The sequence below is a fragment of the Bacillus rossius genome (genome assembly GCF_032445375.1).
Source record: "Bacillus rossius redtenbacheri isolate Brsri chromosome 4 unlocalized genomic scaffold, Brsri_v3 Brsri_v3_scf4_2, whole genome shotgun sequence".
Lineage (NCBI taxonomy): Eukaryota > Metazoa > Arthropoda > Insecta > Phasmatodea > Bacillidae > Bacillus > Bacillus rossius.
Window position 1 is genome coordinate 53,017,683 of NW_026962011.1, and position 70,854 is coordinate 53,088,536.

At 38.1% G+C, this 70,854-nt stretch overlaps 4 protein-coding genes across 6 annotated transcripts in view; 2 read left to right on the plus strand and 2 right to left on the minus strand.

Annotated features, from left to right (window-relative positions):
- The window catches only part of LOC134541780 (protein disulfide-isomerase A3), an 18,713-nt gene extending 6,384 nt beyond the window's left edge, over positions 1-12,329 (minus strand). The window contains exons 1-8 of the mRNA XM_063385444.1: positions 11,838-12,329; positions 9,468-9,555; positions 6,041-6,161; positions 4,476-4,704; positions 3,025-3,141; positions 1,469-1,569; positions 777-972; positions 41-272 (exon numbers count right to left, since the gene is read on the minus strand). Of these exons, the coding sequence (XP_063241514.1) occupies positions 41-272; positions 777-972; positions 1,469-1,569; positions 3,025-3,141; positions 4,476-4,704; positions 6,041-6,161; positions 9,468-9,555; positions 11,838-11,983 (1,230 nt within the window). The 5' untranslated portion in view covers positions 11,984-12,329. The remainder of the gene's footprint in view (positions 1-40; positions 273-776; positions 973-1,468; positions 1,570-3,024; positions 3,142-4,475; positions 4,705-6,040; positions 6,162-9,467; positions 9,556-11,837) is intronic.
- A 4,948-nt stretch (positions 12,330-17,277) lies between these two features.
- Positions 17,278-22,341, plus strand: LOC134542081 (iron-sulfur cluster co-chaperone protein HscB). The gene is made up of 3 exons (XM_063386000.1): positions 17,278-17,794; positions 20,317-20,567; positions 22,001-22,341. The coding sequence occupies exons 1-3, from the start codon at positions 17,366-17,368 to the stop codon at positions 22,131-22,133; spliced, it is 813 nt and encodes a 270-aa protein (XP_063242070.1). The 5' UTR covers positions 17,278-17,365; the 3' UTR covers positions 22,134-22,341.
- A 3,365-nt stretch (positions 22,342-25,706) lies between these two features.
- On the minus strand, positions 25,707-31,495 carry LOC134542094 (adenylate kinase isoenzyme 6). The gene is made up of 4 exons (XM_063386019.1): positions 31,328-31,495; positions 28,990-29,141; positions 26,664-26,809; positions 25,707-26,001 (listed from the first exon to the last, which is right to left on the minus strand). Exons 1-4 carry the CDS (start codon positions 31,368-31,370, stop codon positions 25,812-25,814), a joined length of 531 nt encoding a protein of 176 aa, XP_063242089.1. The 5' UTR covers positions 31,371-31,495; the 3' UTR covers positions 25,707-25,811.
- A 1,885-nt stretch (positions 31,496-33,380) lies between these two features.
- LOC134542390 (protein GOLM2-like) lies at positions 33,381-54,542 on the plus strand. Of its 3 annotated transcripts, none has more exons than XM_063386585.1 (7): positions 33,381-33,716; positions 37,302-37,524; positions 38,481-38,612; positions 38,734-38,812; positions 38,908-39,078; positions 42,750-42,881; positions 49,997-54,542. In XM_063386585.1, the coding sequence occupies exons 1-7, from the start codon at positions 33,553-33,555 to the stop codon at positions 50,107-50,109; spliced, it is 1,014 nt and encodes a 337-aa protein (XP_063242655.1). In that variant the 5' UTR covers positions 33,381-33,552; the 3' UTR covers positions 50,110-54,542. The 3 variants fall into 3 exon arrangements, with proteins under 3 accessions (XP_063242655.1, XP_063242656.1, XP_063242657.1); XM_063386586.1 differs by having other exon boundaries at positions 42,750-42,895; positions 49,997-50,089; XM_063386587.1 differs by lacking the exon at positions 38,908-39,078 and having other exon boundaries at positions 33,384-33,716; positions 49,997-52,599.
- Positions 54,543-70,854: the final 16,312 nt, after the last annotated feature.

Genomic DNA, 70,854 nt, shown 5'->3' on the forward strand with positions numbered 1-70,854 from the left:
TCTAACAGCAACATAATCTGTGCAGTTTATACAGCCATACCTTCTCGCCCAAATCATCATATATCGGAGTGAGCTTCTTGCAATGCCCACACCATGGAGCATAAAATTCTATGAGCGTATCCTTGCCGTTGTTCGTGACGACATCATCAAAGTTCTTGCCTACAGCAACCGTCACAGGACCATCATTGTCTTCTGGAATTGGTTCAGATTTCAGGTACGGTTCCAGTTCACCACTCTTCAGTTTCTTCAGGAACGTTTCAAAAGCCTCCACTCTGAATGTCAACCAAATAAAACCCTTTAGTAATCATAAGTGTAGCACTGAGTTTCACGAAACTCACACAATTTTCAATTTGAAGATTACACTTTGAATGACACAGACAAATAATTTGACCATAAATACTGACATCAGCTAACAAATAGAGGTTAAAGTTCCCCACAGTTAATAGTACTAGCAGTGAAATATTTCCTGAAATAGAGGAAACCGTGTTTTATTTTGGTCACCAAAATAGTACAAACCTGCATTAACCTAGGTAGTTTATTATTTTTAAATAGTTCATTGCACAGACACTTGCCCAGATTGGGACAATTTTATAACTCAAATGTAAGGCAAGCATAGTTGGATTATAGGTACTTCAGTTTTGACCCATCAATACAAAAAATACTCTTAAGGTGGCAATCATAACAGTTGCACAGAATAAATTTTAACATAACTATACTATCAGCTAATAAATAAAAAAAAAATAACTTTTTTACTTATTCAAGCAGGAAGAACTTACGAGAATTCATCACCCATTGCAAACTTCTGGTTCTTGGCATTTCGCGCAAACACAATTGGCTTATCTCCTTTCACGTAGTCATGGCCATATTCATTCAACTCATGCTGGAAATCATCTTTGGAGCTGACAGCAAAGGTAAAGCTATCTGCAAAATCTTTAGCCACCTTCAATATGCGGTTACGCCAGTAATTAGTTCCTGCAAAAAAAAAAGTATTAAACAATCATGTATATGTAGGTAATGCAGTAAATAAATCTATAAGTCCAAACAAATTACAACATTAATGAAACTTATTCAACAAAAAACTTTCACAACATAAATACGTATGATATTTATGAAAACTTCATCAAATCTTCTTCTATATTAAAAACTTTATTGTTTCTATTGCTAATCATCTACACATTTAGGACTTTAGGTAAGTTTTATTTTCATAATAACTATGACAATATTAATGTTTAACAAAACATTCATTACTGTAAAACCCAATTACGAAATCATTAACAATGAAAAAATGTTAAGTAGGTACCAGCTACACAAATATTTGTTATTTATTGGCCAAAGAAACTTATTAAATAAACATTTTTTTTTGTAACTGCCTTAGCTAGCATCTTGATTTAGTTCCCACAAAAACTGTTGAGTGAAATATTTATTTGTATGTACGAATACAAAAAAAAATAATGCATTACATTATTACCTTTAACATTCTTAACATAATCCACATTGTAGTATGCTACCACAAAAGGTGGTTTGAAGTCATTCATGTTGTCCCTGGAACGATGACCAACCAGGCCATTGCTGCAAAATAAAATATAAAGTTAATTCACAAACTGCATGTTGCAATATAGAATACATGAAGAAATTAAATTATAAGTAATTAGCTTCTGTCATTTTATTTCCCAAGTACCTAACATGAACATTTTGGGAGCTGAAACAAATCTGGTGTAAGTTGGAGAAGGCTGCCCTACAAGAGAGACCAATATTTTCTTAACTTGAACATGTAAGTTACTCCATAAAAATGTTATAACTCCCTAAAGTAGTAAAAATAGTTAGTAAATAGGAAAAGTAACATTATAAACATAAGTTACTCTGAAAAGTATCTGAAATTAAAAAAAAAATAAAATTAGAAGAACAATTATTTTAATAGTTTTCAGTATAACTGTTGTGTCTACAGAATTCTACATGATGTATCCATTTATTATTTCATAAAATTGATTTACAAAACTGCCTTTCTAAAACATGTAATTTCACGCTTAACTTGATGTTCTGCCATGTTTCAAGTGTGAAAAGAGCAAGACGTAAGTAAACTGTGTGCATACAATTTTTGAAATCTGCAAACACAAGCATTCTTTTTTTTTTTTTTTAAATTTGGATTATTTTTATTCATTATTGTTACGAACTTAAAATAATTTTCAAATGGTGATCAACAGCAATATCATATTTCTTTAACTGAAACTGCACATCATGCATGTATGCAGACACCACTTGCAGGAAGTGGTATAGGCATGGGAATAGATCCCCGGGAGGGGGCAGGGGGGCCCTAGTTCCCCCTAGAATTAAGAAACTTGCATGCACTTGCAAAAGTGTGACTGAGAAACAGGTTTGATGTCAACACCATGTCTTATGAAAACTTTCTGTATATGTTAATGTTTTATGCTTATTGCATGCATGTAAGCCAAAATACGGGCAGTATTGTGTACCACACACAAGAGATGACTTGTGTCGGTTACCCCCACTCTCGGGCCGCGTGGACTCCCCTTGGAAATTTCCGCTGCCCCCTTTGCAAATCCTGCAGATTTGCGCCCCTGGGTATAGGCATTACCAACAGTGTAGTTTGTACAAAAAAAATTATTTCTAAAACTTTTATATAAAAACTAAAGCATAAATTTAATTTATCAGGATAAATTGGTCCAACATTTTTAAGTTAAAAGGCAGTTGTGTGTAAATGTGTTTGTTTGGTTTTCAAACAAAAATGTTCTCAAAATAAAATAACTGTTTGACATGTCAGTGCAAAAGTACGTAATTAACCGCGAGCTCAAGAAGCAACAAAGATGAGATAAGTAGCAATGTAGTGCAGTGGTGGGTAGGATGAGAGTACACCAGTAAAGTCACCAGCTTCGTCCACTATTTATAACACTTTGAAAAACTCGGGAAGTACCTGCCAAAGCCAATTAAATGCGGTCTTAGAAATCTATAAAATAGTTATCAAAAATACTGATTTTCTTATTTTAAACTGAATATTACTAAACTTGCCTATTTTTCTGGATGAACTTCTCGATCTCAGATTTTGACGGCTCTCCTTCATACTTCACAGAGTTGGGTTCAAACTTGTTGTGAAGGTGTTTTGGCCGGTATAATACTACTGCATCTCTGAAAGACAGAAAATGTGATCATGATCCAGATTAAATAATTATAGTAGAAAAACATTCACACACAATCCAATACAGTATATTTTCAAATATGTAACTATTATCTGTTTACATACGATGCTTAGAAATTTTGATTTGATATGTTTCGACAGAAGACGTGAATTTTCTCTGTGGAAGAAAGAATTAAAAGAAATAAAAAAAGACACTAAGCAGGGTGTAAAAAATATTAATTCAAATGCAAATCAATAATGACTAATAAATCTCATCTCTCTTCCAATTTTATTCTCTACGCTATGCTGAAACAATATTTGTAATTATAGCGTAGTCAATTTAACATTACAGAATGCACAAAATATACAAGTGACAATTATTTTTACAAAATTATTGGAAAACTAATATTATCATTAGTGTTGCTTTGATTCCAAAAATAAACAGATTCATTCAAGTTTTGATTTTCATATTTATTTAAAGTAAAGTAAAGTAAATCTTATTTAAAGTATTGAAAAGTTATGTTTGATGCCTTTATTAAAAATAAAAAAATAAATAAAAATTTTAATTTCAAAACTGTGCTATAGGGGAAGAATCAACTAGCTTCCATTCCAAAACAATTGGATTCTGAATCCTTCCATGCCATTACTATCAATGGAATCTACCGATTCCAGAATCTGAATAGACCCAACACAAATTTTTATTTTTATATTTAATTTTAAATTAAATTAGCAACGAGGTTGTTTGTAATGAATAAATACACACAATTCAAGGAAACTCAGAACACAATTCAACAACTGCCCTGAGTTATTCTGGGAAACCATTTACAAACAACACAGTGGTACCTTTTAGGGATATGCCAATTCACATGCAGACTCCAAGAAATGCTGATCCAGATGTTTACCAGTTCCGATCCAAAATCAGGAGGATGAAATTGATTTCTTCTTACAAATATGCAATATATATATAAATAATGCCACTGGACTCAAGAATAAATGGACAAAAGGGACGTACGCATTTATTTTTATTTCCGTGTGATGCCATTGAAATTGCTATTATTAAATGCAGTACATATTTTGTTGAATGCATGTTTCTCTAAGTAATTGGTCAAATAAATGATTTTGAAAAAAAAAAGGGGGGGGGGGGGGGGAACCTCCGGCAGTTGGTGAAGGATAACTTGCAAGATAAACATGCCAACTCATGGGTTACAATGGAACATTACAAAAATTGGAATCTGAATAAATCAGTGAAAATACGGCCAATCCCAAACTCTTTTTGATGCATCTGGCACATCCCTAGTAGCTTTTAGTGCATCATTTTATTAAACAACGTAAGGATGAGACTTACTCCTGGCCGTGCTTCGAGAGTAGTTTCTTGTTCGAAGTGTGGCCAAATCGATACTTCTCCCTCAGGGCTTCTGCTGTTGTAATGAATGCTCCCTTCAAATCAGACTCTTTCTCAAAGAATCCTATAATTGCTACATCGTCCTTACTAATGAAGTCTTCAAACTCTGAGTCTTTGTTCAGATCTTTGGAGCTGGGGCCCACTTGTGCCTTCATGTATTTCACTATACCCACTGTAAAAAAAAATTACTTTGAATTATATTGGTTAATACAGTATACATAAAAATTACCTTTACATTATACACAACCAAATGTTCAGTAAAAACCAAGCTGATTCAACCAACAAACACCATTAAAACAAAAATGACTATGGAAAAATGTTTCCAATACTTGAAGCTGAATAGTTAGATAAATAATCAAGAAAGAATAGGATGAAGCATAATTCATTAAATAAGTATGTCAAATAACAACTCTTTTCTTTGTACACATAATCTGAATGCCAGCTAACATTTTTAAGTGGAAAATATTCCGATTTCTGAAATGATTTTATTCAGAGGATACCATTAGTTCCGATTCACATCCCAAGTACACTGCCCTGACTCTGGATAATGTTTATGAGTAAACAAGAAGTGACACGTATGCCCACACCAGCACCTGCGTGCCTGCATCCACTCCCGCACGCCCGTGTGATTCCACAGTCGACGCAGCTGCAGCGGCAGCAAATACTAGCAGAGGGTGTGGAAACTACGTGCGATTCACATCAAGCAATGGAATTGAAAACAGAATTTTCAAATTTGTATCAGGCTCAGCATTATTTTAAAGTATTCTACGTTGAGTTTCGTATTCCAAGTGTATTTGCAACACGAGAACACACGAATTTGCTCGTTACCGAGGTCAGATGTCACACATCTCTGGGGAGTGCCCACTGGAAGCACCAGAACATCTCTGTAACTGATACTCTGTCTGCCGGTGCCCGAGCGTCGCACATCTGTCCTTACTTTACCACAACACTACCTAATGTTTTAGAAACATAAAGAAAACATAATGAAAATAATTTAAATTTTTTTCCTAAAAATAATTTAAATTTTTTTTGCATAAACACAATATTTAAGGTAAATAAAATATGAAAAATACATTATTTACACAAACAATGTGAAAACCGGTAAAAACATACTTAAATTGTTTATGTATATAGAACAAAACATCAACATCAATTACAAGAATATTTAGAATAATAAAATACAAGTATGACAAACTAGGTGATTAAGACCTTGAAGACATATAACCGATTCATCTGAATGACAAAAACATATTTCCTCCTCCTAAAAATTACTCATAAAAACTGGCGAGGGCAGTGTTCTGCAATGCTACAAACTGTGTAACAAATTCAAATTAATACCAATAACAGTATTATTTAATTCACGGTCTGATGCTTGGTTAAAATTTAATTTAAACAAAGATTTTTTTTTTTTTAACTTCTGCTCTTCTAGAAAATTGTTTGACACATGAAATCATTTCGAGAAAATAAATATCAATTAAATATGTCAAAACAAAAACAGGTTACAATACCTGCTTCTCTGGGTCCGTTGTATTCACTTGACAGTTTTCCACCTCTGAAGATTTTCAACGTGGGGTATCCAGACACACTGAACTTGTTGCATGTCTCTTTCCCAGCTTCTGTACAGTCGACCTGATGATAAAAAAATTGTTTCATTTTTCAAGAGTTCTAAACCACGATTATGTTACATAACAGTCGAGATAAGAAAGTGTGTATTTTGCCTCAAGAGCAATGAATTATTAAGCACCCAAAAACAAGAAATTTGATAACACATAATGTTTTCACTTTATGTCCAAAAAGCCAAGGAAACCAATGTAATAATAAAAAATTGTATACCTCCGAGAAAACCCTTTGTTCACCAAAACGTATAAATTTTCGAATTACAACAAAAAGTACCCACCAACCTTGGAACCTTGAAATATCAAATCCTGAGAATATTTGTCCACAAATGCAGTGTAGTATAAGTTCTAAAATTAATAAACAAAAAAAGAAAAATCTGACATATACATATAATTCTCATTTGACACTTCCGGATATCTTAAAAGAAATTTAGTAAAATGTTTGCACATCGCAGCAGCACTGTATACATGTCATTAGCATCTAATTAACTTACGTTGCTTTATAAATTGATAACCTTAACTGCATTTGCTGTCTTCTCACTTATTAAAAGATTCAGAATATATATTAATATTTATTTTAACTTAATTCTTTGACAGTGAGGTTGTTAGAAACAAACACAAAATGACACAGAAAATGGGGTTGTTTCGAGTTTATTTTGAAATGCTGAATCTCACTAACATAATGATAAACTTTAATTAGTGTTTCATTTTGAAATAGAAATCACAGTGTAATATTCTTTCTTATTCTTAACTTCCAGTTTAGAGTACGTTAGAATTGATAAGAACACCACAGATATTTTACAAACGGAACACATTACATGAGTATTGTGTGTGTGTGCTATTAGTCTAGTGATCTTGTATCATGCTACAACTGTATTTTTCTTGTTTTTAAACTCTTTATAAAGACGTGGCCATGGGGAGAAAAAAGTGGAATAAAGTGCAGCTAAGTGGTTTTCAACCAATCAGAAATTTTAATATTCTAGCGGCAACAATTTCTGTTGACAACATACCATGATATTTACTAATAACAAGATATTAAATATTGTGGTTCAAATTTAAGCTTACTTTATTTGTGTAAACTACAAGTATTTGTTTGCATTTCACACTTAAATAGATAATTGGAAATTAACATTTTTAAAACATTTATCTAAAAAATATTATTCATTGACACAAAAAAAAATTTTTTTTGACTGAAGTCAGTATTAATCATCAAATCTCACACAAAAATAAAAAAGACTTTAATTTCAAACCCCACAGCCTGTGCTTCGACGATTGGTTTGAGAACCTTATGCTTGGGAAGCGATGCTGCTATGCTTCCATCACCACCATACTCCTCATTCTTGGATGTGGTTAGTGAGGCATTATTATGAATCTAAGTGTTTTTAAAAATTTGAAACATTAATAAAATAATTGTTGGGGTAAATTTAATGTGTACTTTAGATATTTACCATGTGTGTGGGTAAAAATTTATAACTGGGTATTTCATTTGTCCCATTATATAAAATAAAGAAATTAATATGTGCATGGTTTGTCATTCATTTAATATAAAAACTGCATGTCTACTTTTTCATTGTATCTTCTTGCATTTATAGCCATATTGCAAAGTTACAATTAATGCCACACTAACAGCATTTCTGTGTGTGTCATTCTTAATACAGATATTGTCCTTTCCTTAACAGAGAAAATGTTTGAATCAATTTTAAGAACTAAAAACTTACCACATAACCTGAACCTATGTTAGGTAAATGAACATGGCGAGCTGAGCCAAATCTGATAACATCCTTAAGCTCACAATACTGGCAGGAATGGAATTATTACAAAACTAGTGATTTACCTGCTTTTCACTCATAAATAACAGACTGCATTCAATTGCAAGATTAAAAGGAAACTCACTATGGAATAAGATACTGCTACTTCTCATGGCCTACATAGTTGATTTACAAGGTACCATAATGCATTTTCCTGTAGTGATTTAGAGAAACTATGTGAACCCCAAATCGGGAAGACCAGACCAGGATTCAAACAAGTGATTGGCACATAAGTACACCCATCCCTCACTTAGCAAGTCTTCAAAAATTGCAGAAATTCTGTAGCACTATGTTAATTTCACTACTTCTGGCGAGGTAAAAAAAAAGGCAATCCATTACAGAACGACTTAAATTGCATATTGAATGTGTGTAAACTGTAAGGCCGGTATTCCGTCATCATCACTACAAAACAATTCTCTAGGTGAACTTTAATCATAACTGGGTTTGCTTATGGGAGTCATAACTTTTAAGTAATTGTGAAAGCATTCATATTAAATTTACTATATAAAGTCTTGATATATTAATTGTATTGTACTTGTCTGTATGTTTACATGCCCACCACTAAAGCCATTTTCTGTTGGTAGACATGTGACAATGAAAAATAAAATAAAAATAGACTAATATCCAAGAATATTCTAGTGCATTGTGAATGCATGACTATTAAAAATAAATTAATACTATTAAAAGTGTTATTACTTTATTAAATTAGTTTATATCTGACTTTATTGCAATCACTATATTAACAAATGAAAGTGTTTTTCATGAGTTCAATACTCTGCTATTATACATATTTAAATGGTATAATTTATAAGCATATATTTTTTTCATACATACTCCAACAACGAATATGATATAAATATTTTATTCATGTATTTGTATTCTCTGATATGTGAATATGAATATTACACAAAAATAAAAATAAAACTAACGGTATTCTTAGCCATACCTGCAAATATGATTTATTCATAGTCATAGAAAATATTTTTTTTGCAAATACATTCATACTTAAGAATGCAAACATGCCCATCACTGATTCAAACCCAGGTCTCCTGAAATGCATGCCCAGTGCTATACCATTGTGCCCCCTCCCCTTCCAAATACCCAGAGATCTATGTTAACTAAGAACATTAACTAACATTTTATTTCAAATTTTAACCCATGTTTACTTATTCATATCAAAACTTTCATTTCAATATCAATTTTTGAATCAGAAGCTTCATGAAAGAATAAAAAAATACCAATGATAATAATGTTCTACGTTTTGCTGTCAACATTAGAAACAACCAAATATTTCCCACAAAATATTTCAAACTTGTGAATATTGCTTTAAGAAAAATTTTATGTTAGTCCTCTTGCATTTTCTTAATACCATTATATATTAAGATGACAAAAATTTATTTCAAAAATGAGAATGTTGCTTTAAGAAAATTTTACGCTAGTCTTGAATTTTCCGAATACTATTATATATTAAGATAACAACTTCTAATACCAGATCCATCAATAAAACGTACCTTTGCCAACACCACAGGAACGTCATCATCTTTTATTATTCCAGCAGCTTTTGCATACTCTGGTTTCAGTTTTTTACAGTGCCCACACCTGAAATAAATTGTTCTTTGTAAAGTTTTTTACAAAATAAATGTTATGTAATTTTCTGCTACACACAATTTCCAAGAAAGTTTTAACAAGTCCAAGTTTTAGTTGAAATAGAAAAATCACCATGCAAATACACAGGCACCTACAAATTCACATAAAAAACCTGTTAACTTCTTGACATATTGCAATACCATTTTATAGAATTTGAAAATGTTAAAAAGTGGAAAAAATATATATACACAATATGATTTTTTATTTACGAGGTTAGATTAAACGTTTAATTTCCAAAGTTAGGTATGCACTCACACAGGTAATAAAAAGAAAGTAAAGGATTGATATGTTTAGGTCAGTTAAATTTAAAATGCTTTGGAATTTTGTAAGAAAAAATATTGTACGTAATTGGTGTTTCTATTCTAGATGGATTTTTAAAAATCTTGTAGTGAAGAACGGCTTATAAGTCAGCCCAAATATTTTCATGATATTACCAAATTCAAATTAAGATTTATGAAAATTATTACATTCACTATAATTTTCTTGTTCCAGCGACTAACAATTTACAAATCTATATTTTTCTATAGATCTATACTCATTATAAATGTTTCATATCACGTATCCAATCTATCCCTTGATCCTAAATGCATGATCCTGAATACATTAATCCTGTGGTACATTATATTGTTTAAATTTAGTACATAGTAAGATCCTGAATCTAACAAAAATTGTGATGAAACACCAAATTATGATTGTATTATCAGATTTAATAAAAATCTGAAAATTATTTTTTTTTACTTCCTAATATTTTATTGATAAATTTTTGTTATGTCCAGGATATTTTGACGTACTAAATTAAAACAGCAAGCATCATGTACCATAGAATCAATCATACAGGCTCATGCCATCAGAATCAAGGGATACACTTGGATACGTGATATGGAACTACTAACTCAAAAATACCATTTTTAAGATTTTTTTTCCACTAAACATTCCTCTCCAATATTACCAAGTTTTTTTTCTAGTTGTACAGTTTCAGGTAGAAGTATTTGCGACATCTTGAAATCTAATCCTGTTTTACAATGACAAGCAGAGACGGATCACGAAAAAAGATTTAATGGAACGGAATATCTACAATGGCAAGCATGAATTAGCTCAGGAAAGCCCAGCTCTTTACTTAATTAACTCCAAGCAACCAATAAAAAGTATATTTGGCCAAGGGGGTAGCCATGATTGTTTTAAATATGTTAAAAATTGTTTCAAGTACAATAAAAGATACAATTTTATCATTACCTTGATGTTTTCTGTTTGCATATGCATTACCTGATTGTGTTAAATTCTTGTATTTCAAAATGTTTTTCAAATAAAGTCTTTGTCCTAACCGTAAAATGCAATCTCATTTTAGATTAGTCAAGTTTCTGTACTTGTGGTAGTATAGTGAAACTTGAATATCTTTTACAGGTCTGTGATCCACTTTTTTCCATTTTTGAACCTTGCAGAATAAGCCTTACGTTTTTAAAAATCTAGTGTCCTACAAACCAACTACAGTAGCTATGCATAGCTTGTGTATTGCATCGTGGCGCTCGAGTTTAGAAGTTCATAAACTCAGGCTTAACACCAAAATTGTTAAACTAAGCTTTGTTCTGCAATGAAACAGAAATGGAGTAAACGGAAAGACATATCACGGAATGGCGTATTTACAATGGCAAACAGACATAAACCCAAAGGATTAGTTCGACAATCCCCGACACTTCTGTTTATCTTACTCCATGCAGCCAATAGAAACTGAGCATTTTGCCACCGTGGTAGACACATATTTACGGTTTATATGCCTACTGTAAAAATTGATCCAAAAACTAAGTGTTATGTCATTACTTTGTAGTATATTTTTTATTATACATGAACAATTCTCACTATGTACTTATAACTCAATGTTTTTATACGATTTAATTTTTATAACAGTGAAATACATCCCCATTGGTTGCCATTTGTTACATTTACGTGCAATGTGGTAGCCGCAGACATTTCACTGCAATGTGGAAGCCGCAGACGGACAGCGAAACGTACATATCTTGCGGATCTAGGATATGTTTGTCCTTTCCGTGTCATTGTGGGACGTGCATTAGAGTTGAATTTTTTCACATGAAAATGCATTGTCTAAATTTTAATAAAGGTAGAGCGCAACAAAGTGTGTGATAACACACCAGCCAGATCGCTCATGAAGTAATTAAAAAAAGCATAAAATTATCATGTGAATTAATTTAAAATATATTAATAAATAAAAACAAACTCACCAAGGCGCATAAAACATAACAAGTACAGTCTCATGTTCTTCAACCACTGATGAAAAATCATCATCTCCAAGTTCCAAAACGTCTTTTTCGGCACCTGATGACAGATAAACTAATGATGCAAAAAATATTAATTTGCATATACTCATTTTGCCTTTAGAAGAATGAGCTGATGAAAACAACTTCTTAAAATTACAATCAGCACCCCAACGCACGATTTACGTCTACGTGGCCGTCTTTCCCGTGGAGCCTGCCTTGCTTAACGTCACATAAACAGTGACAACTGGCAACCAGCACGTTTTGTAAGATTTGTGTTGGCGCTCTGTGATTGGTCGGAGTAAAATGTATGAAACATTATTTTAAACAAAAAGCTTATTTTTATTATAAAATAAAGATACAATTAAAAATCTTAAATAATTTGCATCACTAAATTCTAATAAAATACATTTACATTCGTACTAAACAACAACTTCAAATACATAAAAATTGTTCTTTCCGCTGACCGGAGATGAAACTTCAGCAAAAGTTTTAAATTATCATTACAATTAAAATGCTATTTTAATGTTGCATGGTCAATAATTATAAAATGGCAATTCTAACAATAAATAGTATCACATATTTAAGTGTTCCGATTTTAACAAAATTTCCTTACAAACATTTTTCAAATATTATTGAATATAAATTATAAGTTATAATTTATAATTGGGTTGTATTAAAATACTTAAAGATGTTTTAACTCATTGATTGTAAAAGAAAAAATAGCATCCAAAAAATGATGACAGCTCCAAGTGCACTTCTTAAATATTATAAACAGAGCATAAAGAAAATTGTATAGTGACCTATATAAGAATTGTATTTCAAGACACAGAAATAAGGGTTAATGAGTTGAATTTGCTAAACCTGTACCCTAACCATATTCCAAGTGCACTATAGGAAACAGCCAGTTCCAAGGTGAGCTAGTCGCTTATTTTTTGGAAACCGATTTTAGGCACAGAACAAGGAGGGAGATATAGAAGTGCGACTCTTACAGCGAAAAATGAAATTACGTTTCGCGCGACATGTAACGCTATCTGTCGGGTAGTTCCATAATTACTAGCAAAGAAGTTATATCACAAACTTTTAGGTTGCTTATGTTAATTTAGCTACTTGACGACTAATTGCTTGGTATAAGTTATTTCCTTTTTTCTGGCGAGCCCCCGTATCCTGTTACGCCAGCATTAGCCCATTCACAGTTCATGGGCCCTCCAGCATAACCTGGACGGCTATCGATACATCGGCCTCAGAACCGTTCCACTCGTTCATTAACTCACTCGCAGTGCCCACAGGGGCAAAAGGACGCTAATGGGCTACAACGACCTGGGTAACAGAAGGCAGCCCCAGCGGATGTCGTCAGGATATATATCTGAGGTCTTTTGAGGTTAATTAATTCCTGAATATTTCTTCTATACTACGAATACATGTGCATATACCGGTATTACCTACTACTAGCTCTGAAGAAATTAAAACCCTAAAACTGCAATACTTATTAACGTCGTCCCGACCCTGGCCTCTAAGCCTGTGCTCCGCACTGCTAGTACCAGATCCTGTTTTCGGAGCGCACTCCTAGCCCAGCTGGAATGAGTCAGGTGAGTGCCTCGGGCGTGACCCCACTAGGCTCAAATAAACTTCAGGGCACGAAACCCCGAGGGCTCGACTCCATAAAACAATTAAGGAACAAGACATTAGGACACAATTATTAACTCACAGGCATTAAGCAAGTGCGTCGTAGCTACTCCATGCGAGCACTGCACGCACGGAGTAGACAACAAACCTCATTACCAGTCACCGAGGCCACTGGCCTTAATTAAAGTGCACGTGACAATGATCGAGTCAGGTTAGGAGAAATCCAACTAAAACAGTTCACAGTGAGACAATATGTTAATAAATTTACAGTCTCCAACTTGATGCCACAATTCAAATAATTTAATACTATAATACAGTTGTTAAGCCTTAACCACCCAATTACCAGGTGCTACCTTTTAATTGAGCACCTGGAACGTGTGTTTAGCTTATAATAGAGCAAATTAAGTTGATATAAGTTTTTGGCACCGACTCACAAAGGAGGTGAAAGTTTCCCTCCCTTGCGAGGCGGCCATGTTCGGCAGTCTCCAACCACTCCGCGCCGGGTCAAGACGTGTGTCCGTGAGCACCCTTCAATTTTATTCCACCGATCATTCACTCTGTACTTGATTTAATAACCTAACCTTTTTAATTCATTGCTGCTCACGTAGACTCGGTGCGTATTTCGTGGACCCGGGCATATCTCGACCATTTCCTTGGTGATTCCGCACCGCGTCGCGGACCACGCAATTTACGGCACTGGCCAACTCTAGCCAACTCGTTTTCGTTAAGATCGTCGCGCATACGCCTGCCGGCTACAACCTCATGTAAGTGTAGAATCGCATTTCAGGACCACGCTCATTGAGCCCTCCTAAGACAATTAACTTTCGGCGCTGGCCGCCTCCAGCGAACAAGAAATTATCTCCCCGCGAGACTGCAGCTAAAAATTCACAGTGTTATGTTAGTGTCGTGTTTTGTTTTGTAATCAGCGTGTGTTAGTGTAATAGTACAACGGCTCAGACACCGCATAGCGCATTCGCATAGTTTTTGTAGCGGTTCTGCCACCGCGTAGTGTATGTGTAGGGAGTACAGCGTACCCATGCGTTGATGTCGACCCAGGTGTCTCCCCTGCTCATAAAGTCGGTTATGCTGCGCCAACCCCTGATCCTTCCCTGCCCCGTGCAGTGAATGTGTATTGTGTGAAACATATTTTATATTCAAGGACGTGTCATTTTTATTGTTTGTATATATTATAATTTTTTTCGTGAACTTTTGTTATTATAATTATATGTCTTTCTAAAGTATAATGGTAATTGCTGTAACCGGGGAGACGAAGCCGAGGCCAACACCCGGAATCACTCCGAGTGCTGCACGTGACGCGAAGTGGGGGGATGACGGGTGGAGAGGAGAGCCGCGGCAGGAGGGGGCAGTCATAATCTGGCGGCAGAGGAAGGCGGTCGCATGGCGAGACGAGTGCGGCAGCGAGACGTGAGCCAGAACTGGTGAGACTAGATCCGGGCGATCGGGAATTTCACGTTCACGGCGTTACGCTATCGGTCATCATTGTAACTAATTTAATTGTAAATAAGTATTTTCTTGGTTTTGTTGAGGCGGGACATTGCGCGCATGGGCGGACACGTGCGTGCCGCATCGGAACGGACTTCACGTCGCTGACGACGGCGTTCCAACTTAATTAGTTTCTCGCTATCATAGGGCCGGGGCAGAGACAGTTCATCAGTCGCATAAAGAACCAGGGGGTGCAGTCCGCACTTGGCGCCTGCCCAACCCCAAACACGTGCAGCCGAGCCTCACTCCGCGGAGGGATGGGTGTTGTGCTGCGGATTGCCCATGTACCTAGATTACGCGAAGGGCTCAATAAATACTTGTGGTCAAACTGTCGAAACATCATTGTAGCTCGGATAGTGTTAATTTCCCCTGCCACGAGGCCTGAACCCTCCCTGAGAATACTACGCAACCCGCTGACGACAGTCGTCGTACCCTCCCGGATTCAGAGGCCGTACCTGGCCACCGACGTGGGCCTGAGGTAGTGTGTTTCCCCAGTGCAACATCGGTGAAGTGCGACGGCCAGGGACGCACCCGCATGCGCCCTAGCGTGCCAGTGAGCCTTTTTTGTGTAATAGATAATTCTGTGTTTGTATATTTTTCCCAAATGGTCACGGGCCTCAACAAGCATGTAAATAATGTAATCGTAATTTATTAATTCTGTAAATTTTCTTTTAATTAATGTTTCCTTTAGTTGTGTAAATATTCTGTGATTTTCTCAAGTGTTTCGCCGTGCTAGTATGTAATCACAGCCTGGCGCGCCGCGGGGCGGGACCTCTCCCACACCGGCCGATTTCTCCTCCCCTCCCCCGCAGCCCGCGGGCTCCGGCCCGCTGGCGGGCGGGGAAGGGCAGTCGTGTTCAGGGCTCGAGCAGAGACAGACGTGCATGCCGCTCCGCGCTGCTCGCGAGGCGCGTATCCTGAGCTCGTGGCCAGTCGTACGTTTAAGTTCACGGATTGTCGCGGCAGCCGAGCTGCCTCCGCGAGTCGTTTATCTAACTGAGTTTACGAGTCTTTCGAGTTACGTTACCAGTGGAGAGTTCCAGAACGCGGACGCGCAATTACGGGTCACCGAACCTTCGCCGTCTTTACGAGACCTTACGTAACGGGCCGCGCACGTGTTGAGCTTCTTCGCGGAGTAACCGTAATCGGGGTCAATATTACCTGGGAAAATTCCCAATCCGTGTCGGGACGTGTTAACGGACAGTACGGTCTTACGGGAGTCCGGGTCGCCGCGGGAAGGGCGCTTGTTCTGCGACGGTTCCGCCAGGCTGCGGCAGGCTCTAAAACGACAATAAAAGAGGCTCGTGAAATCGTCAACGCCGAGTTATCCTTGGAACAGCCTACTACTATCCCTCCTCATCTAACTCTCACTCCAGGTCCCGCATTTTCCAGTCCCGGCCACGTTGGCCTGGACCCACACCTCAACGACGAGAGCAGTACAGGCTTAACAAGACAATCACGTAAACGGGGATTCAGGGACCTAAAGCCGAGTGACGTCACCGCATCACGGGGGTGATATCTGGGGCTATGACAGCGTACCACCGGTGAAGTCCATGGATTAAAAGCCAATTTAATATAAACTGTGTCGTATACGATTATTCCGCACCATTCCGTCCTCCATACGGCCGAGCGTCCTCACAGCCAAGTAGGGAGTTTCAGGGTAGATTCCCAGCCGCATATCTGGCGGGGCACGCGGGGGCAGCGTACCCACGACCCATCACCATCGGTCTAGTGTCCCACTAGCCTGGCACCACCTCCCGACAACAGCAGTACCGCGATGCCCGTAGTGCCCGTCAGGTATTTCCCGGGCCTTCTGCAGAGGCCGGGTGATGGCAGTATGTTCAGAGAAACCAAAGTAGCTCATATTTTATTGCCATGAGTCGTCATACATTTCTTTAAACAAGCAAACATCTGGTATTACAGATGTTTTTTAAAATTAAAACATATATCCTGGAAGCTTTTAATATATTCTTCATATTAATATAAAAAGGTTGAACACAAAGTAACTGGCCAGAGCCCTACTTGGGTGCAATAAAATAGACTGTTTCACGCTTGTGTAGCTCCTGAACGAGCAGCGCTAGGGCCAGCAGATGGCGACTTGCCCCATGACAAGTCTCCCCGCCTTCTACTGACTCTTAGCGGCACGCGACCCGCGACCCGCCTGGCGTTCTTCGAGGCGTGAGAGGGAGAGAGAGTGAGAGGTTGACGTGGTGTGACATTTTCGCTGTCCCTGCGACTTCTAGTTACAAGTCGCGACCGCGACACACATGGCTGTCGCTATGACAGTAAATAAGATAATCCTTGGAGCAAGTCATGTTGTCTTTTAAGTTCGTAGAAATAATTATAAGGTGGTAAATATTATTAAAATGTCCAGTCTGATATATCGAAATGCATTTAGAAAACCCAATAATATACTGAAAATCATCCCGGGATGTTTTTTTATGAAGAGTTTGTGTCTACTAAGTAAAGTAAAATTCAAAAGCGATCTAAGTAATAGAAGACGATGTTTATTTACGTTTTCCTTGGTATGCAAACAAGGCATGCTTACCACGTTCGCGAAAGGTTTTTTAACTGGACACACGAGCAGGGGATGTTGGAAATGCGGCACTGAAATTTTGAATTTTCAATTATTCTGCCAAAGTTGCCAAGTACTGCAGAGGCCCAGGAAAAATATTAATTTTTTTGACATTTTACAAATAGATAACAGTTACGAAATAAGTTTAAATAAGGTTTCTTCTACATACAGAAAATTGCAAAATGTATTGCACCCTGATAGATTTGTAAACAGAAGTGAGGTAAGGTGTAGAAAATTCTTCTGTTTTTATTATATTTATTTTTAAAAATTCATTTCTATATGTTCTTTTTTTTAATGGTACTGTTTTCAGCATACTGCAATATTTAAAGTGGGTACCTTGTTAACGATTTGGTTAGTAGGTTACATTATGTTTGCTACAAATTAAATATTCTTTAATAGTTCTGATGGTTAAATTAGCTACATTAAAAATACTGTGCGTTAGGTTAGGTTAGCAACATGTGGAATAGTTTAGATGGTTGGTTAGACGAGATTAGCTACATTTAAAACTAACACTTTTTGGTTAGGTAAGTGACATTAAGGTGTTTTTCAAAACAAGTTATACAATTTTTGTAATTTTTTTAGAAGCTCATCTACAGCATTTTCGGTAAAAGTTCCAAATCACGTAGGTATCCAAGTTTATCTTTTGATCCTGATTGCATGATCCTGTGGTACATGGTGCTTGCTGTTTTAATTGTTATGTCGAAGGAGGATCCTGTATATAACAAAAATTTGTGATAAAACTATAAATTATGATAAGTTGAATAAAAAGGAAAATCTATTTTGTATTCAAACTTACAATCATTTTTGGTTATACCTCAAGTTTTTGTTAGGCCAGGTTATTACAAGCATATGTAGCACAGGATCAATGCATACAGAATCATGCCATCTGCATCGATAACTTGAATACTTTTTACAAAATGTTTACCCATTTTTTATGTAGCTAAGTTACGCTAATCCTAACTAATCAGCTGTGAAATAACATAAGTTGGTAGCTAAAGTACTATAACGTTCTGGTAGTTCATAAATTTATCTGTATTTCAATTTCTGACACTGCAAAAAATATAACATTGCAACTGTTTAAACATTACTTAAAAGACTAGAGGATCACAGTTTAGATTTTAAAAAAATGTATTTGGGCTGCTTTTCTGAACAATATCAAAACAGCTGCCATTAAAAATGTTTCTAATGTGAATTAGCTTTAGGAACATTGGTATTTGAATCCAAAGGAAAAGCATGAATTTGGCAGAAATTTTTTAGTATTTGTTGCAAATTCAACAACATACAATAGAAACTATACGTACACCACTAAAATAAATTACGCTTGTTTGTAGTAGACACATGGAATCTATGCAGCACATTAAACACTCCACTTATCATGGAATCACGGACAATCTGGAAATGGCAAATATTGAAACAGTGGCATTTCTGGCTCACAAATTCCTGCTGTAACATGGCCCATGAGGAACACTTGATACGTAACAAACCAGAAAAGTACATATTATGAAACAAAAATTTCCTTTTTGAAAATGTTAATATTTCACTGTTAAAAGGTGCTTCTTACAACTTATATAAACTTTATTCAATAAGAATGTACAAACCATTAAATGTACTGGATTATAACACACACTTTTTTTATTGAGTTTTTGATATTTGGAAATTGACTGAGGCTTACAATACTAATGACTTCCTACACTTGCAAACTAAATCATCTTAACTTTGTGCTAAGTATAAATATAGGAGATTTAGTAAAACAGTAATTCAGGAGGAAGCACAAGACACAATGAGGGAAGTCTACTGTCGCATTAAGACAAAATGACAATAACCACAGGTGTACCACTGTGTGAGTGAGGCTCCTGTGTGTTTCAGATAGACATCAAGCACATTTCAAGTCAAGTACAACCTCTCATTGAAAGTTGAAGCACTATACAGCCTTTGCACTAAATCTAAATGTGTGACTCACATTCAAATGCAGCTAATAATTTGAGATAATTTTTTTTTTTTTTAATTTTAGGTTAACTTGAAGGTGAATAAAAGAGCTGCATCTTAGAATTACTAGTCTTAGATTCAAGTAAATATGGTAAATTAATGGTAGTATATCAGCTCGCAAACACTTAGATGTTAGCTTTTAGTATGTAAATTAATTTTACTAGCTCTCATTTAAATGAGTTAACTTAGTTGTACAGTTCATACATAATTACTTAGCATTTGACATTTTTATAGGGAAAAACAAAATCTCCAATTGCTTGTTAAAATTGTACCTTTCATGAATGTATAAAACTGCAGAACCAGGGACCTGAACATTACGACAGTAAAATACAGTGACTTTCACAGTCCTCCGATAATGTAGTATTGATATTCAGGCAGTGTTTTTGTTTCTTTTTATGCTTTTACCTGTGTCTCTTAGTAACTTCCAACATAGGTACTCTTAATAAACTTAACTTAAATTACTTTTTTCACTCCTATTGTATGCCTTAGAATTTGTTCTCTCTTGTTTATTAATTTTTCTAGTCTTTAAAACACTCCTTCAGTGCAGAGATTATTTCAGGTTCTCTACTTAATTCTTCAATTCTTTTTCCTCTAATATTGTTTATTAATATCACCTTCACCTCATTTTTTTTAGGGATGTTGCACTTTGCTGTAATTCATAATTATTGTATACCCTTCTTGTTTTTACACAGCTTTTGTTAAATCACAGTTGGCACAGCATACCAACCTACAAACTTATTTTGATCAATATTTCAGGAAGAAAAAAATATTTCTGAAGAATATTCTTCGCTTCTGAACAAAGCATACTCAACTGTGACAGATCCCTTAAAACGTGCAATCTACATGCTTGAACTCAAAAATGTTTTCATTCAAGAAGACTCCATCCAAAGTCCAGAATTCTTGATGGAAATTATGGAAAAAAATGAAAAGTTAGCTGAAGTAAAGGATGTGGATGATGTCAAGAGAATGGATGCTGAAAATAAACATGTTTTAGGACAGCTGTCAAAGTAAGTAAATGCTATTTGTGTGTGCTTATTTTCTGTTATATAGTATTTATTCTATCCCAGTTCTTAACAAAGTTTTTGTTGATTATGTAGAAAAATTTTGTTTGTTGATTAAGTAGATATTTTTTGCCACTCTGTTGTACATTCTCACATTGTTTAAGGAAACCGCAACTTTTTGTGAATGCATAGCTATCAATTCCCTCTCATTATACATACAGATACAGATTCGCAATTTCAAGGCATAAATTTAATGGGTACCTAGCAGGAAATGGCAACAAAAAAAATTTATTATAAGCTATTTTTGTCAAGGAACATATGTTCAGAAGCAAAACCCTGCAAAGTTATAGATGGAAACAGTAGCATGCAAATTTGAATATGTCGGCTTGAGGGTATTACTCCACTGACTGCGCAGTGATGTTCAAATGCTCCACTGGAAGCAGACTCAAGCATAGCGCAGATGTTTAGAGATAACACCCAGTTTCAGGCTGTCGCTGGTTAAGTCATAAAAAGGTCTTCCTGTTCAGTACACGTCTGTTGTGAAAGCACCCTTGGTAAATGTACTCAGCTCTTACTGCAATCTGTTTTGCCTCCCCATACACAGTTAACATATCTCTGCGAATGTAAAGTCTGCAATGCTGTTGCTGTTTGTCATATCTTAATCACAGCAGCATACTGACTAACAGTCATCACTGCGATAATCGTGTGAAAGTACAACCAAGCATCCACTGAGCTGCACACCAGACTGCTGGCTAACTGAATGTCTGAGCCCGGCTTGTGGGCTGCTTCTCGCAGAGCATCTCGCTGCCAGTGTGGTCCCCCGAAGACAGTCAGATTACAATTTGTGCGCTACTGTTCATGCCTGTAACTTTGCAGGGTTTAGTTTCTGGCCAAATGTTTCTTAACAAAATATTTTTTTTTTGCCCCCTGCCAGCCATTGCATTTATGTCCCAAAATGTGCAAATATCCTGTATTTTACACCACTGGTGCTCGCACAGATTTTGATTGTCATTCTTAAAAAAAAAAAGTTTTATGGCATATTTCAGGAACATAGCCAGGAATGTCTCATGAGAATGGGGAGGAAGTATTAAATCCTTGTTTTCGTTGTCGACTCACAAGACCAAATTCGTGTGAGAAGGCTGGTCACTTCCACTCACTGCTGGTATCATATCACCTATGATTGCTAGTTCGTTTTATTTACACCTACGACATGGTGCTAACCTCATTTTGTGAAATGGGTTTTATGTATTTCAGTACTGTAGACTGCAGAAGTCTACAGACATGTAAATTAGTGAGTTTTTACTATTCTCACCCCTTGTGTTAGGATTTTATGACTATAACAAATCTGTATACAAATTAAATTCATTAGAAATAAAAATTTTGCATGCCTCTGCTTTAGTTTATAGTCATACTAATGTGACATCCTATTTTTATTGCAGGGAAGTGGCAGATGCTTTTAAAGTTGATGATGTACTTAAAGCAAAAGAAGCTGTGATAAAGATGAAGTATTACACTACTTTTAATGAGAAAATTAAAGAACAAAAAATGAACATGGGTATTGTTGAAGAATAGTTATTCCATAACAAATGTATATTGTATGTTTGAAATATTCTAATTCAAGACTGTTTTACATGAATATTAATAGTATTTTTATATGTTAAATAAGAACGTTGTTCATATAAATGTCTTTGGTAGCAAACTAAGCACATACTAGGTTAAATACCTATTACATATGTACACTGCAGTATTGATTATAATCAAAGATATATTTATGAACAAATAATGTGTTGTTATTAGCTCATGCCAGGAGTGTAACACACTGCTCTAAAGGTAGGATTACACCAAGGTAACATTTTGGCATGCAATGCAGTCAGGATGTCCACAAAAAAATTCAAAATGAGGCACCATGAAGCATGCAGTTGTTTATTATTCAATTGTAGTGATGTGTTGCCCATAGAATTTAATGCTTGCAACAGGAGTTTATTCTTTGCCAGGTTTTGAATGCATTCCCAGGGGGCAGTGGGACATCCACTCTGATCAATATGAAAAGAACTGAACTTTAGGCAGAAGGTAATAAAAATCATCAGAACTTATCAGCATGTGAAAAGTTTCTGAAGGATGCTTGGTCATGAATGAGTTAAACACACATTTTGTGATTCATAACATCCAGTAAATGAATGCTGCAACAGTTACGTTTCCTCTGAAATTGAAGCCGATGGCTCGTATTGACTGTCGTTTAGTTGTAGAACCAGTGGAAACACTTCTATTAGTTGTAAAACCAGTGGAAACACTACTACACACACACACACACACACACATATATATATATATATATATATATATATATATATATATATATATATATATATATATATATATAAACTCTTGTAACTGTTAAACATTTTCTTCTCCTAGTATATTGAACAATGTTGCGCGGAACCCACTGATGTGTCAAATGGAAATTATTAATTATTTATTATCAATTTCCTAACATCTGTTGTGTCCGGCCAGGATGAACGAATTGAAGAGAGTAAATTAACCCTACTTTAATCCAAACTGAAAATATTTCTTAGTGTAACTATTTTATCTGTGGTAAATAATAGTATGTGATATCTGTAACAAATAGTAGTGTATTATAAAAAGTGTTGTGGTATCGTTGACATAACAATCATACAACATATTTGATTCACAGAATTAATAAGTCACAATATAGTATAAGTAAAATTATTTGCTAATCTAATATAATTGGAATTCTTTCAGGGGTTTTAGTTACTCATCAATCCTAGTGCAAAGTAGTAATCAAGTTCTTAAAATTAATATTTAGGCAAAGATGTAAATCAGTTACTTAAGATCAAAAAAACTAAAAATTATCTCTAATTTTAAGTTTAGTTCATGTTGAAAGTTACAATAAGCTAAAATCAATTATATATGAGTGTATGCCGTTTAGTAATCAGACGGTGAGGAAACCTCTGGGTTTCAGTGAAAACATACTACACCAGAATAAACATCCTACTCAATAGTTACTAACTCCAAAATGAATTCCAATCATGTACTACGCCTAAACTAATACTGGGATCCCGGTATAATATACGATAAATTAAATTAGCCAAGTTAGTATGTATGCAGAATAGGAGTTACAATTTTAATTTAAACTTTCAATTCTTTAAGTCTCTTTGAATGAATGATTGTTTATTAATGTGGATAGAAATCTTGAACGTAACGACGAAAGTTTATACAGCGACGTGACAGGACTGGGACAAACCAACCTCGCTTTCAGCAAACCCCACCAGGGAAAATAGGCAATACTTGGTGACCACTGCACGGCGCGATCAACGGACAGCGACCTTCATCACTCTCGTTACTGGTAGAAACAGTCCTCCGGGCACTCCTCTCGAACGGTCTCCTGGGGCTGGTCGTCAGACTGGCTCACGGATCGTCCTTCTCTGGATACTCCATCGTCGAGTTGAAACGTTCTTCCACACCTTCCTTCAGTCAGTCGTTGTTGGACAGGACAGAAGTAGACTCGGACATCAAACCTTCATTGGATTTGTCGATTATTCTTTCGCAGGTCAATTTTAGATTATCCTCAAAATTATATATTCCTGGTAAGTTCTTTTCTACACGTCGATATCAGCAGCTAATGGTTCAGGACTCGTTGATAATAACTGGTAATTCTTTGTAAATAATTTTATATAAATCCACTTAATTTCTTGCAAATATCAATAAAAAAGGAATTCGTGGGGATGATTTAGGATCAAAACCACATTCGAAAGGTGAATTTTTTTCTCGATCTATAATTGATTTTTTTTGAGATAAATCTTCTCTAATTTTCAGCAATCCAGCTTGAAATATTTAATATAGTCATATTTCTTGTAGTAGATATTTGGAGAATCTAACTTTAAAACGTGCTTACCGACGAACATTCTAAAAGAATATTTTTTCTCTATCTTGTTAATAACAACGCGATTCTCTAAATTTTTACAAAACATGAACTGTTTTTCCAGAAATTAAGTAATGAAAACTCCTATTCTTTACGAATGCAGAGAAAAAAATCATAATCATAGACAAAGCAAAATACTTTTCAAATCACACACAATTGCATAGAATAAGCGAACCATAATTTAAACTGATGAAAATGTTAAGCGTGAATAAAATAAATAAACCGATTTCTATAAAGTGTAGAAATTACCTTTATAATGTACTCTATTTTCTTAGCTGTACTTATAAAAATTAAATCATGTACCACTGAAATAATATAATTCAAAACTGAAACCAAGGCAACACGTATAACCTTAAAGGTGGGATTCCTTTGACGGGACCGTGATTGCAGTCGCAGGTCGCCGGGACAGTGTGTTTCTTCGGAAACGACTGAAGACTGCCCATTGTCTGCATTTCTAGTGAGTTTCCTTTAGTGATAGCAATAAATAACAAATTACTTCTAACAAACCTTTTGATGGAAGATGAAAATATAATGTTTACGACAACGTTGGCCAGTTTCCACATAATAATGAATGACGAAGCTAGTGTTATGTACAGGCAGCGTGCTAATGAAGTTATCTTCTCCACACTCATAAACAGGCTTGCTGAAAGATGACAAAAGGTTTAGTGAATTCTTCCATCTCAGTGTGCCACAGTTCAACATGTCTTGGGTTTAGTGAAAGATGACTGAAAATCTCAGCCATTTGTATCCCATACCCGATAACATAAGACTAACAGCTGGCTTTGACCTTCAGGTATGTAATTAATTTATCAATAAATTATAGTAACGTCAATTATGAAAATATATCGAAATTAATGAAGTAAAGGGTAATAATTTACATAATTGTGTTTCAACACTTACTCTGTCTGTGCATTGAATAATACAGTGCCATTTTGACTACAAACAGTAATGAAACCCAAGAATATATGTCCATTTGTTGACGCGATCGCGATCAGACTACTCCCAGGAGCAGTGTGGTCACAGTCGCATTGCACTGCCGCTGGTCACATGAAAATAACAATTCACTAGATGAAAACGGGCACTATTTTGAACCATGCCCTAATTTCTTGGCACAATACTTCTAAGCCATGCACATCAAACAATGTTACTTTAAGGAGCAGGTGTACAGTTCTAAATATATATGGTAGAGCAGGAAAGCATTCAGATTATTTTTCAAAGTACTTTATTAATAATTTCTGTTTAAAACATTTACGTATATACAAAAAAAAGTGTAAAAATCTTCTTTATAAACAATTAAGCAACCAGGTCTATCAAGAAGTGATTTGTCGCCACTGCTTTATGAATTCACTAATCTTACTCAAGTTTGCAAACATTTCTTGTGGGCTGTTGCTCTGTAACTCATGAACAATATCTGGCTTGTAGGACCTTACTGCTTCTTCAAGAATTGTTTGAAAGATCTCACACTGCACATTGTCTTCCAACTTCTTGCCACCATAGCCCCTAAACCAAACAAAATATGTAGGTGAACTCCTAGACATTCTTCAATTTTATTACTATGCATTTTCAATTTGAGTGCAGCCAGGAAAACTAAATTGGAAATTGTCCAACAGAATATAGTAACTAATTTTAAACTATGTTAATGAAATAAACACTTTAAAAAATGGCAAAAGATGATTGCTAGCTTTTGTGGCTGTAATGGCTCTCTCATATTTATGGTTTATATCGTAAAAATATTCTTCTGAGTGTTAACATTGTGTTTTATTTACCACAAATAACTTGCAGTTTAAATCCAAAATTAACTGCTAGTAAATAAAACCCCTCAGTTTTTAACATCAAAAAGATTTGTTAATGTTATTATGGTCTTTAATCCAATACAAAGCACTGGAAAAAGGAACATAAGGGCTTGCAGTTAAATTAGAGGGCTTTAGGAAACAATTGCAGCCCTGGCATAAATAATGCAACTCCTGTAAAATATACAAAATAGAAAACCTATAGTTTATTGTTTAACCACAATTTGTGAGCTTAGCAACAAGTACTGAAATACCTAACTAAACCAAACTGGTTTTTGACTTTCGAACAGATACTCAAATGATGTTTACTTTTTTTAAATGTACATTCATATAAAATAATTTAAGTCATGGAGCAAAATGCATAATACATACCTACTCACAAGCCTGTCATAGAGGGTAGTGTTGTTTGCCCTCAGCACGAAAACAATGTCAAACCACCTCTCCGGGAAGAATTCGCATGAATGGTAGTCTACTATCTTTCCACCTTCAGCCATCTTGGGTTCCATTAAATCCAAAAGCTGAAATTAAAATAACATTATATCATTAAGTATATGCAGTTAGTTAATCACCCCACACAGCAACTGTTGGCATATCTTAATGTTACACAGACTACCTGCAACAAAACCTGATAATGAATGACAATTCTTAAAAAATTCTAAGTCATGCTAGGGGTTGGTTTCGAACCATCACTTTTTTGGCTACAAGATAGCCAGTGAAACTCTATTAGAAACACTTCATTTTAAAAAAAATTAACACCTGCACGAAACTCATTCTATATTATTAAAATATACATTGAAAGAATGAAAAAAAAATCATAAAGTTCTGTTTAAACCATTTCAATATCCATCAGACTGATGACTGCAAACAATCAAGTTTTTTAGACACAATATTAAACAAAATGAGTCTACATAATACATATTTAGATAAGTAGATGCATGTATATGCCTACATCAACTTGTAACATTGTGACGAGACATAAAAATTAAGATCTTTACAATTATGAGACTGAACAACATGGAATATTCAACTTTCCTTTGATGAAATATTTGAGTTTGCTCGTGAATGTACAGTATAAATATGATAGACTAATAAAGGGCAACTCCAAGATTATTGCACAAAACCTGAAAGAAGCTGTGTTCAATATCAACATCATATTTATTAAACTTCATGATACCAACATTGTGACAATGAAAACAACTTCCACTTCTCTAAGCAAAGCCATTTTTTTCACATACAAATTTATGGTAAAAAAACTAACCTACAGTGCTTCAAATATCCCAATAGAAGTGGAATAAGTTTTTCACAAGATAATAAAATACATTATTTAACTAATTATTTATTAAAAGTTATAATGATACTGAAGCAGTGCGGGCACTGCTGCGCGTTCCTTCCCCTCCTTTCCCCTTCCTCTCCAACCTCCCCTTCCTACCCCCCCTCTTCCTCCCTTCCCCGCCGCGCCACCAGCGCACTCTGCCGTGTATTGTTCCCGGCCTATATAACCTCAGCACCCAGGCTATTTGCCGCAGTTTTCCTGTCGTTTGACACGAGGACTGTCACTTGGGGTTGGCGTCGCGTTGGTATGTACTCGGCTGTGAAACTTAACGTCTGTAATTATCAGTAATTAGTATGATTTCTTGTTCTTGCTTGTATGTCGTGGCCGCGCTTTCACTTTTGGATTTTTGCCATGTTTAGTAATGTTCGTAATCTCTTTTGGACCCTTCAGGTCAGTGCTTAACTGGATTCTTTGCCTTAGTTTCTCTTGCTCACGCCGAGTACTACCGGTAGCTTATGTAACAGTGTTTTTCTGCTGCTGTATATGGGCACGCCACGATGGCTTTGGACACTTCCTGTCAAGCCGTGTCGTAACAGTAATAGTAATTGTATGTAATTGTAAGTGTAATCTCTTTCTTTCTTTCTTTCTTGTTGTTGCCTAGCGGCCCATATGATTTGTGCTATGTCAAACGCGACGTCAGTTAGCCCCATTTATCGCAACATTATTTTAACTTGTCTCTGTGTGAATGATTCCCGCGGGAATGCTTGATAAATGCTTATTTATTGTCTGTATGCAACATGTGTGTTGCCTCTATATAATGTATGAATAAATAATTGACTTTGATTGACTTTGACTTTCTTCTTGTAGCACAGCGAATTTCTGCCGTCGGTCGTACTGGAACGACCCCTTGTTTCTGTTTATTGTCAGTTGTAGGTGCGGCTACAACACCCTTTTGCCACCCAAGTTATTTTTTTTGCATCCCTCTACATTATTAGCATAGATTTGTCCCGCATTGGTAATTTAGTTATTACAGTCAGTAAAGCCTTTAATTAAGGTAGAAACCATAAGGCTGTGAAACAAATCAGTTTTACAAGAAATCATTTACAATATACGTAGCAAAAAAATACTATAGTTAAAAGTAAGACATTATGAAAATAGATGAACATTTTAAACAATATTATTTATGCTTACATATAACACAAAAAATAACCAGGTTCAACAATTTTTTTATTTTAAGTTTCTGTGCTCCTTTAAACCATGAATCAACAAGATTTATAGTCTATTAGGGACAAACCACGAATTGTAAAAAGCATCCCTTTTTCATTAGTTCCTGGAAATTTCAAACAGTAACATTGCACAAAAATCAATGTATGTAGTTGTGACTAATTTTTTTATAGTTAAATTATCTTTACTGCTAATACCAACCTTGTCTTCATCAAGAACTGGGCACTGATATATTGAATCGTACTCTTCGAAGCAACAGTTTTCTGCTGCCAATCTTCCAACTTCTAACCACTCTAAGCCATTCTGCTCTGCCAGTTCTTTGGCAAGAGAAGATTTGCCAACACCAGGTGTTCCTGTGAACAATAACAATTCCCAATGGTCTTAATAGGCATGCCAATGAAAGTTCAGGCCTACATATTTATTTCAAATATGTTTAAATTTGTATGTACACATCATAATTTCTTACCGAGTTGAACTGGTTAACTACTTGAAACATCACAATGCTCTTTCACATGATAAGAATATGATGTCACAAAGTAAAAAAAAAAGGAATATCATTTTTTGTACTTAATCAGTGTCTACTGGATCCTATGGAATATTTATACGCTGCTAAGTGCAGAATTAGGCAGGTGTTAATATTTTGTTTTTATATACTTTTTTAGGTTATGTTAGCAATTTATTTTTAAATTTGTTTCATGCCCACCAACAACCACTAAGAACTTTGACGTTGGGCCCAACGATAAACAATTACAGGACAAACACAACAGTTACAAGACAAATATAGTTACTGCAGTCAAATGGCTGCTGGGTGCCAACAGACACCAGGCAGGCACCACTTTGAAGGGGAAAAACCTCTCACGTAGTCACTACTGCAACTGAGCAAACGACACAATAGCGAAAACCACGTAACTGCAGTAACTATTGCAAAAAAAAGACAATAACAAAAAACAATACAAACAGGCAGGAAGGCTGACAAAACAAAGACAAGCAGAACAAGTAGATACTTGGAAAGGTTGGTGACACAAGTTTAATTTAGTATAGATGGTATTTTCTTCTTATAAAAATAAAGTTTTTAAGACAAGCTGTGAACAACAGTTAAATTTCAAAATATTTAGTTGTTTGGGTGCATGTCGTTTGAAATGTAGTGTTGGTGCAACTGTTAATGAGTTGTTGCAATGTATTTAATTTTTCTTCAGATTTCATAGTACAGTAAGTCGTCAATTAACGGACAGGTTAAGTTTATGGAAATTGTCCATCAAGCAAAAATCCATTAATTAATTCACATTTCCCCATGAGGAACAATGGTATTGTCCCGAGTTATAATCCTACCTCCCAAAAAATGCCTACATTTTGCATCATTCTTGAAAATGGTGCATCATAAGAATATAATAAACCAATTCAAGTTGGCAACTAATTTATGTATAGACATGAATTTAGTTAAATTTTACATATGTACATAACCCAGATTTATCGCATGATGGCCAATATTTTGGTCTTTTTTTGTTATAAAAGTATAACTTTTTAAGTGAAAAATCTTTTAATATTAGACTTTCTATCAATGCATAATAAAATTCTGATTTAAATTTGACATTAAATAAATGTAACCCAGTATGTAATAAATGGCAGAAACTCCTAATAACACGCAATGTAAAAACTTTAAAGCTGACTCCTGAATTGTTGGGCTGCACTGTGGGATGACATGGCGCAGCACAGAAGATAAAAACTTGACAACTTCAATAAAGGAAGCATGAATGTTATAATGATTAGTCCGGAGACCATGTCAAGAGAGGGTGAGAGAGTGCACATGAAAAGTAGCTGTTTCCCTTAACAAGCCTTTGATGGAAGGGAAAACTTCACAGCAAACCTTTCTTCATATCATAACTAGAAACCAATTTATTATGGGTTTATTTTAACCATAAGGCCTGTATGTACTATGTACATAATAGCATCGCCCACAATGGAAGAATAAAAAATAAACAGTTGTGCAATTTTTATGAAAATTTAACACGAAGAAAAATGAAGATTATTATTATTATTAACCTGCAATTGGGCTTTCACCCGGTGGCAAGAACTCCCACTCACTCCCCTCTCCCCCCCCCCCCCCTCCATCAGCTTTCTCCTCAGCTCCCTCCCATCCCTGACCTCCACCATTTCCACTCCCTCCCCGTCCTCACCAGGAAGGTGTTCCGCCCTCTCTCTGTCCGCCTCCACACCCTCTGGAGCTTACATCTGTGGTCTCTTCGTCCTCTGTACTCCCCTCTATGTACTCTGCTTCCCAATTGCCCCCATCCCCCATCCCCCTTCCCCCTTCAGCACTACAGCATTACAGTAGAAACAGGTAGGAGGGGGGGGGGGGGTTGGGTTGTTAACTGCCAAATTTTCGTACGTATCAGCATACATACCAGAGTGAAGGAATTTCTATATTCTACTCTGCCTGCCCCGGCTATTTAGAAAATGGAAAAATCGTGGAGTAGCGTCAAACCGGTCCAGGAAAGATACCTAAACAACTAAAAACATAGTTTTAAAAAACTAAACTAACCTGTAATCAATATATTAGGCATTGTACGGCGGCAAACTGACATTGTCTAAATTCTCCGACAGCAAAGGAACCAAGTCTTTATCCAATAAACAATAAACAAAAAACAACACGTGAGTCCATTCGCGTAAAAATAAGAGTATCTACAGTCTACCAAAGAGTATATAAAGGATAAGAGTTGTAACTCAATATTATTACGAGCGAACCTTGGCTGTATCCGAATACATAGGGATGCGTCCTTAGCACACACATCCCTACATCCCTTAGCAAAATGCAGCCACAATGTAGAGGACGCATTTCTAATGGATGGATAGTATCCGAATACTTTTACTACTAGCACCACCTGTTGACTGTCAGCCGTACTAATGTTCACGCAGCCATTTTGTGTAGGAATATCTACGAATATTCAGCAAAACGTAAATAATAAATACCTACCAATTAAAAAATTATGTAACGTGTATGTTATAGATGTTAGCGATCCAAATAAAATACATTTTATAAATTGTAAACTTTAAAAATACTTATGAGTTTTGAATTATCCTTTAAGTTTAAATTCATATTTTTATTATATTTATTAACATCTTCATTTGTCTCTGTTTAAGTTATCACTTTCGCTTATAATGTTTTAAACAAATATTATGCTGAAAATCTGAAGTAATATTATACACAAACAAAATAAAACCCGATTCCGAAGCTAATGGATGTAGGGACGCGTTAGTGGATGCGAGTGTCGCATCCCTAGAAATCTCGAATTAGTGGATGCGTGAAGGGATGCATCGGCATCCCTTGTGAGAATTCGGATTCAACACAAAGATGGCCGCGTCCACTACGATGCACTTTTAGTGGATCCCTTAGCTAAGGGATCCATTAGGCCAGTATTCGGATACAGCCCTTATCTAGCTCATTTATTTGCCGAACATACCCGAAGTACGGACCCCTATTGTGCCAAAAGCTAAACACACTAAATAAATAAAATTAGATTTGTCATCGCTGCCACCATCATGATAAAATTATTTATTAAATTATATTAAAATACAATAATTAAACAAGTTGTACACGTTTTAATTAATATTACACCATTTGCTTACTTTCTGTAGTAGATTTTTATTAAAATAATGGTCATTTTTTTATATTACAACGTTTGCAGCATGTTAGACCGAATCCTCGGAATTATTCGGTAAGGAATTCGTTGCTCTATTCGAGTTGGAGGGGCCTGCAGTCTACATAGTCTTTGGTTCACAGACATCCGGGTTCGTGCATCTTCGGTTCCTTCCCCCTCCCTTCTTTTTCAGTCTTTTGCATCAAGTAAAACAAATGACAATGGCGGTCTTGCAATGAGAAAGAAACAGAAGCAGACGACAACCCCGAATTGCGGCCTGATGAAAACCTCTCCCTTATCTATGATAAAAACTGCCGAATGAAAATGGTTTGTACGAAGGATGGTGACAGTGTTTTCTAGAACCAAAACAAAAACTGTAAATACTTTTATTTAAAATTTACACGCTAGGCATATTACATCTTTCTTTATATAATCTCTTAAAAGGAAAACAAATGACTAAAAGCTTAAAATTGTATATTAAATTATTAGTTTAAATATGAGTCAACATGTAGGCTACCTGTTACCTATCATAACTACTCCAGTTAAATACAACCTTTAAAAACACACACAATCAGTTGGCAATATGAATTAAGTTATGCCCAAGGCCACTGTTGGGATTAGGACCAGGCTTAAATGCCACAGGAGGTACGTCAGGTTTACCTAGTAGGCTAGGACGTACTTACATTTGGGGGCTCTTATTGGCGTGATGGGCCAACTTGATACCTAATGGTGAAACGTTTTGAATGGTTACATATGAATTTCAATAAATCCCGATGTCACCAAGTCAAGTATTCGGTAACGTTGAAAATTATTAGAATGTTAATTATCATGTCAGTGTTTCACTTGTCTGTTATCATATGGATGTTACTGTAATTTGTTTTGCTACTTCATTGCTGCTTTAAACCTATATTTCTTTATTCTCTCTGATTCTATGTAAATATATCTTCTATGGTTCTATATGTGTTTATCTATGGTTGTTTTATTTTGTTTTTATTATATTTGTGGACACAACAGTATCTAGGGCGCATTATCGTATGGAGGATATTTCTAAAGCGGTTGTGTAAAAATGATATTGTTGGTTTTTTGAAGATTAGGTCAAATGTTGTTAGTACGAACGATATTCTAAGAAATGTTTGACAACATGAGAGGCGTGCATGGACGCTGTCCACCGTTTTTAGTTGGGGGTCTTCTTGTTTTGTGTTTTATTTTGGCCTTCAATTGGTGGTCGTTATCAGCACAAAATAATGAACTCTTACGTCAGGTGGAAGAGTTAAGCGACCAACTGAAAATAAGGTAAGGAAATAATGTTTTAGCCCTCCTAGGCTGTTAGGGCTGTATGGGAGTTTTCTAGATCCCAATACCATAACACATTATTTATGTAACCAAAATGGTAACACTGACGTAATTACTGCCCCTACACTGTATACCATACATTATAGTACATAACATGATACACTTGATGTAAGTTTTTGGACATACGCCATTGCTAAGAACTTTTTCTGTTGAAGAAAAACTAATAAATAAAATAAATAAATAAAAACAAAAATACTCAAAAAAAGATACAAAAAACACACAAAATTAAGCAAACAATTGCTGTTGTCAACAAGGATATGAACACCACAAAATATTCCGAAACAGGAATATGGTCAGCAAACAAAGAAAAAACAAAGAAAAATGTACTAAGAGAACGAAAAAATCCCCACAAATGATGACAACACAAAAATATTGAAACCCAAAATAATTCAGCACAACAGTTGAAGCGAGACAAAAAACATGACAAAACGAAAAAACAAACAAATACAATAGTTTTACCTAAACAGAAACAAGCGACGTTTCGGGAACTGCTATCTGCTCCCGTCCTCAGGCAGAGACGCACATGGTACGGAAACACAGGTGCGACCTGTGTTTCCGTACCATGTGCGTCTCTGCCTGAGGACGGGAGCAGATAGCAGTTCCCGAAACGTCGCTTGTTTCTGTTTAGGTAAAACTATTGTATTTGTTTGTTTTTTCGTTTTGTCATGTTTTTTGTCTCGCTTCAACTGTTGTGCTGAATTATTTTGGGTTTCAATATTTTTGTGTTGTCATCATTTGTGGGGATTTTTTCGTTCTCTTAGTACATTTTTCTTGGTTTTTTCTTTGTTTGCTGACCATATTCCTGTTTCGGAATATTTTGTGGTGTTCATATCCTTGTTGACAACAGCAATTGTTTGCTTAATTTTGTGTGTTTTTTGTATCTTTTTTTGAGTATTTTTATTTTTATTTTTATTTATTTATTTTATTTATTAGTTTTTCTTCAACAGAAAAAGTTCTTAGCAATGGCGTATGTCCAAAAACTTACATCAAGTCATGCACTCCCATTGCACAAATCTTTTAAAGATAACATGATACAGTTTAAATAATATTTATGGTATATTGTATACTACAGTCCCATCCTGTTTATTGTACTATTTTGTATACCACATGTATATTTTAATTGTTTAAGGTTTTTTTACTATCATTTAAACTTCTCAAGTATCATAAAGCATACTTCAGCCCTACCTATTCTAAGCTTACCATACAATAAATTAGTCACCATAGTGTACATGCACAGATGGGTCAGTAAGCCTGTACAGATGGTGCAGCGAATGAGCCCTGTGCTCAACTGTGCGGGCACTTCCTCTACGTGAGCATAAGGCGTAATCTTTTTGGCCGTGCCCATGGCCATACGGTGCGTGAAGTTGTTGGATTTGTAGGTTCAAAATGTCTACAAGCAGTGGTGTACTACATGTGGCCATGATACATGGCATCATAATTGTGGTCGGAAAAAGATCTTGACCGAGAGGGACAGGAGACTTGTTTACAGTTTGTGACTTAAAATCATTTCCAAACTTGATATAAATTGCTACAGTCAGCGAATGAAGGCCCATTCCAATCTGTTAGGGAGAGAAAATTACGACGGAAACTGCATTCAATAAACATTTGGAGTGGGTCACCTCGCAAAAGGCCATTGTTCACACAGGCACATAAAGCACCGTGTCTTCACTGGGCTAGAAATCATTGAACGTGGACAATAGATGCCTGGATATGGTCTGACTAATCACGTTTTTGCATGTATTGTCGAGTGCCCCGAAGGCCAAATGAAACATTTCATTCTGGATATGTGCAAGGTCAAATTCAAGCCGGAGGTGGGTGTGTGATGTTTTGGGGGTGTTTTTCGTATCATGGATTGGGCCCGCTCACTGCGGTGACCACTAATATGAACCAGCATCTTTTATGTGAATATTCTGGATGATCATCATGTTGAGTACACCCCGATTTTTCAAGACGACAACAGCAAAGTTCGTCGGGCTGGACACATATGTGACTGGTTTTATGAACCCTATTTCATCTTGATTGGCCTACAAAATCACCTGACTTGAACCCCATAGAAAATTTGTGGACATGTTGGAACAGTCCGCAATTCGATGGAATCACATGCTCAAATCCTCAGTGAATGACTTGACCTGGATGCTACGTATCTTCACAACCTTGTGCACTCACTTCCTAACTGAATCCAGGCGATTATCAAGTCCAGAGGCGGAGATACGTGGTATTGAATAATGCTTGTATTGATTTCTTGAGTGACTAATTTTTTGTCTGGTGAGCTAACACAATATTGAAAATATATTCCAATCTCTTAATTTAATACTCTTAATTTAATTTTCTCAACATCATCTTGTGCATAACTGTGTGTAACGGGGGCTAGGGTGTTGTCTGGTTAGCCTTGTAGATTGTTACTCATCCCTCTGACGAGTCTTGAATCTCTTGTACTCTTGGGCCCGGTTGGGTTCTGGGTCGTGCTGGTGAATGAGACGTTATCTAAATAAGATTTATATTATCTATTTCAAAAATTTGGCAATATGAGTAGGTATATCAGCTTTAATATGCTGTGATCAAAGTTTTCTGAGGTTTTCTTGCTTTCACCTGCAAGTTTGGCCCAGAAATTCACCTCATAATGGAGCATCTGTGAACTACAACAGTGGCATAGGGAATGTGGATTTTGAGATTTAGCATGTCCAATCTAAAAGATATTCCATTAAGTCTTGAATAAGTGACCTTAGGGGGAAAAATTCTTGCAATTTTTGTTTTTAATTATAACTTGGAACTATTCTCTCTATAACGAGAAAATATTGTTGGCATTAAGAGGAGTTGGTCTATAAAATCTCTAATTTTTCCATATTTTGTGCATTCAAATTTTGAGTGAATCGTCTAAATATTTGTCATGACAAGACATAAAACAATAACTCCCAAGTTTTGATGGCTTGTTTTTCTGATTCATATCCATTCTGTAAATACCAGGAAGATATAACTGATTATTTCATACCGGCATACAACTGACATAAAGTTACAACAGTCTTATGATTGTTGACTAAACGAAGTGCCCAAAGGTGGGTACTAAGCAGTATCAATGTAGAAGGTATATTACATGCTGTGGTAAAATATTTAAAAAATCTAAGAATGTACCTAAGTACAAAATTGTATCAGTAATTTTTCATACTGTGCAGTACCTTACTTAAAACAGCATGTATTTTAAACATAAATTAATGTGCTGTTAGTAATCTGTATCCAATTTTTACTGAAATTAAGTAAACGTAACGGATACAAGCATCTGTGTATTTATCTGAAGCTGAATCAGATATCGAAAGTTCTTTAGCCTTTTTTTGCAATCAATATTTGATAACGGTATTATTTCGAAGGTGATGAAAAAGATTTGTTCGTTAACTTTTTTGCAGACTGCCAGTGATGCTTACGTATTGTGTATAGGAGTTATATCAGTGCAGACTGTATATTGTGTGCCGGACGGACGGACGGACAGACGGGGGCAGGGAAGCAGGGAAGGAGAACGGCGCTGTGTTGCAGCTCGGAGGGGCAGGACATGTGCGTGCACCAGCGCGTGTCGGCGGAGGCGCGGATCAAGAACCTGGAGGACGACACGGCACAGCTGCAGGTGCGGCTGGAGCAGCTGCGAGCAGACAACGACGAGGCAAACAAGCGACTGCTGCAGAAGGACAGCGAGCGCCAGGACGTCGCCAAGGAGCGAGACTCGGTCCAGCGAGCGGCAGACGCCTGCGCCACGGAACTGGTGGGTGGCTGCGTCTGCCCCGTCTTCTGTGGTTGCCTGCGTGTATGCTCTCTTCTCGTTACCTCATTCCACAGTCTTTAATAATGGCATTTCTTATCTACATCCTAGTCATGACAGTCATAATTCTTGTGTGGTTCATTTCTATTGTTTCCATTTCCTGGGGATTCATACGGTCTAGCTTTTTTATCCGCCACTAACCACGTCAGGGTGGCTACAGGTCGTGAAAGTCCCTAAAGTCAGAAAAAGCTCCTAAATAAGCAGAATTTGTGCTGGAAACCTCAAAAAAAAATTGATTTCCCATTGCTATCTTGCATTTTGAATTTTGACTTCTCTTCAGTTTACTGTCATACATTAAAAATATACATATTTTAAGACTGTCCACTTAAAACATTTGAAAATTATTTCTGATAAGGTTTTAGCTTCCTACTAAAAACATCTGTGGATTTTAGAAAAAATTGTTTTACATTTTCTCATGTTTAATTTTAGTTTTAATTGTATTTATAAATTAATTTTTTAAAAAATTAAGAAAATTAAAAAAAAAAGTACTGTAATTGGTTCACCTGGTCTTAGTAGATAACCGTTACATGTTCCTTGTTTATTTAAATTTTTACATTATGCATAATTGAGTAGCATATACTTCTAAACCCTATTTCCCATACACAGAGAGTTAATTTATTTGCTGCATTTGTTTCACTGTAGCTTTTCCAGTTATTTTATCACTTTTCAGTGTAAGTTTTTCTTGGATGAGAGTGGCATATATGTGTGAGTTGCATGTAAATGTGTGTCTATTTAGTGTTATTTAGATATCACATTCTGATTTATTTAATATGTGTATTACTAGTATGTAAAAAATCTCACTATTAATTACTTATTTTTAAATACATTATGTTTGTTACTGTATGTACTTGAACATATTAACATTAATGTTACCTGATTCCATGTCTAATGTTTCGCAGGATTCCCTTAATAAGCTGGATGTCTCAAAAGATGCGACAATCGCATCACTGCGACTGGAGAAGGATGCCTTTGTTTCTCAACTGGAAAAAAGAAATAAAGAAATCTCAAAATTAAAATCTGAATTGGAGGCTGTGAGTACTGTGCTTATTTTTGGTTTTGCGAACACATACACGAAAATTTTTCTAATTACTGATTTATAGTTAAAATGAGTACATAATTTGTTTTTGCTGTAGTAATAATTTTTGTCCTCAGGCCCAATCGGAACTGGGCAACCTAAAACCCAGAGTTGCTCTGAAGTCGTCGCAGACTCCTGTTCTCAAGTCGTCCCCAGGTAAGCCAATACCACCAATGTCGGGGACGTAGCTGTTGTGACTCGGCAGTGTGCATGCTATCACAAGGTATTCTTTTCTTGTGGTGCATTTGTAGTTCCTCACGGTTTGCGTCCGTGGGACTTGAAGCCCGTGGATGTGGGAGTGGTCAGAGTGAGACCAGCTGGCTTGCGAGGAATGATGTTCCACAATATGCATATCCTCCCCCGGGACCCTCCCGATGCATTCCGACCCAAACCACGCTTCAGTGTCACTTACCTCACCCAAGGTATGGTCATTAAGAAATCCAAGCAGGACTGGTTCACGTGGGAATTACTGTCGTTGACTTTTCTGGTCACTGGTCTCAACTACAGGGAACACAGAATACCGAACTTGGACAATTCTGACAAATTTGGTAAACAAAATAGTAGCCTACTAATTTATTTTATACATAGCCTAGAGTGAAAATGTAACTTACTCTGCCGCATGAATTGTTTTTCTGTTTTGTCTGTGAATGGCAAAGTGTGGAAGAATGGCAAGCGTGCAAGCATGACACTTTTCTTAAATCAGCATTTCAGGGCTCATAACAGGTCACTGTTGTAACCAAAGGGCACTTTTTTTTTTATCAAATTAAATACTAAAAGTAACTTTTTCTTCTGGAAAATTAACTTAGTCACTTTTTATTTTATTTTTGTAAATGATTGCATTTGTTTTAGACCTTGGCCCAATATTTTTTGGACATCATGAATATGAAACACGTTTGAAAGACTAGAATACGCTCCTTCCGACTCAGGGGCTAGATGCTCGTCTTGAGGGCCACGCGTCTGCTGGTGGTTTCTACTTCTGTGTTGTTCGTAAAGTTCAGTGTTTAGGACAATTAATAACTTATGTATTATATATAATATATATATGTAATGTTACAAATAACAATGATTATATATTCTTATTCATGTCATGATATTTTGAATAAAATATTTCTAACATGTATTTATTTAATTACTACAGTTTATGTAGAGTATATTCGTTCTTTTCATAATTATTATTCATAAAATAATCTATGTTTAATATGAATAAATTCTGATGTTAAATGCATGTATGATAAGTAGAGCAACGGTATAGGACACCATCCCATTCCATGTATTGTCGTAATAGTATGATCAAATACATATTTCTCTGGTTAAGTATTCAGTTTTTATGACGTTCACGCACCAAAGACATTTTATTAAATTGATTTTCTTTTTCAAAGTATCATAATTTCAGGTATGGAAGGTTCAAATTAGAAAAAGTAAGGTGGAATGGAAAAAAGGTCATTGAAAGAAGCAAGACATCTTTCGTGTGTGTTGAGTCCGACTCTTCGGAGCCCCGCGCGAAGGATGAGAAGATTTGCAGCAACTGTGTCCTTGGATAGATCTTTATTGTTATCAAATATTCAGGAATATCTGATCTATTGATACCAGATTTAGGGAGTTCTGCCAATCCTTAGATTTCTACTGCGTCTGTCATCTTAACTGTCCATTAGTGTCGCAAGACTATGACATGCCAAACCTGCTACTCCGACGTCTGTGATCTCTTTCTTGGTTTTAGGAGATTTTAGTTCCATGAGGAGATCACAGATTTTCTTCTTCGTTTCAGAACCATGGTCATGGACTTAACATTTATTTCAGCTGTACTCGTGCTATCCCATCAGCGCCAGAACGATCCAGTGGTCCTGACGAAGCAGAGTATCAATCCCAGCTAGTCAATTACGTTGGTTTGTGTGTGTTCATTAGTAGTATTATCAGAGACCATTACTTCGTATCATACCTTAAATAGAAGTACTCTTACTTAACTAATGTATTGCTCTGCTCTTTACCTTACCTCAAAGATTTTCTAAATTATCCTCAAACATTTTCTAAATTATAGTAATAGTTTATTCCAAATTCTGTTTAGTACCAGAAAGTAAAATTGAATGATGTTATAAAATCATTTGCATAGTTCAGTGTCATGTGTGTGTCTACACAAAGACAATATCAAGATATATTTGAGTCCATTGTGGAATTAACATAATTATCTTCTATGTAATGAAATTAAAAGCTTGTGTCAAACTAGTTAAACTTATTCGAATAGTATTCCTTGCATAAGTTAGATGCGTTCTGTATGGTTGCATGAATAAAATTCTGGACACATACTTTCGTACGATTTTAAAGAATTTTATTATTTTATTTTGGCCACTCAAATATTATTTATTAATTAATATATTCTATAATTGGGTTTATTTAGATACTGTGTCTTGTTGTTACGTATGGGTTAGACTATCTGGCAAAAATCAAGAATAGTCAGTGTCATATAATTCCATACTGTGAACACATTGACTCATCTAACACGTAAGTCCCCAGACCAATTAGTCGACCGCTGCAGAAGCTTAACTCCATTATCAGGACTCTGACTATAGATATTCTGGTCGTACTAGGTGTGTTTAAGATTGTCATCCAGACAATATTTCTTATAATTTACATTATTTTATTTGGTAAAACCACTGAATATTATTTTCACCTATTTTGGACATGGTGGTTAAGTTTTAATCTGTAAAAATATAATTTTTAAGACATTGTATGATATTTTTCTTTGTTTGAATTCAGCGTGGAATAATAATTTGGTTGGTTATGTCAGGGCTAGAATGTAATGGAAAGAGACAGGTATGTTTTATTGCTTGGGAACAAGTACTTGTCATAAATCCCATGGACAAAAACCACAAAGAATCTTGGGAGTTTTTCAAATTGGAAAGTGTTTTATTTGTTGTAATTTAAATGAATAAAATAGGAGTACATGCATGTACCAATTGGAAGACAATTATTACTGAAAATGACAGTAATTTAAGTTGAAAGCCAGAACATAAACAGATAATTCAATCACTATCATCTAAAATCTTCTTGATAAATCATACACTCACTCTGAAATCCGACGAGAAAATGGTCTGTTTGAAAATTAAATTTCTGAAATTCCGTATAGACTACTTACAATTTATTAAAACACTTAGGATGAAATATAGACTGTGGTGGTTCAATAAAAGTACACTCTTGTCACATTTCCAGGGACCAAAATTAAAATCCCAATATAATCCAGTTACTCTTATCTCTTAACTTGGTTTCAGTTTTCCATCTTCTCCTAAATTCTCCCCAATCAAATGTGGGGATGTTCCTCACTATAGACCCTGGCCAATTTTTTCCTCAGTGTCCCTGAGTTGTTTTATGTTTTTCGGTATTTGTTAGCCTTGTTATCGATAAAGATAAGACATGTCTTCTAATAAAAAAAAAGATGGTCTATGGGTAGAGCCACAATTATTTCCCAGATTCCTTTTGCTAAAGAATAGCCTCAACTGTTGTGTACGTACTCAAGATACTAGCGTGCTCATTGGCTGATACTCAAGCCAGAGGCTCTTTACCCCAGTGAGCTCTCCTTGTTTAGTGCTAGCTGTATGTCCCTCAAGCCTACTTTTCTGCCAAATGAATCTGCAAAATCTTTGTGCTTCTACTTATGAGGCTTTAATAAATATGCACACAAAAACAGATGTTTTCAGCAGAATTGCCATAACTTTTCAGTGGTAACAAAGTAAAATTGTAAAAGGTATGAGAGGTAGATGGTAGAAATTTTCTCTGATATTTTTACTTAGAAATAAAGGTTGTAGTAATTGTTAAATGATTTTTTTGGATGCAGTATGAGGACCTGAGAGCTACAATAAATGAGTTACAAAGTTAAAAGAATAATTACATATGAACTTTAAAGTTAAGAATAAGCATTTATGTATATTACCAAACTCATGGTGTGGTAGTTAGGCTTCCATTTGCTTTGATTGTTATTAATATTGTGTGTTAATGTATACTTTCTTTCAGTTTTGTTCAGTCCATGGTTACTTACTGAGAAGTCTGTACCTATTTGACCTGATGGACAAATGTGAGACAGTGAGGTGTTGTCTGCTTGCAGCACCAAGTGGCGTTGTCCCTGCGCCTGCCCCGAAACCCGACAACATCGGCGTCGCTGTGGGCGGGGATCACGAGAGTCTCAATCAGGATGCTAACAATGTTGAGAATGAGAACAATGCAGCTGAAGAAGATGGTAAGCTTTAAATGGTGAGAAAGTGTTGTTATTGGAAGCCCATGTTGTTTTTACCTCGCAAGAAACCACTCTCCCCAACTATACCACACCTCACTGGAACCCCTCAAGTCACCCACAGACCTGTGGTCTAACTCCTCGTAGCTCTCTCAGGCTGGTACCGCTCACTGCATGCGTTCATCTCTCATGTTGGCTTCCCCTGCAGAGGAAATTGGTCTCTAGGTGTTAAGACGTAATTGAAACAAGCCACTGGGGCATATGTGGGCGTGACTGATGGCTGGCCCAACAGAGGTTTTGGAGTAGGAGTAATTTGGTGTGTGAGTTAGCTAGTGTTGATTGTGAGTACCGTGTAGTGTTGCAAAATAGTGTGAACCAGCGAAGCAACGATAGCTGGTTTTGGCTCTACAAGTGTGCGAACAAGAAAGAAACTATTATGTGAGTAGCAGTGGTTGTACTTGCTTTGAGTTATCATTCTGGGTATTTGCAGTTGTAAATAAACATTCTCATAGCAAGTGTTTTTGGTTGATCAAGTAATAATGTAGGAATAATTTTAATTACAATTTTTTTTTAAAGAATGTTCTTACTTTGTTTTTCCTCACCTTTTGCAACAATATTTGGTTTAACTATGCTTCTCGGATTTCCCTGTGCCCATTGACTATCTTCCCCAAGCCAGGAGAGGGGTGGAAACCAACCATTGCACTCGAGTCATCATACACGAGCAGCTATGTCGGAACTCAGGAGTTGGTTTGATCACTTGTGGTAACTTAATCATGTCCAAGCTTTTTTAAAAATTGCTGTTCAAACAATACCATGTCCCGTGTGGTTTTGTGTATTTTTTTAATTGTTTAATCTAATGATGACTGGAAACTAAATATTTGGTTAAATTTGTTGTTTAACCCACAAATATGTGTTAAAACTTCTTTCAGCCATGCATAAATTTTGAAGGCCCTTGCAAAGGTTTGGCTGAAGAAACTGTTATGAACACAATTCTTATTTACTGTCATAGCCAAAATTTTAACTGTGCCATTATTTTAATGAAGTCCTTTAGTATCTATTTAACACATATATGCCACTTCAGAACGTTGAAACAGGAGTAAAAAAGTTACCACAATCTAGTATACTATTTATTTAAAAGATCATCTTTCTTCTATGCTTCTAGTTAGCCAATTTTGAATGCCTTTTTATGTATGATGCTGTAGGTTTTGGTTCACCTAAATACTATGATTACTGAATTCTCAGGGGAAATTGGGTTGTAATTTACTTTTCACATACATTGAAGTTTTTCAAAATTAATATATATCATCGAGGTTGTGGAAACTATGTATTCGCTTCACGAGCAAGGAACCACAACTTCAACACCCCTCTGGGAACAGCAGTTACTTGTTTTTTTTTTTTTTAAATTAAACTTTACTGAATTACTCAAAATCACACACATACGTATTACTTTGCTCTCCCACCAACGGGATATCAAATAAATAAAGATGTTAAATAAACAAATATAAAGTTGAAAGTTTCAAATAAAGACATGTTACAAATTATTTTAAATATTTATTTTAGCTTAGTATGCAAATGCTAAACTGTACAAATCTTTTTACAAACTAAATATGCAGTGAAATAATGTTATAATAATTTGGGGAGCCATAACAAACTAAAAATTGTACTAACCATGCTATAAAACTAAAACTATTACAGACTTTGAGGTTATCTTCTCATGCTTCAAGATACATCGCATATGTATTTGGAGTTGTTTGATGGGGAATATAGATACGTATTACTAACTGTTAGATACTTAGTTGGCAAGGTTTTAATTTTGATCCAGAGAGCTTAAATTCCAGGAAGATCATAGATTTATATTTGATGGACTGATGAAAATTTTTGTTTATTAAGTGCAATCAAAAATCAAAATACCACCTCCTCTTTCCAACATTGTTAGTTTAGAGTTTCAGACGGATCTCAGTACGAGATATTGATCCGTGAAATAGTGAGAATTGATGCAGCGATTATTAAACCACGTTTTTAGTAAGATAGATAATGTTGTATTCCATGTTGTCCAATTTTTTCAAAAAATTCTGTAGTTGTAGTTCTCAACTATCAAACATTTTGTTAACGTATTTGCTACTCATAGGGTTTATGCATGCATGTTAATCCAGACACCTGTTATGTAATGTTACGGTGGTATTATCAACAGAGGGCTTCTGACTGATAGTGCTGGCGTTTTCAGTAGTATCAATAGCCAATAGGTAATTATTACTGGCAATTTTCTCAAGATGTAATTTTCCACAAAAGAGGCTAATAAAACAACCACTAGGCCAGAAGACAGTGTTGCTTATTCTGTTAAAATAGTCTTCTAATACTGAAATGTGAAACAGTGTGTGTGTATTGTATTTGGTACATACAGTTTGGCTTCCTTAACTTGAGAAAGGTTTAGTTCATTTGTTAGTTCATTAGTTTATAATCTCCTGCTCTTGAATTGAAAGTTTTTAATGTAGAAATATTCCAGATACCTACTTGCATCAGGTTTTCTTACGTTCGTTAATGCTTGTTGAAGTTACCTGGTTGGTGTTGGGTTTTGACTTACGCATGTGTTGCACCAGCGTGAAGCCTTGCTCTTCTACACTGTTTGGGTTGACTTCTGCGTTACAAGTGGGTTGCTGTTCAGGCTTCTGTTGTCCGGGTTTGCCAGACATTCAGCTTTTTTGTTGCTTGAAGATTGTAGTAATTATCACAGTATTCCCATTCATTGTTCATGCACAGAGTTTGTTTGATTAAATTTAATTCTCTCTTTGTCTCTAATGTTTCAGATCTATAATCAATTAACATCATCTTGAGAACTTGATTCTCACTTCTTAGTTTGCCCATTTTTATGCTTACGGTTTTACCATTTGAACTAGATTATCTAATTCATTGATATCCATTTTCACTTACTGTGGTCCTCCTATTTCTTTGAGTCCCGTCTCTTTGGGTGATAATTTGAAGACGTTCATGGAGCTGTCATGTAAGATATATAAAGTAATTTCATAATCGTCAGGGGGCATAAAGAACCCCAAAAATTCCAGTTGGTCATAGCTAATGATGAATTTTGTCCGTAGAAACATGATAAATATTATATAAACATACAGTCAAACCTCATTAATACGAATCCGCTTAGTACGAAATTCCCGTTTATGCGAAGTACTTTCACAGTCCCGGAAAATAAAGTATGATTTCCTATGTTATTCAGTACTTTTAATACGAAATACGGTTAATATGAATTACGAAGTTGTTTTGATCCCTCAAGTAGCTGTTAACGTGTATAAGTAAACGGTTAATACGAATTTCACCGCCGAAGTCTAAAGTAAATCGTCTTCATAACCGTCATGTAAACAAACGTTTCTCCAAAGATACATGTATGTACCCTACAGCGCAAAATGGTCGAAAAAAAAGATGAAAAGTTCAACTCTAGTGGCGATGTTAGTAACTAAGGGCGCGGTTACACGGGACCCTGAACTACTTCAGGTGAACATGTTTAAGTAAACAAGTTTACAAACGCGAATGTGTACGGTTACACGGTAGTTGCTGAAAAGTATGTTCAGCTCTAAAACCGATTTTCTACTGTCAACGAATGACTGTGTTGTTGATCTCTATTTTATATCCAGAAAACGCGGGATTTTCTCACTTGTTTATACAGTATTATCAGCAGAAAGGAATGTGTTTTCATATCTCTCAATATTTTTTTACAAATCGGGAATTCAAACAACATGCACAGTAAAAAATTTTAAACTTATTTTTTATTATTTTTTGAGCGAGAGTACCTATCTCAGTTTTAAGAAAATTAAGGTCAGGATAAATTTAAAAAAAAATTATATATAATTGCCTGTTGATTTTTTTTTTTTGTTGCATTCGGTAAAATATTACTCGAACTTGTGCCAGGAACACTTTCCATCTTGAATTAATGCAAATCACTGTTTATATTCTAAACAGCCAATCAGAGGCTAATGTAGAAGATATGTCGATCTGAACTGCTTTGCCAACCTGTTTAAGTTAAATGGGAAATGGCCTCGAACAAAACATGTTCAGACTGTGTGTAACCGCACTCAACAGCTGAACATGTTCACCTGAAGTAGTTCAGACTCCCGTGTAACCGCGCCCTAAACTAGAAAAGATGCCATGTTGTAAACGGAAAACGAAAAGGAAAGTACTCTATACCTTATTAATATTAGTCGTCGGAAGTGTACATACGTAGATGTTTAAACAATCTATGGAAAAGAGTTCTGATATTTATCATTGTTCACGGACGTGTATCTTAACCTCAATTTTGAGTGTTTGTTGTTTTGTAATATGACTGCGAAACGTAAACGCAACGAACTTACATTGCAAGTTAAAGATAAAATTATCGAAGAAGTAGACAATGGAGAGAGAACGAAAACTGAAATTGCGAGAGAATTTAACATCCCGCAATCGTCGTTGTCGACAATATTAAAAAATCGTGAAAAGATTGAATCGGCTTTTGCGAGTTCGTGCAGATTATCAACAAGAAAAAGAATGCGAGGCCCAAAACATCATGAAATGGAAGCTACATTGTTGCAGTGGTTTTAAGAAATGCGTGCAGCAAACTTGCCAATTTCTGGACCTATGATTCAGAAGAAGACAGACTACCTAGCATTGAGGTTAGGAATTTCAGATTTCAAGTTCAGCAATGGTTGGCTACAACGGTTTAGAGGGATCGCAACAATCTTGTTGGCAGAACTATGTGTAGGGAGTCGGCAGCAGTATATATGACCAAAGTTAAATGTGGTAAACAATGCCTATAAGAAAAAGATAGTGCAAACCAGAATTGATGCTTTTTTTTAAACCAAATGTTTGAATTGAAAATGTGTCATGAATGCAAGTTTATTGAAGTTTGTATTATGATTTATTCTGTAAGTGTTGCATTGTGTTTGTTTTCTTCAGTGTTTACATATTGTCATGCATGTAGTGAAGCCAGCTTATACTACCAACGGTGTGTATAATTTTCTTTATAATTGTAAATATAGGCATTTAAAGTTCAATCAATTTTTTTTGTCATGTTATCCCAATAGTTTGGTTAATACAAACCCTCGTTATTACAAAGTGCTAAAATATGGTCCCTTCAGGTTTGTAATAATGAGGTTTGACTGTATATAACTACAGCGTGCACGCATGGACATGTCTGCCGGCAACTAGGGGTCCCTCTTGGCCGACAGACGTGATTTGTGCAAGTGGTTTCTTGAATGGTCAGGCCAAATGCTACTGGGGCAACGTCTAAGGGCCGTGTGTGTACTTGTATGATTGAAGTACAGTTCTGGGAGCCAGCAGGTTGTCTCGAAGAGTCGTGACGGTCACGGTAACTTGTGGTTCCTCCGTGGCGCAGACAGTGGCGGCTGGTGCCTTTTGAAAATGGGGGTTCACAGCATTGGGCTCTTTATATAAAGAATCACCGACCCCCCACCCTTTTGAAGCGGGGAGTCCGGGGGCCTTCCCCTGGAAAAAAAAATTGTATTTTAAGGTGTAAAATGGTGCTTTTTGGGCATTTTAAAGAAGTTAGTTGTATCACTCAAATTGGAAAAGAATACACGGACTTGTTGGTTTTGGCTTGTAGATTGTGCCACAATTAAATTCAACTGATGCGCATATAACAATGCACGTAATGTGCATATATATAATTTTGTTGAATAATGGCCTGAACACCATTGTGATGCCCACTCATTACACTAGCCCCATCATAACTCTGAGATATCAATTTCTCGGGTTTGTCAACAATACTTTCCAAAACAATGCGAATACATTCTGCGATTGACGCAGCATCATGTCCTGGAGGATTTACAAACTGCCAGAATCGTTCTACTGCTTGCCCGTTAGGTAACACATAGCGAAAAACTATAACCAATTGGAATAAAGATGATATGTCTGTTGTTTCGTCTGCAATCACTGAAACAAAACTTGCACATGAAATTTCTTTTTTGATGTATTCTTGGCAGACTTTAAGCATACAATCTAGCAAATCGTTTTGGATTTCTTTACAAGTCCCTTTGAAAACAGTTGCATTAGCAAGGTGCTCTTTCAAAGATTTGTCTAACTCTGCTGAAAAATACACAACCCTCTAAAAAATTACAGGAATAGCAGATTCTTGTGTCTCGTGACCTCGCAGCGCGAGTTCAAACGCTCCGCAAAAGTTTATACAATCTATCATTTTAGACAAGACATAACGATTTTTTGTAACTTGCTCGTTATGTTGTTTAATGTTCAAACGGTAGGCACAATCAGGTTGTTGGCGAATGTCTAATTTCCCCAAAAGATGCAACTCCAGGATAGAATTCAAATGTGTTTCTGCACTCTCATGCTTATTTATTTTTTGACTTAAGTGAGACAAATCTGAGACGCCAAAACTTACCCAACTAGATTCACCACTTAATTTCGCGAAGAGCAGGCAGGGAAAACAATAGAGCCGCTTGGTTTCTTCGCATCCACAGATCCACGAGTTTTTCTCGTAAATGTCCTGCTTAAATTCTCTCCTGAACTCCCTATTTTTTGACTTAGTCACTGGCACTATAGTAAGTTTAGGCATTGGCCTGCCTGCTTGTTTTATTTCGATTTTCCTTTCCAATGACAAATTAGAGAACACCAGTGTTTTTATGTCCGAGACTGTTAACTTACGCAAGGCCATAACGAGTAACTTAACTTAGTAGTTAAACAAACTTTTTAAACGTCCCACTAAACGCACTAAATAAAGTAGAACAATAACACGTGACAAACAGCGCCGTCGTCATTCTCGAAGAGCGAGCAAAAATGGGAGAAACAGGACAAGAAATGTCGCGCCGCGCACGACTGGACTGTGCTCCCAGGCTGGCTTATGGCGAGCTACCCCCACCACGCCGCTCCGAGCCGAGCGGCGCGCCGTCGCCCGCCTAGCCACCATCGCACGTGCGATCCCAGCATAGCTGCGCTTTCTCTATAGCGGCGGTTTTGGAAAATATTGCTAATGGTTATAAGACCAAATGGGTTGCATTTATTTATTATTCGATGTGTATGATATTTAAGTATTACAGTAGGCGCCTATTTAAATGGGGCGACGGGGTTCACGTGCGAGTGTGCTCTAATGCAATAACCGCCACTGGGCGCAGATCAAATCGCGGACGACGCTGGAGCGGAGGACCCCGACCAGGTGGAGCCGGTGAGGATGGAGGTGCCCAACGAAACCAACGTGGACGGGAGCAACCGCGTGAACGCCATCTAGCTGGCCGGTCGGTCGAAGTGTGCTGCCCCGGGGCTCTGGCAGCAGCAGGGTTCCTTGTGCTACTTGTGCTACGGGACGTTTAGTTCAATGATTCATGAATGCTCGTAAGTCATAGCAGCCTGAATGTCTACACAGATTGTTATTTTACTTTAACTTGTTATATGTTATGATGGGTTTTTGCTATGCTGAGCTTTCAGTTATACATATATGTAGCCTTTTATTCCAGGAACAATGTTACTAAAGGCTGCTTTTTGTCTAGTATTTTGACTAGTGGATGGGGAGCTCCAAATTATTGATTATTTAAAATGATTATGCCTGTTTTCTCCGTCAGGCTAGATGTGAACTTGGTATGGAATGTTGCAATAGTCATCCGGAGCCTAGAATTAAGTTATGGTGTTTTTATTTATATGACATACAGAAATGTATGGTTGGTGAGTAATAAATATGTGTTTATATTGAAATGATACGTGAAAGAAACAATATGTATTTGTAAGTATTTAAGTAAGAAAAAAAAATGTTAGTGCAGCAGGTACAATACTTTTCTTTGTCACTAAGGTCATGTCTTGTATCTTATCAACAGCATTCATTTTACTTCATTTATAGTGAATTCATTACCTTTTTTTAAAGTTTCATTGTAGGCCAATTGTTAAGTGTTAATATAAGGTAATGTAAGGTAAATTATGGTAACATTTAAATAATAGGGTTGCCAGTATGTACCTTACAATATCTCATTTCTTGTAAATAATAAGTATAGGGATTGTTCATAATGCTTATAAAAATGTAGTTCATTTTCATTGCTAATATTTTTATAGCCATACTTCTATAATGTATGAAAGATATTTATTGTGATCAGAAGTCAGAGATCTTGTTAGTGTTAATTCATATAATCATATTTTAATCACATTTTCCTTAATAAGCTTTTGTTTTTGTGTGGCATAATTACTTGCTAATTACTTTTTTTTTGTTTTTGTAATATTTTAAAATCATTATGCAGTGCAGATTGTTTTCAATTAATTTGTTATGGGATATTGGTAGACTTTCTTGAATATTCTTGGCTCTAAGTGCAAGAACTGAAAAGAAAGTACCAATATCTCGTACCTGAACAAATACAATTTGGGACTTAACATTTTAAGTTTCTGTTTGCCAGTCATTAATAATTTTGTGTACTAGACAATCATAACTTACTTAAAAGTATCCATTTCCTAACAAATCTTGTGGAATGATGATTGATAACTGTTTTTTTTTCTTCTTTTATGTGTGGTCTATGTGTCTCTTCCATTGCTGTGTCTTCCGTCTGTTTCGTCTCTCATACGGAGATAAGCTGTCTCGACAAGTTATTCTACGGTGCAAACAGTATGTTTGTTCTGATGCTGGCTATTGCAAGAGTGAGCCATCTCGAGGAGAGACCTGCAAGTACTTCATGCATGCAGCTGACTCGTGAATTAAATAAAGGGTTCTACAAAACTGGGGTTTCTGAGTTAGCTGCAGGGTGTAGTTGTACGACTGGGCCCAGATGACATATATATCAGTTCTTCAAGATGACAGCAGGTTTTTTTTCATTTGTTGCATCCCACATTCGATTTAGAGGCAGGATGTGGAGGTGTCTCTTGGAGAGTTTAGTAGATTGAAGTTAGACCAGTTTTATTGCGAAACGTTTTAAGAAAGAGGTTTAGTTTTTCACAGCAGGTATTCTATGTACTGGAATAGCAAATAACTGAATAGGATGACATCAAGGCTGTGATGAAACTCACAGAGGAAGCTCTCTTTTGTTTTTGCATGTTCGTACATTATGTCGCAAATAAAGTATTTGGGTTGGAACAGTGTGGTTTTAAAATAAGATTGAGTAAGACTTCAAAAATAAGGGGTTTCTCCCCACTATCTATTTTGCCTAAATCTCTGCTTATTTGTGGTTTCATCTTACAACAGACTGCTTTTATAAAGAGTTACATGACTTTATATCACAAAATTCTCATGTAATGCAACCATTTTACTGGCACTTTATTATTATTATTATTATTATTGGCATTTGCACAATTCCATATCTCAAATGTAGTTGGCGTGTCTGTTCTTGAAACTTTTACAATGTATGGTTAGAATTTTTTTATAACCATTACTTTATACATAACTTTATACTTAGGGCATACATAGTTGTTTTTTAATTGTGCTATCTTGTATCATTCTTTTTTATAGTTATGAGGCCTTTAAAGAATCATTCTTTGTATATGGAGAGATAGCACAAAAAAGATTCTTGCTAAAGAGAGTTCAGACTAGTTTTCATGCTAGCAAAATAATCTGTTTATTGGAACATGGCTGAAAAGTACTGAAGGGGTTAAGGCACTTTTGAAAACTGTACCAGGTTAAATCCATCAGTGAAAAAGTAAAAGTGTTGGAAACCTTGAATCTGAGTAGTGTATCCACACTCAAAATCACCTCATGTTTAACCCTGCAAATTTTATGGGTAATTTAAATAAAGGAAAAAAAAACACAAAATAGCAAAATAAAACTACAGTAGAAGCAGTTTATCTGTTGAGATCAGAGAAAATATTGATCAAGTAATATATTGAGAAAATTAAACTAACAACCAATAAAGGTACGTAGTAAATAGTTTTTATTAGTGATACAAATGAAAGATTGGTAATTATGGTTTTGTTCCTGAATACAATGGATCGTATTTTATTTGCTGAAAAGTGTTTCAAAATTCATTAGCATGTGTATTTTAACATGTGCGACATAAAAAATTGAATCTTGTGTTTGTAATTCAAAATTTGTGAGAAAGTATACTCGTTCAGAAACTAGTGGTTAGATCTCTATGATTGACTATGCTCATAGTGACAGAGTAAATTGAGTTAACACAAAGGGTTCTCAAAAGTGCCTTTACTACTGCACTTATTGAAACAGTATTTATCACTGTCTATGTATTTTTAAATATATAAGTTAGTATTTGTTGTCCTGTTTTAGTTTAAGCGTAGCATCATCCATGATAGTTTTATTGTGAATAGCTACACTTGTGTATACTTGCATAGTAATCTTGTTCTGAGTGCCGCCTAGATCGAGCTGTGAAGTCAGTGTCAATGAAGTAGGCCTTCTGAGGCATATCACTTGCAATTCTAGCTTTATATGCAGCTTCTGGGTATTGCTGTTTTTTTTTCTAATGGTCTACTATAACAAGCTATGCAAATTATTTTTTGTTGTTAATTTTTGCACCAAACATAGGTATTCAACACTTCATCTGCTATTTGAGAGACAACAGGTAAATATTTATAATTGTTTTTGCGTGGATATTACATCATAGTCACTAAAAGAAGTTCATTGTTCATAGTCCTATTTCCAAAATATTTCTCCATAGATATCAGGAATTAGCAACAAAAATAACCATCATACAAGGTGATCATGATATTTTATTGATAAAAAAATTCATTTTAAGGTAGGTTTCACACTCTTCCATTATTTATGCACCATTGAGTAACACAGATTTTCTTTTTCACAAAAGGCTTAAGAAAAAAATTGGGCCCTGCTGTTTCTGTATATTCTTTGCTGAAATTGCAGTAGAAATAGTTTTTAAATTTATTAGTTATTATATTTGATTTATCAATGAAGATGAGAATTTTTTTTTTTATTAAATTTTTAAATGATAAAGAAGCTCAACATGGATAGGACAGGATGGTGCCTAAAATTTTATTTTCTTTAACCATGGTATGATTAAAACATTTCATATCTTCAAAATCTTTTTGTGAGACTTGCAGTTCTGCTATGTTGAACAGTTTTTATGAAGTAGTAGTTAGTATTCTAGCTCTGGAATCAAAAGCACATTATTTGTCACAAAATAAGTGAAGGTATCTTCCACATAGAATACTAAAAAATACATAGAAATGAAATAATCTTGTTACTACTAATTTTACCTTTCATACTGTAAAAATTGAAATGATTTGCTATTCTTTGAATAATATTAATTTTTGTAAGTTAATGTAGTTTTTCAAATCTTAAATGTGGTGCAATATTTTTCCTTTTCACAGCATTGCTAAATTGTAATTAGTTTTGATTTTTGAGCAGAAAGAGCTCTACTGTACCTGACAATTACTCTTTTTTGTAACTTTGTTAGACTATAAATTTCTAAAGCATTGTAAATTTGTTTTGACTGCATTTCTTGCATTAAAACTGCAGACACGAGCATATTTTTATTCAAGTTATAGTATTTTTTTTTTAAATACTTTTTTTTAATTTCAGTCTAACATATTTATAATTTTCTGTGTGATATGTACTTATGTGATACTAAGTAATATAACATAATTTTACCATCTTAAGAGTTTGTTTTATATTAATGTCAGTTAATTTTGTTTAAATGTGTCAATATCTGGAAACTATGCTTTGCATTAATTTGTTTTTCTTATTTTGTAATGCTATACTTCCAGCAATATATATTTTGGACAACTCAAGTAAAAGTTTTAGATGTTTCCAGGGAAAGTGAAAGGTGTTTTAATCCAGCACCTTCAGGGCCACTATCATGATGGATTAGCCTTCCTGCCGGATTAACAAACATCAGTATAGTTTAAACAGGAATCCCAAACAATAATTAACATGCAGTGCAAAGGTACATATTTAAAACCAGTTGTAATAAGTTGCACTATAGAAAGAAAAAATCCAAATGAGTGTTGTTCTTCAAAAAATTGTTATGGAAATTCACCTGTTGTAATACAGGAAAAACACTGACCTAAAATGAAAACTGATTCTTGGTACCGGCAACGCAGTAATGCAACAGAAAAATCGGAACACAAGCGACTCAAATGGCAGCCGGATTGCACAGAACCTGTTGAAACATAGAATATCATAGTCCAAGATCCCAGAGCGATCAGACATAACTTATTTTCGAATAGATAAAACCTTAGGTTTTCAGTAGTGTCTCATGTGCTTTGAATACCTGTGAGTTTATGGAGCTTGCCGTGGCGCACCAGGTGAGACAGGTAACTAAAAATAAGGGTAACTTAACTTAAATTTGTATGGCTGATTTTTGTATATGTTTTATAGAATATTATTCTAAAGTAGTATCATAAGTGTCAGACACTTTCCATGGACCAAAACTTTGGTCAGACACTTTAAAGTTCAAAAAAAAAAAAAATCAACTTTATTTATTTTTACATGTCTGACTTTTGATGTTATTAAGGTAACTGTTATTAAGTTATATTTCATTGGTCAGACAAATTTTACTAGCTGGACTTGTGTGAGACACTATATCTGAATTGGGAACTATAGAATTATTTTCTTGACCTGAGGTAGATGGTATACAAGGATCAGTATTAGTAATAGAATTATTTTCTACGTTAGATGTCGATGCCACTGATGGGTTTTCAACAACACTGGATGAATATATTTTTTTTATCATTTTTTGGTTTAACAGGAGTGGCAGAATAATATTTTTTTTGGCAAAGCTGTTAAAGATTTATAACACTCCGATGATAACCACTTTCATACAAATTGTCCGGTATGGGTAAAAGTACGTCTTTATATTTGAGGTTATGTATTAATCGCTGCTTTAGAACAACTTTACTTTTTTTTAATGTATGTTCGGAAAATAATACCAATTTGTCATGAGTTTTTTTACAATACGTACATTTCATTCTTTTATCTTCTTCTCCTTCCATAATTTTCACAATTGTTAATAACTTAATATCACTCACAAATTACACAACGTAAACAACAACCACATGTGCGTCAGTAGACTCAAAGCATGGGCGCAAATCTGTAGGATTTCCAGGGGGGGCCCGTGAATTCTGTGGTTTAAAAATTTTGCGCTAGAGGTCAACCGAAACAAGTCTTCTCTGGATGATAAGCTCGTATGTTATACACTTAATTTTTACGTAAGTGATATTAACAATAAAGCAGAGCAACATATGTATTAGTAATTATTAATTAATGACTATAAGAAATGATCTCTCAAACATGTTTGAATAATTTGCTAACCTAAATACATAAAATATCCATGAAAAAATCTATTAAAATAATATACGTGAATATAACGCTGTCCTTCCGTCTGTATGTCCGTCTGCCACCAGGCTGTATCTCATGAACCGTGATAGTTGGACACAAATACTAAAAACATAGTAAAATAAATATTTAAGGAGGCTCCCATGCAACCAACGTGATTTTTTTGTTCGTTTTTGCTCGATATTGAAAACGGCAACAGGTAGACGCTTGAAATATTCACAGAATATTTAGTTATATATTCACTTTAAAATAAATGATTAAATTAAAATAAAACAAATATTTAAGGGGGCTCCCATACAACAAACGTGAAAACAGAATAAAATTTCACAAATGATGTATTTCTGATGCCGCTATAACAAGAAATTCTAAAACAGAATAAAATAAATATTTAAGTGGGGCTACCAATCCCATACAACAGACATGATTTTTTTTGCCGTTTTTATAGATAATGGTACAGAACCCTTCGTGCGCGAGTTCGACTCGCACTTTGTCGGTTTTTTTTATGCCACATCACATAATTACTGCGATTCAAATGCTGTTCGTGAAATTCTTTGTTCACAGTTTTTGATGCGCCCTAAAAACCCAAAGCTCCAAAGCTAATAAACGGATAAACATCAAATGAACGAATCATATTAAAACCCTTAAAGACTATTTTATTTAGTAAAGGCATCAACCAGGTAAAAAAGAAAAAAAACTTAATGACACAAATGAAAAATCTCGGAGATAGAACTATGAAATTTATCCTACAGCTAATTGAACCACATACATTTCTCGGCTTATTTTTAGTATAATCAGTATTTTGGCAGTGAATTAATATTATTTAGTTAAAATATACCGCTTGATTAGTTATTAAAGAGACGCGTTTGCTTCCTTATTAACTTAAATACAAATGTGTAATGTTTAAATACTTCTTTCTCAATCTTACTTCTGTTTACTCGTGCAGTGTTACAGTTATCAAATAACAAATGTTATGAAGTGATTATCGGCCATGAATTGTGAAAATTATCGTTTGATAATAAAAGGGGAGTGATTTTAAATTCCATATTGACGAGGAAAAAAATTATTCCCTGTATATTCACATGTAACGTACAGAGCAGCTAGCCTTAAAGAATGGAGATGAGCTAAAAAAAAATACAGAAAATGGTATATAAGTTTCAGTTCGTAAATAAACTAAATTCTGGTATAATTACTGTTAAAGTATTAAGTTGTTTATTTACTGGAAAAAATAACGTTACATAATCACTTAAATAAAATATATTACCTAAATAATAGTCACTACTTATAAAACAATCAAGCTTACCAGGTGAGAATCAGATTATGTTTTCCGTTTCTTCCGCGTCACGAAATTATCCATGTTGATGTTTGCCAAGAAAGCAGAAGACTGGCGCACACGAGAGCAAAACCACTTTAAAAACAGACTACCTGAAACCTGTAATACTGTCGTTTCAGAGGACAAGGTAGTGTGGGTAACAATGGGGAGGAAATGCTAACGGAACCCTACCCTAGCTTCGTCCTTTGGAATGAACGGTTTCTAGGAATTAAGGGTTTCAAAGTTCTCACTGGAAAACTCCATACCATGGCTTTCGCAGAAGGGGTAGGGGAAAATAACTACGGAACTCAAAGGTAGGAATGTAAAGCATGTCAAAGTGTCTGTCATCGTTGTAAATAATAATCTGATATATATGTTGTGTACACCATTAACTTTAAAATCACGAAGTGGGCCCCCCCAAGGAGGGGCCCATGAATTCCAGGGGGGGCCCGGGCCCCCCTGGCCCCCCCGGGATCTACGCCCATGACTCAAAGTATACATAATACTAAACGTTGCGCACTGCGCATGAACGAAACATACCCATTGAACTGTGACATTGTGTGAGTTAATAGATGTAAGAGATAGGGAACCGAGTTATTATACGTCTCACTCGCTCTAAAACGCATATAAATAGCATTCATAGTGCTCTCGCGCTAATATTCCCGGCTGATAATTTTTGTGTTTGGGGGTTGTTGGGTCATTAAAATTTGTCTGACCAATGAAATATAACTTAATAACAGTTACCTTAATAACATATTCAAAAGTCAGACATGTAAAAATAAATAAAGTTGATTTTTTTTTTTTTGAACTTTAAAGCGTTTGACCAAAGTTTTGGTCCATGGAAAGTGTCTGACACTTATGATACTACTTTAGAATAATATTCTATAAAACATATACAAAAATCAGCCATACAAATTTAAGTTAAGTTACCCTTATTTTTAGTTACCTGTCTCACCTGGTGCGCCACGGCAAACTCCATAAACTCACAGGTATTCAAAGCACATGAGACACTACTGAGAACCTAAGGTTTTATCTATTCGAAAATAAGTTATGTCTGATCGCTCTGGGATCTTACTCTATCAGATTAATTACCTTTCACTGTACTATCTCTAAAATGTTGAATTTCCAGCATTGTTGACAGACAAGCCTTACAGTAAATCTGGTCTGCACATGCAGAGTGGCTGCTGAATGGTGAAAATATGATCCCCTTGTTTCCGCCTAAATTTTTATTTTTTCCCTGACTTACTGAAGGTCAAAAAAAATGATTTTTGTATGCATGATTTTAGAGGTTGTTCAAAATTCAGTCTTTTGGGTTTGAAGTAACATATAAAAATTTTAAAAACTTGAAGCACAACTTAAGTCTTTTGGCTTAGCCAGTGTATTTGCTCTTTTTTTCTTCTTCTCATTTGAATTTTTGTGAATAAATATTTTAAAAATCTGACACTGTAGATGTGTACAGTTAGTTGCCAGTAGCATGGATTAAAAGTTTTTCTCCTAAGGAGAAATGGTTAGAAGTAGAAGTGTAAAATCATTATTTTACTGAAAATGGGTTCTCTGTGTAAGGAAGAGTTATCGTTAATGTTACAAAATAAAGTTGGGAAAAAAAAATTATTAAGAGCTAGAACATTAACTGTATGAATCATTCCTGTATACACGTAGACCCTACTTCTTCTGTGAGCAATTCAAGAATATGATTTCACCAACAATCCTATGCAACTTACTTTATAGAATTCAGAGGAGAAGCATAGCCCACTGAGTGACCAACTTTCAGATCTAGAGATTTGTAGTTGTCCTTAAGGATGACTAGTAATGAGACTGTACAAAGAAACAGCATCATAATGCCTATGTGCATTACCCTGAGAGAACTAGCTGGCCACTTAACGACCGCTGCAGTTTCCGCATGCTAAAACATGGTCGGAATCCAAAGGATTAAAAATGAATCGTCTTGGAGGAAAATAGGTTTGCTATCTCCAGTAATATTCATTTAAATGTCTTTAGATATGATGATATAAAAATTCATGCATGGATGTGGCAATATGTTTGTAATATTATAATATTTTTTGTACTTTTTGATTTCTGGGATGCTAAGATAAACTGAGCCAATATTTGGCAAATCTGTTAAACAACTTTGTTACATTTCAGAATACTCTTTTGAGATCCTAATAGCAGAACTGCTTAAGCCAGCATTAAAATAGGTTGTGTGAAGTTCTGGTTGGTGGGCGAAAGTCAGGCTGGCATGCAGTGAACCACTATAGTGTACAGTCATTTGTTTTATAACTTAGTATCTCTTCTGACAACTTACTTACGCTTGTGAACTGAACATGGTGCATCAGTTTTCATTGCTACAGTTACCCTGATCAAGCCTACTTCAACACAATGGCAGACCCAGCCTTGAATGTTGGGAGGGGCGGATGATCGGAGAGTTTTGGGTGGTGAGGAATACATCCCAGTTAAATTAGAAATCTGAAATTTACTACAAAAAAAATAGCTACTTAAAATTATATTTTAACACACTTCTGATGACTTAAAAATTTTTTATAAATTGTTCAGAGTAAAAATGTAGGATTACACATTTTTAGAAAAATTCAAACTCAAAGGTCAGGTGTGGTTTTGTGTAAATAATTTTTATCACTCCAGTTTTTTTAGGGATGGTCGTAGGGGGAATTGCCCTCGTTACTCCTTCCATAAGACTGCCACTGTCACAACATGAGAAAACTATCCCGAATTGAGACAACAGTAAAACTATCAAGGTGAAAAATCCTATCCTTCCCGTAGAGCTGCAAGTGACAGCAAACACACTGGACTGGTGTCAGATGATCTTTACCTTAAATATCACCACTGGCACTATTAAAATTAAGAGTCTGGTTTTTCTGATATAATATTAATAAATCATAAAATACTCTAGGTCACACAAACAATGTTACCTATGTTACTGGTTGGAAGGGACCAGACAATGGTACAACAATGGTTGTGAGACCAGATATTAACTTATGGTAGTAGGGCTTATCATTTGACTGCTATGTTGTGTTCTTGAATTACAAATGATTGTGCCACTGACTGAATTTCTTTTCCCTCAATACCGCTAACAGTGGAATGTCGCAGCCAAGAGGGCCTTCGACCAGGTTAAGACAACGTTCACCCTGTGCCACACGCTTTCCCGAGTCTAACCCGAGAGACACCTATATTTACAGACATGCGAACCCCCTTGGGGTGGGAGCAGTATTGTTTCATGTTGATTCCCAGAGGAATTGGCATGTCATTGATTATGGTAGTGCGAAGTTTGACCAGGCAGTCATATGGGTTATGAAGAAGTACCGCCCACACCTGGAATGGAAAAGAACCGACAACAGGTGTCTCACATGGTTGCACATTATGCAAGGGCAAAAGGGCAAACTTATCCGGGTTGTGTTGTTCCAACAATCCTTGGAATTTGAGGTCGAATATGTCCCCAGAACGGAAAACCAGTTACCCGACTTGTTGTCATGTCAACCTGACGAGCACAGCAAGCTAGTCGACAGCAAGGACTGGTAGGATATGCTACCCCCTGACCAACCACCCAGACAGACGAAATGACCAAGACCTGTTCTGCGCACGAATTACCACTGATGTGCAAGGGGAAGATGAGCCAATTGATGCCCCCATGGAGGTGCACCGACGCATGCTCGAGGCCCAGAGGACCACATCGGAAGCCGACCGGCGGCACCAGCAGGTGACCGTTGGACCTTAAAGAGTCCTGGTGCAAACGAGATGGCGTAGTGTTGAACTGTACACCCAGGGAAAACACAGAGTGGAAGATGTACATTCCACCCCAAGCCTGGGAGACAGTACTCGGGTTCTTCCACGACCACGATTTGGCCTACCATCTCGGCACAGACCAAACCCAACATGCTATTTGTCAGTGCTATCATTGGCCCGGTGCCGCTCATGATGTTTGAATAAGTGCGCGAGTGTGAGATATGTCAATCACGAAAAGCATGGTAATGGGAAGGGGAAGTCCCACGAGAACCCACCACAGCTTTTCAAACAATAGCCGTGGACATAATGGGCCCGTATCCACGGAAACACAGAGGGAAAAAGTTCATCCTTATAGTCATGGACCTGTTCACGAGGTGGACAAAGGCGTATCCATGCGAAAATGTACGGACTGCCACGATCATCATCATTCTGACTGTGTTGCCGCGCTGGGGTTGTCCACAGTTCATCCTCTCGGACAATGCCAATCTGTTCCTGGGAATACAATGAAGGGTGTGGTGCGATAGCCAACAAATTAAGCACCTGCTTTTTTTACCAAGGGCGAATCCTACAGAATGCCACCAGGACTTGAAGGCGCAACAAGTTTTGAGAATCTCTCCTATTTGATAACCCAGCCTTTATGCCTATAAGGATTTTTAAGGCTGGGGCCCCCATGGGCACTGATACGGATACGCCGTATATGCAAAATGGAAAGGTGTTAGAGGTGCGGCTATGCCCAGAGACTGAGGCGCAACAGTGAATTCAACTCGGAGCGGACCACGCCCAATGTGATAATCACGTCGCTGACACACTGTTCTGCACCCCATCAGAATGACCCCCGCTGATATGGTGTAGGGGCACAATCTGTCATTGCCCAGTGAGTAGACAACTCATGGCACTCCCCACCTGGCAAAAGAGATGGAAGAGAGACGATGGTAGAGAGCGTATGTGCAGGAGATAATGCTAGTGACCAGCCATTCCCCACCATATGTGTGGGCAGGTGAACAAGTGTTCACCCGAGTACACCCATTTTCAGTGGTCATGGGGATACTGTGCAGGCCTAGCATCACGCTGGGGAGGTCCCTATACAGTTCAACAGAAGCACGGCTGTACAACCTTCCTGGTACATTGGATGACCACCGTGTGAGAAAACTACACTGTGATGACCTGTGCCTTGCTATACTGCCGAGGGAAGTGTTACCTGGGACGTCAGACGGAACAGCACCCGGAAGAGAAACAGACGAAGCATCACCAGACACACAGGCATCCACACCAGAACATGGTGGTCCACCATTAGGATGGTTCTGAGAGGGCGACAATGGGTCACAATGGCATGGGCGACCAGAGGCTGCACCAATGGGTGTGGTCAATATATAATGATGGAACTTCCTTGGTATCACAATTGAATGGATAGTCAAACAATCGAATTTATAAAGCAACATTCTGGACAACAAATGTGTTATTAAATGTGATTTAAAAAGTAACCTTTCTTTGATATCAAACACTTGAATTTAAACAAATGAATTTATTATGAAGGTGGAAGCTGCACATTACTTTCAATATATTTAATATATTTTAATTTACCTACTATAGCAAAACTCAGATTTCAATTTCATTCAGATTTCAAATTACTTTTAACTTCCAAAAGAAAACTACACTTTCCACTGAAATTGTCGCTTCAACGTGTAGTTTCGATCGGCAAGACAGCATTCTATCATCCTCTATAATAAGACAGGCTTATTTACTTTGTGGGCTTAGATTAAATTTACACTACAACATCGTCGTACCTGAGTATGTATAAATATTTACCAGCAATTCTGAATCGTGATTATTAAATATGGAAAATATGTGAGACAACTAATCGCTATTAACTTGAAGCATTTCTTTCAAACTTAGTGTTATTTCATCAAAATTTAGTTTATAAAAAGAAAAATTGTTCCGATCTAAAAATCCACGTGTGGGTGTATTTAGTCGAATCTTTGGTTGGGTGGTGGGTAAAACCAAGAGCTATTGGGCCATATTGAAATATCCATTTTTAATTACATTTGTTCATTTGTACCATATAGCGTTTTGTTTTTAGCTTTTAATTACAAAAAATAATTTAAAATGCAACTTTCGTTATATATTTTTTAATAATTCACAATTAAAATAAAATTAGTTGCCAGATTAACTGCAGATAAGAGCGCTGGTATAAGTGTTTTTGCCGCAATTCGATTTTGTATCTGGTTGTAAACTTTTAATTTTTCTTCCTATGGTTTTTCTTAAAATATCGTCGTCTGCGAACTAGGAAGAGAAACGAAGGATATCAATCTAGGATAAAAAATAGACGTTAATACTCATATTAGTACTTCGTCCTGATTTTAAAAAATGCCTGGAAGAGTTTCTTTACATAAATGACCTTCCTTCTCAAAAAATAAATGGAAAGATGATACTCTTTGCTGATGATACAAATATTGTTATAACAGCCCCGAATAACACCGAATTAAATGCGTTAGCCGTAAACACTCTAGATAACATGGAATCTTGGTTTAAAGAAAACAGACTAAAACTAAATCTGAATAAAACAAACTTCCTACACTTCAAGAGAAACACAGTGTTCAATCCCACACACACTTCTTACACTTATAACGGTCAACTAATAGAGGAAAAAAATTCAACAAAATTTTTAGGTTTTGAAATAGACACCCACCTAAACTGGCACTCGCATATACACAACACTGTTAAAAGACTAACCCGTGCTTGTTATGGTCTTAGGGTGATTCGAATGTTATTGTCTAAAGACTATGTAAGATCTGCATATTTTGCAAATTTTCATTCCATTATGAGTTACGGCATGGAACTTTGGGGACACACAGCAGAAGGAAACAGAATATTTAAGCTTCAGAAAAAAGCAATTCGACTAATTTCCTTTTCGAAACCATCATCATCCTGTAGACACCTATTTCAAGATCTCAAAATTATACCTTTTTACTGTCAATATTTTATCCAGCTAATGATTTTAATGAAAGATAACATACATCTACACAAAACAAATAGTGACATACACCCGTATCAAACAAGAACTACACTCAACCTCAGAATACCATCTCACTCCACCAGCCAATATGCCAAAAACTGTAATTATGTGGGAATCTGCTTATATAATAGTCTACCTCGGCATGTTAAAAATATTAATAATAAAAAATTGTTTGCAATAGAGTTAAAAAAAATAGCTGAAAAACAGTTTTTTTATTCTTTCAAAGATGTAGAAGATGACGTCGTACCGACGCTACCCTTAAGCCGGTTTCACCCGATCAGTGGCAGGTTGCCCTTTCGGAGCGCATCCTCTCCAAACCCCGGACGAGTCAAGTGAGAGCTCCGCCACGGGACCTAATTCGATGCATAACTTATAAACATAATATAAGTACAATGATCAGTCCCGTTAATTTCAATCACCACCAACACTTTAATTACTTAGTTAATCAATGCGCATCAGTGTAATTACGTGTAAACAACAGTCGTCCACTGACTTATATTTTCAAACAGTTACTTGCTAGTTTGTCATATATCAAGCCCTCAGCAATTAGTTTCCAGATACTAATTTGTAATTAAGTACCTGGAACGATTTTTTTACTTAAACTTATAGTTGTAAGGTGATATAAGTGTCTTGGCGCGCGGCGCGGGGTGGTGGGGGTAGCCCGGAAGCTACCCCGCGCGGCGGCCATCTTCCGGCAGTCTTCTCCAAGCTCAGGCCCGGGGCGCAACTAACGTTCCGTGAGCGGCCATCATCTTTGAATTCAACGATCACTCATTCTGCCATGTGAGTAATTACCCCAAAACTTCCTTTTATTAGCTGCCCACGTGTCCCCGAGCCCTTTTTCCGCGGATCCGGGACTATCCCGACCGGCTTAAAGAGCATCGAGTGCAACTGCGCCACTGGCTCCACTTGCGGTACTGGCCGTCTCCAGTGAACTTTTTAATTAACATGTCGTGCAAATGCCTGCCGGTATCACGAGCGAATAATTTGTAACGCCAAGCTTCGTAACGCCATCACGCGACCCCCCATGGTAACATACGGCACTGGCCGCCTCCAGTGAACTTTTAACCCGCAAGACTGCCGCGGAGTTAGATCGTAGCGTAATAATTAATTAGTGTTTTCATTGGGTAACCCGGAACTTGTACCGTGTACCAACGTAACTTGTCATTCGTGAGTAACGACTAATAAAGTTACTCAGAAACGTCCCCGTGTGTAATTTCAGTGTTCTTGTAATCCCATCAGCCAGGCATGCAACCCCCTATATTGCTTAGGGCGTATCCAGCACCAACACAGTAAGTTCGTCGTCATCGTAAGCCGACTTATCTAGCGGACCACGCTGGGGCAGAAAGAACCCACGATTCATCTCATGGTCTAGTTCAGGCTAGCCTGGCGCCCACCGGACATTCAATCCACATACACGTCACTGCAACCCGCTAGATATTCCCCCTCAGCTCCCACAGAGAGACGGGCGGCGGCAAATGGCGCCCCTGCGTGGTGCGTGACAAGAAAAACGAAATCAGAAAAATTCGAAAAATTCGCAGGAAAAGTAGGAAATTACGACGGAGAACGACCATTTTTAGAAAGCGAAGGGCGAATAGTCGCGGGCGTGACGTGGAAGGCAGACAAAGGTTTTTCCACCCCCCACCCCCTCAAGATTCAACATTCCAGCAGGACGTGCGACGCGGGCGGGCGACGTCACACTACCCCCACTCCGCGGCGACCGTTTCGCTCTCTGCTTTGTGCGGTGTTCCGGGCATTCCTCCTGCCCACCGTTCGTTCTCGCTCTTCGCTTCACACAGCCGGCGCGGCAGCCCCTTCCACCGACGATTTGGATCGGCGCGCGCAGCTCCAGCTGCCACCATTATCGGCCTCTGTTATATGCGACAGTCCGGGCACCTAGCTCGCGACCCGGCGTAGCGCGCACGCGGACACGCAACAAAACAGGCACGTACAGTGCGTGTCATCACACGGCCACGCATACGAGACGAAAGTTACGTGTTAACACTAGACATCATGTCATACCAGGGCGGCGGATTACCGGCTAATATGGATTTATTAACCGGACCGGAACCCGCCTGGGTACAATTCCTAAGTGGAAAGGGGAAAACGGAACCCACGACACAAGTTAACAACGGACTCACCGCGCCCGGAGCGACGGCTGTTTGCCCAGCGGCAAATCACGCCGAACACGTGCCCCAGTTACAAGACACCACGCGGTACATACCTGACTGGGCCACGGTGACCACACTCGCACGACCGAGCACTGGCCAGGCGATGTCGCTACCCGAATTCGGAGGGGCCCCACACGAGGACCCAAGCATGTTTCTCGAACAATGCACATCGCGGCTAACGCATAATGGCACACACCCTGCCGAATGGGCGGAGAGGGCCAGCGGGCAGCTACGCGGCGCGGCGCGGACTTGGTGGACCAGGTGGGGGCGCTTCGGAATGCCGTGGTCCGAATTCGCCGACAGCTTTACGCACCGGTTCGATACCGGATGCCCACTCATAGACTGCTCGGCGCAGTTTTATGGGGTTAGACAGCGAGAGGGTGAAGATGCGGAGGCATTCGTAGCCAATAAGATCAGGCTGTTTCGGCGAATTTCGCCTAACCAGGATCCCGCCCAAGCACTGCCAGTCGTGACCAAACTGCTTAGGGACGACCTACAGCCATTCATGCGGCTATACCAAACCACGTCCGTCGTGGACTATGCTCGACAAGCACAGGCCACGGAAAACAACCTCGGCGCCGGGAACCAGCGTCATCAGGCGTCCACGACCCCGCGACGACCTTCGATACTACCCCCACCGCCTCAGGCGACGCAAGATGTTCGCGGGCACGAGGAGCAGTCACGCGGGACAGCCGGACGAGCGCCAGACGTTAGGGTAACCGAAGCCCGGGCCCCCCAGTGCAGGTTAGGTTGCCCGCGCGGCACGTTCCATTGGCACAACGACTGCCCCCGGAGGAACGACTCACCCGGCCCACCGCCACCCACAGCACGACCGGACCCGCCCCCGCAGCGACAGACACCCCCGTTCGCCCCCACCATGTCGGGAAACGGGCCCCGGGGGGACCATTACTGAGTCCCCCGGCCGTGGCACCAGCTGTCCCGCCGAGCGCCCATCAACCCCTACCGACCCTGGGGCAACTGCACAGCCTGCCCGCCGGTCTTATGCGTGTGCTCGTGGAGGTCAACGGACACCCAGCCACCGCACTGATCGACACCGGAGCAAGTGCGGTCTTCGTGCGCCCCAACCTGGTGCCGCCTGGCACAATGCACCCGGAGCAGGGCGAACTACGCCTGGCCACCACCGCCCACACCGGACGGATGATCGGCCGCGCGGATATCAAGGTAAGCCTACGGGAGCTCGACACCAGGGTAAAGGCCATTGTAGTGCAGGATCTGAACGAGGAGGTCGTGCTGGGCATGCCGTGGTTAATTGACCAGGACGCCGTGCTTGAGCTACGTCATGCCCGACTCAACCTGGGCCGGACGGAACGCTACGTGGCTTACGCTATGGGACAGACGCCCGTGCCGGAAGGCACCATCACGACGTTAGCCGACATCCGTCATAATGTCCCTCCACAACACCAGGCCGACATAAACCGAGTGCTGTCGGGACGACCGGGCGTCTTCATGACAACAGGCCCGTTGAGACGCACCACGGTGGCAGAACACCGTATCCCGACCACCTCTGATCAACCAGTGTACGACCCACCACGAGGTTATGGTTTCCACGAACAGCGAGCCATCCGAGAACAAGTCACTGAGATGCTACTGAGCGGCGTTATCGAGCCATCACACAGTGCCTACAACTCCTGTGTCGTTCTGGCCTCCAAGAAGGACGGTACGAACCGGTTCTGCGTCGACTTCCGCCCCCTGAACGCCGTCACTGTTAGTGCCCCGCCCCCTCAAATCAGCGTCGAGGCCGCCGTGGCCGGACTGGGGAAAGCGTGTGTATTCAGCACGCTAGACTTAAAGTCCGGTTACTGGCAGGTGCCGATACGGCGCGAGGACCGGGAAAAAACGGCGTTCACGGTACCCGACGGACGCCGATTCCAGTTCCGAGCCATGCCCTTCGGACTGAAGTGCGCCCCAGCCACCTTCCAGACCATGATGACCAGGGTCCTGGAGGGCTACATCGGGGAGTTCGCCCTGGCATACTTAGATGACGTCATCGTGTTCTCGGAGTCGTGGGAGGACCACTGTCGACATCTGGCGCTGGTGATGGAGAGACTGGCCACCAATCACTTGACCGCTAATCCCGCAAAGTGCCACATTGGGGCGACCGAAGTCGATTTTCTGGGACACATAGTTAGCGAGGACGGCAACAGGCCACAACCGGGTCATCTCCGGCAGATAGCTGAAGCGGAAGTGCCACGCACGCGCAAACGGCTACAGCAATTCGTCGGTCTTATCAACTGGCTGCGAAACTATATACCTAATTTTTCGCAACGGATCGCGCCGCTTACAGACTTGTTGTCGCCCCAGACTCGTTATCGATGGACCCCGCCCGCCCAACTGGCCTTCGACGAGATAAAACAGGAGTTCACCCGATGCCACACACTAGCGCGCATAGACCCTGACCGGCCCTTGGTCCTACAGACCGACGCCAGCGCCCTCGGAACCGGCGCTGTACTGTTCCAGGTCGACGACCAAGGGGAGCGGCAAATAGTGGACTATGCTAGCGCTAAGTTTGGGGCAGCCGAAACACGCTACCACAGCAACGAACAGGAATGTCTCGCCGTCGTGTGGGCGATTAAGAAGTACCGCCCACACCTGGAGGGCCGTCCGTTTACGCTCCGCACGGACAACCGCTGCCTCACCTGGCTGCATACCATGCAGGGGCGGAAGGGGAAACTGATCCGCTGGGCACTGCTCCTACAGTCCTTCGACTTCGTCGTTGAGCACGTGCCCGGCGTCGAGAACCAGCTCCCCGACCTGCTCTCCCGTGAACCCGACACCAGCGAAGGGGTGGTGGATGACCACGACTGGGAAGACGTCCTGCCCCCAGACTACGCCACGGCACGAGGCGCCCAACAACCCGCCTACGCTCAGAACATCGTAGGCGAGGCCACGGACGACGCGCCTCCGAACACGGCCGCCGACGTAGACCGCCGCGTCTTAGAGGCCCAACAGCGATCTCCTGATGCCCACCGCCGTCGGCAATCGGCCGAGAGAGTGGGGCAGACGACCTGGCTCCTCCAAGGGGACAGGATAATGAATAGGTCTCCCGACCCGACGGGAACATGGAGGACCTACGTGCCACCGGAGGCCCGCGAGGCCGTGTTGCTGTTTCACCATGACCACGACCTCGCGGGACATCCGGGGGCAGATCAGACCCACCGGGCCATCGGGCAGTACTACCACTGGCCCGGGGTAGCTCGGGACGTCCGTGAATACATCAAGGGGTGCGAGGTCTGCCAGCAGCGCAAGGCTCGGCGTGGGGACGGGGTGCAACAACAACAACCCCGCCTACCGTCGACGCCATTCCAGACCATCGCCCTCGACGTGATGGGGCCCTACCCGCGCTCACCACGTGGCAAACGGTTCCTGATCGTCATCACGGACATGTTCACCAGGTGGACCGAGGCCTACCCCTGCGGCAACTCCCGGGCGGCAACCATCATCGGCCTACTGACCCGCGAGTTCCTTCCTCGTTGGGGCTACCCCCAATCCGCACTGACGGACAACGGCAGCCAGTTCCTGGGTGCACGTTGGAGGGACTGGTGTCGTGAGGCCCACATCGACCACCACACGACGCCCTCCTACCATCCAAGGGCGAACCCCACTGAGCGCCGGAACCAAGAGCTCAAGATCCAGCTACGACTCCGCCTCGGGGACGATCATGCTCAGTGGGACAGCCACGTCGCCGACGCGCTCTTCTGCGTCCGGAGGCGCGTGAACGCCGCCACCGGCATGACACCTGCGGAGATGGTACAGGGCCACAACCTCCCTCTGCCCGGCGAGTGGGCCACCCACGGCGTCCCCCACCCCGAGGAGCGAGGGGGAGAACGCGACCAACGGCGCACAGCTGAACATGATGCCGCCCGGCAACAGCAGGAACAGTATACCCAACATATCACCCCCCAGACCACCAGGGCACCACCCCCTCTACGGACGGGAGACCTGGTGTTCGTGCGGGTCCACCCGCTGTCCACCGCCCCGCGGAATTACTGCGCCGGACTCGCACCCCGTTGGCGGGGGCCCTACGTTGTCCAACGCCGCGTGGGAGCGACCTCGTACCGGATCAACCTGGGTGGTCGCCATGTCCGGAAAATTCATCGAGACGACCTCCGGCTAGCGGCCGTACCGGGTGCCCCGCCGCCCGATGGAGCGGATGACGACGGCCCAGTGGAACCCCGAGACGACGATGAAACAACTCCGGCCACCATGAGCCCGACGCCGCATGGGATGGGCCCCGCGGACGAGCCCCACCCCAACCCAAATGGAACCCCGGACCAGGCCGTTACCCCTCAAGGGGCTCAACGGGGCACCACGCGCCCCAAGAGGCTCTGCTTCGCCCCCACGACGGCAGGCGAAGAAGGCCACGGAGCTGGGCCCGCGTCTCAGAGGGGCGAGGGGTCGCCTGGCGAGAGAGTAGACCGCCCCCGCCGAAGACGACGCCGCCCTGCTCGGCGTCGGGGCTGTGTCCCCGACCGCGCCCCCGACGGGAATATGACGAGTCCCACAGGCGAAGTCCGCGT

Coding starts and splice junctions, on each gene's coding strand:
- LOC134542094 (XM_063386019.1), bottom strand. CDS start 31,370: ATGTCAGTTTGCCGCCGTACAATGCCTAATATATTGATTACAG. Junction 29,142..31,327: donor GCCTAATATATTGATTACAG/GTTAGTTTAGTT, acceptor TATTGTTCACAG/GAACACCTGGTGTTGGCAAA. Junction 26,002..26,663: donor TATGACAGGCTTGTGAGTAG/GTATGTATTATG, acceptor TGTTTGGTTTAG/GGGCTATGGTGGCAAGAAGT.
- LOC134542390 (XM_063386585.1), top strand. CDS start 33,553: ATGTTTGACAACATGAGAGGCGTGCATGGACGCTGTCCACCGTTTTTA. Junction 33,717..37,301: donor AGCGACCAACTGAAAATAAG/GTAAGGAAATAA, acceptor GCTGTGTTGCAG/CTCGGAGGGGCAGGACATGT. Junction 37,525..38,480: donor ACGCCTGCGCCACGGAACTG/GTGGGTGGCTGC, acceptor AATGTTTCGCAG/GATTCCCTTAATAAGCTGGA.
- LOC134542081 (XM_063386000.1), top strand. CDS start 17,366: ATGTCCAGTCTGATATATCGAAATGCATTTAGAAAACCCAATAATATA. Junction 17,795..20,316: donor GATTTGTAAACAGAAGTGAG/GTAAGGTGTAGA, acceptor TCAATATTTCAG/GAAGAAAAAAATATTTCTGA. Junction 20,568..22,000: donor GTTTTAGGACAGCTGTCAAA/GTAAGTAAATGC, acceptor TTTTTATTGCAG/GGAAGTGGCAGATGCTTTTA.